Source organism: Triticum aestivum, chromosome 5D (assembly GCF_018294505.1).
Source record: "Triticum aestivum cultivar Chinese Spring chromosome 5D, IWGSC CS RefSeq v2.1, whole genome shotgun sequence".
In the NCBI taxonomy this organism is placed as follows: Eukaryota; Viridiplantae; Streptophyta; class Magnoliopsida; order Poales; family Poaceae; genus Triticum; species Triticum aestivum.
The window spans coordinates 176313451-176385539 of NC_057808.1; the positions used below are offsets into that span (position 1 = coordinate 176313451).

The 72089-nt window shown below is 43.9% G+C and overlaps 2 protein-coding genes across 3 annotated transcripts; one reads left to right on the forward strand and one right to left on the reverse strand.

Moving 5' to 3' along the window:
• Positions 1–15268: 15268 nt before the first annotated feature.
• Positions 15269–28522, forward strand: LOC123119992 (cyclin-T1-4). 2 transcript variants are annotated; one of them, XM_044539977.1, is made up of 8 exons: positions 15300–15539; positions 16530–16590; positions 16840–17087; positions 17678–17759; positions 18546–18680; positions 19770–19945; positions 20038–20192; positions 27176–28522. In XM_044539977.1, exons 3-8 carry the CDS (start codon positions 16852–16854, stop codon positions 28072–28074), a joined length of 1683 nt encoding a protein of 560 aa, XP_044395912.1. In that variant the 5' UTR covers positions 15300–15539; positions 16530–16590; positions 16840–16851; the 3' UTR covers positions 28075–28522. The 2 variants fall into 2 exon arrangements, with proteins under 2 accessions (XP_044395911.1, XP_044395912.1); XM_044539976.1 differs by lacking the exon at positions 16530–16590 and having other exon boundaries at positions 15269–15539.
• Positions 28523–33630: 5108 nt separating this feature from the next.
• LOC123119993 (E3 ubiquitin-protein ligase RGLG5) lies at positions 33631–46073 on the reverse strand. Its single transcript, XM_044539978.1, has 12 exons — positions 45826–46073; positions 45158–45661; positions 44495–44579; positions 44278–44418; positions 44076–44189; positions 43894–43991; positions 43683–43762; positions 41137–41242; positions 40937–41064; positions 40631–40835; positions 33962–34018; positions 33631–33880 (listed from the first exon to the last, which is right to left on the reverse strand). The coding sequence occupies exons 1-12, from the start codon at positions 45838–45840 to the stop codon at positions 33800–33802; spliced, it is 1614 nt and encodes a 537-aa protein (XP_044395913.1). The 5' UTR covers positions 45841–46073; the 3' UTR covers positions 33631–33799.
• Positions 46074–72089: the final 26016 nt, after the last annotated feature.

The window sequence follows — 72089 nt, forward strand, 5'->3', positions numbered from 1 at the left end:
AGTTATATAACGAAAAATTCCCACTATTATATGAAAGTGACAACATAGGAGACTCTCTATCATGAAGATCATGGTGCTACTTTGAAGCGCAAGTGTGAAAAAAGGATAGTAACATTGTCCCTTCTCTATTTTCTCTCTCCTTTTTTGGAGGGCTTCTTTGGCCTCTTTTATTTTTTATAAAGTCCGGAGACTCATCCCAACTTGTGAGGGAATCATAGCTTCCATCATCCTTTCCTCACATGGGACAATGCTCTAATAATGATGATCATCACACTTTTATTTACTTACAACTGAAGAATTACAACTCGATACTTAGAACAAAATGTGACTCTATATGAATGCCTCCGGCGGTGTACCGGGATGTGCAATGATCTAGCGTAGCAAATGACATCAAAAATGGACAAGCCATGCAAACATCATGCTAGCTATCTTACGATCATGCAAAGCAATATGACAATAATGGAGCGTGTCATAATAAAATGAAACGGTGGAAGTTGCATGGCAGTATATCTTGGAATGGCTATGGAAATGCCATAATAGGTAGGTATGGTGGCTGTTTTGAGGAAGGTATAAGGTAGGTGTAAGGCACCGGCGGAAGTTGCGCGGTACTAGAGAGGCTAGCAATGGTGGAAGGGTGAGAGTGCGTATAATCCATGGACTCAACATTAGTCATAAAGAACTCACATACTTATTGCAAAAATCTATTAGTCATCGAAAAAGAGTACTATGCGCATGCTCCTAGGGGGATAGATTGGTAGGAAAAGACAATCGCTCGTCCCCGACCGCCACTCATAAGGAAGACAATCAATAAATAAATCATGCTCTGACTTCATCACATAACGGCTCACCATACATGCATGCTACGGGAATCACAAACTTTAACGCAAGTATTTATACAATGCACAATTACTCACTAGCATGACTCTAATATCACCATCTCTATATCTCAAAACAATCATAAAGAATCAAACTTCACATAGTATTCAACACACTTTATATGAAAGTTTTTATTATATCCCTCTTGGATGCCCATCATATTAGGACTAAATTCATAACTAAAGAAAATTACCATGCTGTTTAGAGAGACTCTCAAAATAATATAAGTGAAGCATGAGAGTTCAACAATTTCTATGAAATAAAGCCACCGTCGTGCTCTAAAAGATATAAGTGAAGCACTAGAGCAAAATTACCTAGCTCAAAAGATATAAGTGAAGCACATAGAGTATTCTAATAAATTCACGATTCATGCGTGTCCCTCTCAAAAGGTGTACAGCAAGGATGATTGTGGGAAACTAAAAAGCAAAGACTCATATCATACAAGACGCTCCAAGCAAAACACATATCATGTGGTGAATAAAAATATAGCCTCAAGTAAATTTACTGATAGACGGAGACGAAAGAGGGGATGCCATCCGGGGCATCCCCAAGATTAGATGCTTGGTTGTCCTTGAATATTACCTTGAGGTGCCTTGGGCATCCCCAAGCTTAGGCTCTTGCCACTCATTCCGTAGTCCATCAAATCTTTACCCAAAACTTGAAAACTTCACAACAGAAAACTCATGAGATCCGTTAGTATAAGAAAATAAATCACCACTTTTTGGTACTGTTGTGAACTCATTCTTTATTTATATTGGTGTAATATATACTATGTCCCAACTTCTCCATGGTTCATAAACCCCCCCAACCCCCCGATACTACCCATAGATTCATCAAAATAAGCAAACAACACATAGAAAATAGAATCTGTCAAAAACAGAACAATCTGTAGCAATCTGAAAACTTCGAATACTTCTTTAACTCCAAAAATTCTGAAAAAATAGGAAAACCTGGGCAATTTGCATATCAATCTTGTGCAAAAAGAATCAGCATTTTATCGTGCTTCCGTCAATTATGAAATTACTTTACTGAGCGCAAAAGTTTCTATTTTTCAGCAAGATCAAATCAACTATCACCGTAAGCCATCCCAAAGGTCTTACTTGGCACAAACACAAATTAAACACCAAAAAACAATTACTACAGAGGTAATAATGTGTATTTTATTCAAGAACAATAGCAAAACAAAAAACACAAAAATAAAATTGGGTTGCCTCCCAACTAGCGCTATTGTTTAACGCCCCTAGCTAGGCATATTGCAATAGATCTAGGTATTGTCATCTTTGGTATGCAATTCCCTTTTAATCAAATCTTCCAAAACTCTTCTTAGAAAATCTATTCTTTCCTTTATTTCCCTTCTAGTAGGTGAACTTAATTCATGAAAAGGACTTTGATTAGTGATTTTGACATTCATAAACCCGTAATCTGTATCATCACCATATATATCATCATATAAAATACGTATCTCATTTTAAAAAGGTTCCTTAGTCATCTTTTCCAACTAATCATTATTAAATCCTACATAAATTCCCCTTGTAATCCAATCAAATTTATCATAGTTCTCAAGGTACAAGGTTTGAGTGATTTCTGAGTAGGGACTCTCCTCCTAAGATTGTCGCTGTAAGATTGATAATCCCGAGATTCCAAACTACGCAAAGTTTCTTTATCATGGAGGATTTCTTCAATCGGAGGATGTTCAACATTTTAATTATAGAAAGCAAAAATCTCCCTAGCCTCTTGTATTATAAAATAAAATTCCTGCATAAGGATGATAGTGACAATCTTTTTAGCTTTAGGATGATTAATATTGGGAAGTTCATAAAACACCTTTTGCAAAGCGGACAAATTTTCTTTCTAATTTTTCAATAAGCATGACAATGGCATCCGCATAATAATTTGTATCGAGAAGGATAGATCTTTTACTAATAGGCATAGTTCCCGTACAATCAAAGAATTCTTGAATAACACTTTTCCCAATAATATTACCATCTCCCACATGAAAAGTTTTTGCTTTATAATTAGGAGGAGTTTCAGTTTCATGATCTAAAGAACAAGATACAAGTTTTTCCTCAAGATTTATACTAGCAAGACCCTCAAAATTTTCAATGATAACCTCCCCAGATTCAGACATGATAGCAACAAACCGATCTAGCAAACGGGTAAGCAAAAAGCGAGCGAAAAGACGAACAAAAGAAGGGCGAATAAAAAGGCAAATCTTTTTGTATTTTTCTGAAAACGTTTTAGAAGTGGGGGAGTGGAAAACGAGAGGCAAATGGCGAATAACATAATGCAAGAGACGAGAGCTTATGATGGGTACTTGGTAGGCTTGATGTAGATCTCCCCGACCACGGCGCCAGAAATTCTTCCTGCTACTTCTTGAGCTTGCGTTGGTTTTTCCCCCTGAAGAGGAAAGGGTGATGCAGCAAAGTAGAGATAAGTATTTCCCTCAGTTAAGAACCAAGGTATCAATCCAGTAGGAGAAACACGCAAGTCCCCAATATATGCACCTACACAAACAATCAAACACTTGCACCCAACGCGAAAAAGGGGTTTTCAATCCCTTCACGGTCACTTGCAAAGGTGAGATCTGATAGAGATAGATATAAAAGATTACTAAAACGTAAAAGTAAATAAACGTAATAAATTGCAGCAAGGTATTTTTGGTATATAGATCTGAAAATATATGAAGGAAGATAGACCCGGGGGCATAGGTTTCACTAGAGGCTTCTCTCTTGAAGGCAAATAATACGGTCGGTAAACAAATTACTCTCGAGCAATTGATAGAAAAGCGTAAAGTTATGACGATATCCAAGGCGATGATTATGAATATAGGCATCACGTTCGTGTCAAGTAGACCCACTCCTGCCTGCATGTACTACTATTACTCCACACATCGACCGCTATCCAGCATGCATCTAGAGTATTAAGTTCACAAAGAACGGAGTAACGCCATAAGTAAGATGACATGATGTAGAGGGATAAACTCGAGCAATATGATGAAAACCCCATCTTTTATCCTTGATGGCAACAATACAATACGTGTCTCGCTACCCCTACTTTGTCATTGGGTGAAATCACGCAAGATTGAACCCGAAACTAAGCACCTCTCCCATTGCAAGAAAAACTAATCTAGTTGGCCAAACCAAACCGATAATTCGAAGAGAAATACAAAGATATCAAATCATGCATATAAGAATTCAGAGAAGATTCAAATAATATTCATAGATAAGCTGATCATAAATCCACAATTCATCGATCTCGACAAACACACCGCAAAAGAAGATTACATCGGATAGATCTCCAAGAACATCGAGGAGAACATGGTATTGAGAATCAAAGAGAGAGAAGAAGCCATCTAGCTACTAGCTATGGACCCGTAGGTCTGTGGTAAACTACTCATGCTTCATTGGAAGGGCAATAGAGTTGATGTAGATGCCCTCCGTGATCGAATCCCCTCCGGCAGGATGCCGGAAAAGGCCCCAAGATGGGATCTCACGGGAACAGAAGGTTATGGCGGCGGAAAAGTATTTTGGTGGACACCTCTGGTGGTTTGGGAATATTTGGGAATTTATAGGCCAAAGAATAGGGTTAGAGGAGCTCCGAGGGACCCACAAGGCAGGGGGGCGCTCCCCCTGGGGCACGCCCTGCACCCTTGCTGTCGCCTCGGGACTCTTCTGACTTGGTTTCCAAGTCCTACGTGTGTGAGAGTCCAAGAAAAATCATCGTGAAGTGGTATTCCGTTTGGACTCTGTTTGATATTCCTTTTTCACGAAACTCAAAAACAAGGGAAAATAGAAACTGGCACTGGGCTCTAGGTTAATAAGTTGGTCCCAAAAATAATATAAAATAGCATATTAATGCATATAAAACATCCAAAGCATATAATATAATAGCATTGAACAATAAATAATTATAGATACGTTGGAGACGTATCACATGTCACTAGGGCCCGAGTGCCATGACATCGTATCTGAACCCTATATGTTATCATCAATATATTTAAGTTCTTGATCCTATATGCTAGTTATGTGCACTTGTTATTGTTTTGATTCGTAGACCCCAAGGTGACAATAATTGGGATACTCTCCGAGGATGACTGTAACAGAGAAGATTCAAATAATATTCATAGATAAGCTGATCATAAATCCACAATTCATCGATCTCGACAAACACACCGCAAAAGGAGATTACATCGGATAGATCTCCAAGAACGTCGAGGAGAACATGGTATTGAGAATCAAAGAGAGAGAAGAAGCCATCTAGCTACTAGCTATGGACCCGTAGGTCTGTGGTAAACTACTCACGCTTCATCGGAAGGGCAATAGAGTTGATGTAGATGCCCTCCATGATCGAATCCCCCTCCGGCAGGATGCCGAAAAAGGCCCCAAGATGGGATCTCACGGGAACAGAAGGTTATGGCGGCGGAAAAGTATTTTGGTGGACACCTCTGGTGGTTTGGGAATATTTGGGAATTTATAGGCCAAAGAATAGGGTTAGAGGAGCTCCGAGGGACCCACAAGGCAGGGGGTGCTCCCCCTGGGGCACGCCCTGCACCCTTGCTGTCACCTCAGGACTCTTCTGACTTGGTTTCCAAGTTCTATGTGTGTTAGAGTCCAAGAAAAATCATCGTAAAGTTGTATTCCGTTTAGACTCCGTTTGATATTCCTTTTTCACGAAACTCAAAAACAAGGAAAAATAGAAACTGGCAGTGGGCTCTAGGTTAATAAGTTAGTCCCAAAAGTAATATAAAATAGCATATTAATGCATATAAAACATCCAAAGCAGGTAATATAATAGCATGGAACAATAAAAAATTATAGATATGTTGGAGACGTATCACATGTCACTAGGGCCCGAGTGCCATGATATCATATCTGAACCCTATATGTTATCATCTATATTTGAGTTCTTGATCCTATATGCTAGTTATATGCACTTGTTATTGTTTTGATCTGTAGACCCCAAGGTGACAATAATTGGGATAATCTTCGAGGATGACTGTAATTCAAGGAGTTCATGTATTCACTATGTGTTAGTACTTTGTTCTGGTTCTCTATTAGAAGGAGGCCTTAATATCCCTTATATTTCCTTATGGACCCCACTGCCATGGGAGGGTAGGACAAAAGATGTCATGCAAGTTCTTATTATAAGCACGTATGACTATATACGGAGTACATGCCTATATTAAATTGATGAATTGGAGCTATTGTGTATCGCTCTATGTTGTGACTGTTACATGATGAATGTCATCCAACATAAATATCCGTCGCTAATCCAATGATTACGCTCTGCTCATATTGTCTTTGCAAAGTTACTACTGTTGTTGTTGTTGTTGTTGTCAAACTACTATGCTACTAAACACTTCGTTGCAGAGAACAACTTTCCATGTGTGGTTGAATTGACAACTCAACTGTTAAGGCGTATAGATATTCTTTGGCTCCCCTTGTGTCAAATCAATAAATTTGGGTGAAATACTACCCTCGAAGACTATCGCTATCCCCTATACTTGTGGGTTATCATGCCTTCCATGTAATTAGATGCATGCTTGAAAAAACTAGGGCTACCGATACAATACACTCATTGAATGATCTAGTAACACCGTATGGATTATTTGCATTTACACAAGGGGATTGGGTACTCATATTACCTTTGTAGTTTGCAAACCCTTGATGACGATCTCTTCGTAGCAAGAACAGGTTGGAGATTATTTGAAGCTTCGTCCCCAGAGGAGTAGCCAAAAAGTGTGTTCACACATGAACACGCCACTGTGTACCCTCGATACCGGGGGTGATACACCCCAGCTCATGTTGAATGAGACCCGGCCGGAAGAGCGGTGCACAAGCAGTCCGGCGGGTGCTTTTGTTGACCCAAAACCCCACGCACCTGGGAGGGACCCCGTTAGAGTGCGCAGCGGCTATGAGATGCCCTAGGTTGTCCTGATCGCCCCTAGGGCATCGTGGATCGCTGCCCTCCGAGAAAAGGATGAATGAAGAACGAGTAAGAAGAAGAACAAGGGAGAAGGTAAAAGGTAAAGGTAAAAAGTGATATATTGATAGATCGATTATGTGTTGCTCAATCGGCGGTCACCTCTTGTCTATATAAGAGGTGACTGAACTTCACGAACAACAAAAAAACTCCAAATCTCATTCAAATCCTTTCAGAATTAACCAAATTCGGATTTAGGTATGCCTGAGACAGTAGATCAGTTTTTGGATCCTACAGGCCAAATACGACCGGAGATGTGCCCAACAGGAAATTTAACCGTATTGACTAGATGAACGCCTTTCATGTTGAAAGTTTTTCAATTCGAGGTAATCTTGTGAGTGTTTTGGCCTGTCTACCAACATATGGAGTAGAGAAAGTATGAAATATTGGTCGCATAATTACCCGGACATCCGGGAACCTAGCTAGTAGCCGACAAAATTCTTCTCTGACTAACCATCCGGGTCTTCGTCTAGCCTTAGCCTGGACGTCCGCCTACCAGGCCAGATGTCTAGCCGTCGTGAAACACTCCTGCTACAGACCACTATTTTGGCCGCTGAGGATGCATATGAGCTCAGTGAAGATGAACCAAATATGAAAATCAGTAGACTCGACAAGATGAATACATTTCATGTAGAACACCTTTTCATCTGAGGTCTTCTTAGTTGTGTAATCGGCCAAACAGTACTCCAGATATGAAATCTTAGTATTTCAAGCACAACGTCGGCCCCGAAATGCGATCGGATGGCTATGACCTGAAAAATCAAAGTTGCTCATTTTGACGATACACAACTTTTTCATGTTGATGACTTCTCGATATGAGGCCATCTTAATTTACTTTCTTGCCATGACAAAATCTGGTGTCCATAGTAGAGTGGGAAGAAGATCAATATCTTTTTGTTCCCCAAAAGAAGAAGTATGATCCTACTTCCTCAAGGGAACACAAGCACAAGATGATCTTGCTATATTAGAGATATGACATGTAATAAGAATGAAGAAGAACGAAATCAATCACAGGGAACACAAAATTTTAACATGGAAAACTGTAAGTGCATCAAATGCCCCCTTAGTGGTTTGGGAGTATTGAAGAAAAATAGGTTGAGGGACTAATGTGTTTGTGAGTGTGCACATGAGATATAGTCCCTGAAGATTTGGTTTAACACATGGAAGACGACGACTAAAAATGGATTTCTTCAAGTGAAGAATTTGGTGATGAAATTAGTATAACCTTTGAAAAAATTGATGTGAAGACTTGAAGCCTGAAGACTTTTGTTTTCGTAGTTTCTTTCTTCTTATTTTGAGTCATAGGAAAAACCATATTGTCAAAGGGGGTCTAGGTGAATCATAGTTCGCATTTCCAAAATAATTCTCAAACCTATACAAACACAAGCCGCTTCGAGTGCTGCCTTTGGAAATCTTCGGAACAGCTGATGCGTTTGCTAGCGACAGTGACAAAGTTCATCTGGTTGCTGACGAATTTGGTTAGGCTGAGGAGTTAGGATTTCGCCAGTGCGATCTGCCTAAAAGTGAGGAAATTGAGTGCCCCGGCGAATTTGAGAGTTCAAATTCCGACCGTTGCTGCGCCGCGGTCCAGTTGTCAAGTGGATCCTTATCCTGACAACGGTCATACCAGAGAAGGGCGTTTATGATAATTCATGTTAGGTTGCCCTTGGCTATAAATAGCCACCCCCCACAACCACTTGTTGGTTGGCTGCTCAGAGAGAACTTGACACTTGTCAACTCATCCTCTGAAGATTTTGAGAGAATCCTAAGTGGGAAAAACTCAGAGCCAAAGTGATTGAGCATCACCGAAGAGATTGATGTGTGTGATCTGACGCCTTTTACCTTTGAAGACTGTCATTCTTCCAGACGGTTAAGCGTCATGTTCTGAGCACCCAAGAGTCATTGTGGTGTGTCGGTGAACAAGTCTGTGAAGGTTTTGGAAGTCTACCTTGAAGGCTTACCACGAGTGATTGGGCGAGGTCTAAGTGACCTTAGCTCAAGAGGAATACGGTGAGAACTGTGTGTCCTCTGAGTTTGTCTCAGCCGCCTCAACCAGACATACTGTTGATACAACAACTGGAGCTGGTCTACCAAATCGCTATGTCTTCACCGAGCCAACCTGGTTTCAATCTTCACCCTTCCCTTACGTTATTCCGCTGCTGAAGAATTTGTGATCTACTTTCTGAAGAACTTGAACTGCAGACTTTCATCATGTTGTACTCTATTTCTTCAGTTCTTATTCCTCATGCTTGTATGACTATATGATCGCATGTTCTTCATTTGTATGTATCTTGTATGCATGCTTTTCATTTCTGTGATGACATAGTTCCCTCGCGTTTCTATTTTTTCACTCCGATCTTCGTCAAATTCTTCAGAGTTTGACGAATTTCTAAAAACCTCCCATTCACCCCCCTCTGGGAGTAAACCCGCACTTTCAAAAAAAACTCTATTGCAAAGGGGGGAAAACCATAGGAGCCGCCCATCGAAACTTCACTATATCGAAGCATGAATATCAACATTCACAATACGATAAAATATCATTATATGCGCCATGAATTTAATTTTCATATTGTATAGCTTAGTATTGTAGATGTTGATATTTTTCACATAAATATGGTCAAACTTTACGAAGTTTGACTTCATATAAATCTTATACGCAAACTAAAAGGATCGAAGGGAGTACGTTAGTGCCACTACTGAGTACTTTGTGGAATACTATCAACGTCAATAGTGACCTCCTATTTCCTTGCTGGACAAGATCATGATGATGTGACCATTGCTTTTTTATAACATTACTTCCTCTTTATAAACTAGTAGCCAATTTACATCCTTAAGCGACAAATGAAGTAGCTCATTAAGAGCATCTTCGTACCACTCATCACAAAAAGATGATCTAGCTATTTTGGCTAATTCGTGTGCACATCATTAGCTTCCTCGGGGAAAAAAATATAATTAAGGACACAGAGATGAACTCATGCCAGGTGGTAACAATCATCAATAATAGCAGTAATGTTACCAAATAAATTTCCACCGTTCTTCATAATTGTTGGTTGTCATAGTTGATGACAATTGTTTTGTGTCCCGCAGTCACCGCAACATTAAGCCCAAACTTGAGAGTCATCGCCTCCGACATGAGGATATCATAACAAGAGTTGACCGACTTGTTTATAGCAGCAATCATCTGGCCCCTGTCATCTATGATTATTGCCCCCATAGCACCATGAAGCATGTCCTAGCCAAAAGTTGCATCAACATTCATTTGACGTAGCCATTCGATGGGTCGCATCACCCTTCTCTCTCCATTGATGCATTTGGATCACATTCAATGTTGAAGTTTGATGCGAGTATCAAAATACCATGCAACAATCTTTGCACCTTGAACCAACTCTTTGTGCATGAGCTTTCTCCTTTCTCACCAAAGATACCAGGAACATACTCCCGCCGTCTCGCGGAAATTACAAATACCCAGGACAGCCAATTCAGGTGACCACTTGTTCATTCAATATAGTTGGATGCCAATAACTAGCTGTCGTTCCCCACCAGGGAGGGGGATCGGTAGAGAAGCCCCTCCAGGGCGAACCAGGCCCTAGGCAGCCCATTTACTATGCCTCCCAGCTCGTTAACCATTTTTGGAAAAAGTCCAAACCTTTGCCATCTTAAAAAATAGGAGGAAAGTTTGCCATGTTAAATCATAGCAGACAAACTTGCATGTTAAATGTAGAAAAAGCACACAAATTTTCCACGGTACAATTAAAACACATACAAAAGTACAAAATGTATTTATGTTGCATAAAAAGTGCATAATTTAGACATGAGAAAAACAAATGCAAAAAATGCATGGATGTAAAAATAAAAAATCACTGAAATAGAAATGCCATGACATGGAAAATAGTTGGGAAATTATGTAAATGATTAATGTCAACTTGTTGGAAAAAGTCTAATTTGTCAAAGGGTATAAAATTTTGCAGTCATCGTATTGGATGAAAATGATCTACAATTTGCCATGGGGACATTTCAAAACATTCCTACAAATTGCCATAGGAATAATTTTTTACAGTTTGCCATGAGTAATTATTTAGGGAAACATTACCATGTGTACAAACACAAAAAATCTCGAAAGTTGCCATGAACCACATGGAACATTTGCAACAAACACTTTTTCTTTATTTTGGCCATGGATCAATACAAAATGCCACGTGACAGTACCAAAAAAGACAAACTAACACAAGTCTAGAATGGCCATATATGTCAAAATGAAAAATAGTTATAAGACAAAGAAAATTGGCCACGATATAATTAATAAAATGTCATGTTGTAAAGAATAAAAATTGACATGCTACTAAATTAAGCTGCCATGGCATACTTAATAGAAATGCCATAATTAATAAAATTATCATGCTCAAAAGAATAAAAATGCCATGCTACCTAAATTGAAACTGGCATGGTCCACCTATAAAAAATGCCATAGTCTCATTATTAAAATTGACATGCTCTTAATAATAAAATGCCACGCTCTTCAAAAATGCCACGTTCTGAAAAAGAAAATTGTCGCTGTTTAAATAATAAAAATGGCATAGACAATGTAACAAAAATGTCATGCTAACTACACTAAAGCTACCATGGTCTAATTAATAAAAATATTATGGTCTAACAAGATAAAAGTGCCATGCTAGCTTAGCCATATAAACATATTGAGTTTGGTTTACTTTGTTCTTTTGGAAAGAGATGACAAATTGTAGAGAAACCATACCAACTTGTTTGACATGGTAATTGGAGAGTTTTTTTTTTGAAAAATATAAGTTTTGCCATGAGAGTATATTATACAAAGATGGCAAAGAATATATAAAAATATTTTCATGTGAGTGCATGTAAATAAAAATATATTTAATTCCATGCACACACCTATGGTCAAAAATTTGCGATGGTCTAAATGAGAAGAATGCCATGGTATAAAATAAGAAATATGCCATCGTTTAAACAATAAAAATAACATAGTTTAAAAAATAATAAAAATGCCATGCTATCTACATTGAAACTATCATGGTCTAGTTAATAAAATTACCATTGTCCGCAAAACAGAAGTGCATGCTAGTTTAGTAATATAAAACAAGTCAAAATTTAGGATTTGGTTCTTTTCAAAAAAGATGGCAAATCTAGACATGGCAAAAAGTGCAAAATCTAATTTTCATGACATGGCAGATTCACATTCATGTGCTCTCTAATTATTTAAAAAATAATTAGACAAAAAAGTCATGCAACTACTACCTCTGTACACAAATGTAAGACACTCTAGGTCGGTACGTGTGACCTAAAACGTCTTACATTTGCTTACAGAGGGTGTAGTTTTCTAAATCATGACATGGCAGATTCAAATTCATAAGTTTCTCCACAAATTGTCATGCTTATGGATTGGTGAAACCAGACATCTATGTAAACATGGTTCAGAGTTGCCATGTGCTTTTCTTTTAGCTAGGTATAAATTGCCATGGAAAATTTAGAGAAACCATGGCAACTAGTCTTTGACATGGCAAAAAGTGCAAAATATACTTGTCATGACATGGCCGATTCACATTCATATGTTTTTCTAGATTATCAAAATAATTAGATGAGAAATGCTATGCAACTAATTTTCTAAATCATGACATGGCAGATTCATTTCATAAGTTTGCCATGGTTTTAGAACATTTTCACTTTAATTCTGCCATGCTAAATATTATAAAATTGCCATGCTATATAAGATAAAAATGCAATGTTTTCAACAAATTTTGCCATGGCATCTTCATGTGTAGTTATCTAGCTGTGAACATACTAGAATCCCTTCGGTTGTCAATTGGTTTAAAATTTGTTAGCAAGTGTCATAGAAACATAAATTAAAACTTCCTACGCATTAACATCGTGGTCTTTTATTCCAAACAAACATAATGGTCTCTTAGGATGACACTACTAGTGCTAGATTGTGCATACTAATTGAGTATCAATGGTTTATTCATCTGAAATGCTAGATTTGCTATTGGACACACACGCACAATTATTGCTCCTAGTCCAGTGCACCGTATATATGTATGTATACTTTTGTTGCCTTCTACCATGTGTGGCTGCTTATAAGCCACCGAGCTTGTGATGCTAACTTGATAGAGTAACCAAGCACGACATGGCGGACCTCGTGCAGAAGCTCATGCTAGAGACGTTTGTGCGGGCATTGTTTTTGTTCCCGCTCCCCCTCTCCTCTTGTCTCCGCATCACTAGTTCATCGGAAGTACTAGATCAGCAGGGCAGTGCCTCCCTACTTCGCCGCAAGCGCTGCCCATTATCGAGCACTTGCAACTTTTCGGCGCCCTTCCGCATGTCTCGCTCCACGGCCTCGCCAAGAAGCACACTCCCGACGTGATGCTCCTTCGCCTGGGCGCCGTGCAGACCCTCGTCGTGTCCTCGCCACGCGGCATCGAGGCGACGTTGCACACGCACGACCAGGTCCTGATGGCGATGCGACCACACTCGATGGGCCAAAGAAGTGACCTCCCGCCTCGCCGCACCTCGGTGACCTCCCGCACTGCGTCGCCTCTCTGCGAGGTAGGGTTTCTGGAATATTTAGAAATTTACAGGGCGAAGAGGCGGTGCGGGAGGTCACCAGGCGAAGGAGCATCACGTCGGGTGTGCACACCTCGGTGACCTCCCGCACCGCCTCTTCGCCCTGTAAATTTCCAAATATTCCAGAAACCCTAGGAGAGTCGGCGAAACACAATTCCAGCCGCCGCAAGTTCCAGAACCACGGGATCCAATCTAGACACCATCACGGAGGGGTTTATCATCCTCATTGGTGCCTCTCCGATGATGCGTGAGTAGTTCATCATAGACCTACGAGTCCGTAGGCAGTAGCTAGATGGCTTCCTCTATCTCTTTTGATTCTCAATACAATGGTCTCTTGGAGATTTATTTGATGTAACTCTTTTTTGCGGTGTGTTTGTTGGGATCTGATGAACTTTGAGTTTATGATCAGATCTATATCCATAAATATTATTTGAGTCTTATTTTGATCTCTTATATGCATGATTATTTATACCCTCGTATTTCTTCTTCGAATCTTTGGTTTAGTTAGGCCAACTATCATGGGAAGAGGTGCTTTGTGATGGGTTCGATCGTGCGGTGTTCTTTTCCAGTGACAGAAGGGGCAACAAGACACGCATGTATCGTTGCTATTAAGGATAATAAGATGGTGCTATTCCTACATGAATAGATCTCGACTACATCATGTCATCGTTCTTATTGCATTACTCCGTTTTTTCATGAACTTAATACACTAGATGCATGCTGGATAGCGGTCGATGTGTGGAGTAATAGTAGTAGATGCATGAGCCGGTCTACTAATCTTGGACGTGATGCCTATATATTGATCATTGCCTTAGATATCGTCACAATTATTCGATCTTCTATCAATTGCCCAACAGTAATTTGTTTACCCACCGTATGCTATTTTCTCGAGAGAAACCACTAGTGAAATCTATGCCCCCGGGTCTATTCTTTATCATATTTGCTTTGAGATCTATTTTTATTTACTTTTATTTTCAGATCTGTTATTTAAAAAACCCAAAAATACCTTGCTGCACCTTTTTATTACTTATTTTATTTCGCGTTTTATCGAGAGCTATTTATCCAATCTATCATAAATTTATCTATCTTTTTACCGGGGATGATCAAGTCAAGTCTCCCGTCAACTTACCAAATTCCGACGCCGTTACCTAGAAGGGATTGACAACCCCTCATAAGCGCCGGGTTGCAAGTATTTATTTCTTTATGTGCAGGTCCCGTTTACATAGTGTTGCTTGGTTCTCCTACTGAATTGATACCTTGGTTTCATAAATGAGGAAAATACCTACCATAGCCGCACTGCATCATCACTTCCTCTTTGAGAAAATACCGACGTAGTTCAAGCAACATCATGGCGCCACCCGCGCAACACGCCTCGTCGGTGGCGCCGGCCCGCCGCCGCGCAACATGCCTCTACCTTTGTCTTTGTCGGCGGCCTATATCTAGTCGGTGGCGCCACCTGCCTCATCTCCGCCGTCGCCCGCCTCTACATCGTCGGTGGCGCCGCCCACCTCGTCCCCGTCCTCGCACGCCTCATCGCCGAAATCGAAACACACTTAACTGAGTTAGCGAATGGGGCGCTAGTGAGAGAAAAAGCAAACAGTGGAAAGAAATGCGGTCTGTTGGGCGTTCGCGACGACCTACGAATAATTCTTTTTGCTACGTGTTTCTGGCTTTGCTTTAAGATGTGTGCATTATAATCTGACGGTGACAAATATGTTCGTTGGGAAATCTTAAAAATCTGACAAACACCATAACATTTCACGTATATAGTTTGCTTAAATTTGCAGAGGCGATCCTTATATCAATCAGTCAATAGCACAAAATAGAGAAGGGAGATAAAAATTCTGGAGAAAGAAAACCGCACTGGTATAGGGGTTCTGTTACTCTGGTTTTATCCCCCCGACGCCTCCTCTTCCCTCCCTTGCTTCTAGGCCCAGCCAGGAGAGGCGGCGGCCGCACGCAGCGGGGGCGAGCATTCCGTCGAGCCTGGCAGTAGCTCCCGGAGGCCCTGGCGCCCCGGCAGCATCCATCCTGTGAGCCGCTCCCGCTTCGCTGGCTTCGTCCTAGTCCGCAGCTGCGTCAAGGCATACGAGGTCAGTCCATTCATTTATTGCCAATCCATGTTTTTTCTCCCTAGATCAGTCCTTCATTTCTTGGGTCTTGCATTGCCCGAAGTATTGTTCTGATTTCCCAACTGAGGAAGTGAAAGATCGATCAATGGGAGGTTGGAATTTCGGAACCCTAGGGCGTGGTCGTTTGATGCTGTTGGTTGATACCGCGATGAGACGGAATACTTTGATTTTAGGTGTCATGTATGGGTTCAAATTGCGATCTTGCGCGTCTAATGGTCCCGACTTCGGTTTTGCGAGATCTCTTAGGTCTGGGTCATTGTTTTGTTGGATATGATAGATTCAGATTACGGTTTGGAGCGCTTTAGATCTGTTTCACTTACTGCATGCTTCGGTTAGGCTAAAATAACAACTTGCTGGGCTTTGGGGCTTTTGATACCACAATAGCAGATGTCCAATGGTTATTGGCAGGGGCGTAAATTCTGCAAATATTGCCTACCTGTCCACGAACACTTGGTCAGTGATTCTGGTGTCCTGTAGGATTCTAAGCTCGAAACAGGGTCAGGGTTTGGAACGATCTGTGAATGTCAGTTTCTGCAAATGTGTTTGACCAGAAAAAATGGAGTCACACAGATAGCCAGTGGCATGTGTTGGAATAAAGGAAGCAAGAAAATCAAGAGGCAATGGTTATTTGTGTGTAAACAGGTCATTCACGGATTCACCAGATCACAGACTTACTGTAGGTCAATAATTAATTCCGGGCTGTCCTTATTAACCAGTGGATACCCTTGGCTGGTAGATATCAGCATGATTAAGAAAAAAAACCATAGGGGTTTCCCCTACTGTTTGCCCGTAAAAAAAATAGCAGCATGATTGTTATCCTAGACATTTGGATTGATCACACCTATATTGTTCATATAGTAATTGTTTTTAGCAATTTATGCTTTTAATGCTATTTGCACCTAGTAAGTTAACAGCGTGGATTATTTATACTTGTGTATTTTTGACTTGCAGAAACTTCTAAACTGCTTATTTTCTGAATGTCAGTTGTCCTAGCCCATCGAATTACATTCGAGTACATCTCTTCCCTGCATACGTTCGTAACGGCATGTTCTACTAGACGAATTCTTACCAACAGTTCAGTTATTGGGCGTGCTGACTTATTTGTTGCAAACAGGCCCTGCTATCTGCCAGCTATATTTGATCTTTACTATTTAGCTTGGCAACAGGACTATGCTTATCAGTATCATGTTATCATGTATCTTTTTTCTCAGTAACTGTCCTAAAACTCACGACTACCTTCGTCACTGTGTGCTGAATGTAGTTGGGAGCTTACATGGCTATGCTGCCAAGTGATTCGTCACATCATGGAATTGTAGAAAATAGCCCCTACAGAATTACAAAGAGCGGGAATAAGGAAGCTGGCAAACTTAGTGCTTCATGGTATTTCAGTAGAAAGGAAATAGAAGAGAATTCTCCGTCCAAGAGGGATGGCATTGATTTAAAGAAAGAGACTTACCTTCGGAAATCGTATTGCACTTATCTACAAGATTTGGGGATGCGACTCAAAGTGTAAGATATTTTATGTCCTTCTATGCATTTATTGATACTGTAGCCTGTTGGCTGACTGTCCCTTAATTATCCAAAAAAATAGTGCTCTGCTTACCATGTTAAATATTTCAAAATGTGTGTTTATATTGTCATTGTATTGTAATTGCTTCTCCTGATGTGTTTTTGTTTTATACCAGCATATATTTGGTCCAGAGATATTCAATTGTTTGTCTGATAAGATAATATTTTACTTCTTTATGGAGCACTCTTATGGCAAGCACATTTTTTCTGAATGAACTGCTGGCTGGTTTTTTTCTTCATAAATACGATAAATTATCATATCATATGAAAATGTCAAGATATACTGAAAATATGCCCTGTATGATGGTGGTCTGTCATTTTAGATTTGTTTTGGGCAATGCATGTTTGTATGCATTTTTTCTTTTGGCCCTTGAAGGCATCCATACTACGCATCACATCTTTAATAGTTTGCAATCGCGATAAAAATTGCTGTGCTCGTATCTTTAGTTTTTATGACACGCGGAGATAATGCCACAACGCTTGCTGGAATTATACTGTCAACTTATGCTGAATTTTTTCTTTGTATGTAGGCCACAAGTGACAATTGCTACATCTATTGTGTTCTGTCACCGTTTTTACCTTCGTCAATCTCATGCAAAAAATGATAGACGAGTAAGTGTTAGTCAATGACTAACTATAGTCCAATTTTTAAATATTTGATGAAGTGCAGCTCCTAACTTATATAACATGTAGATACTTTATTTGAGTTTATAATATTCTGTTTTTCTGCCTCATAGTTTAGTTTGAATAAAAATAACAAATAGTTTCTATCTCCATGGTTTTCCAGTTTGGTGATTGTTCTCTCCATACAGAGGCATTAATAGTTAATAATACACTTCGTACTTCTCCAGTCCAATAGAAGTTGGCGCTGAAGCTAGCAGCAGACTCAGATGTCAAAACAACTTGCACTTTAGTGAACTGTAGGGGGTGGTTATAAAGAGTAGGTATTTTCTATAAGGATAAGATGCACAGATGTACATCCTCTTGGTGCGATGTGGGGATTTTTAGTTTAGAAGAGCCTGACCTTGTTACTAAATAGCAGTTCACAGGTGGGCACACCATTTGATCAATTATGCGGGGTTGAGGGTTTATCATGAATATTTTGGCTGGTACAGCTCTCAAACACCCAGCACAGTTGATTTAGGCCCTGGTACTCTTAAATTATTGAACGTGAAAGCATTTGAAATCACCCTATCCATGAAGTAGTACCAAGCGTGTTTACTGAAATAGGAGTGCATGTGATTTCTTGTGTTCTTATCTGCAGCAGAAGTGGTAATGGTGTGATTTTCCTCTATATGTCTTGACAGAATATTAGTATTCTATACTATTTGTTATGCAGTTATTCTTATTTTTTCATGGCGAATGGGCAAATGAAGTCTGAATCTAACATCTGTACAGACAATCGCTACTGTTTGCATGTTCTTGGCTGGAAAAGTCGAAGAAACACCTAGGCCTTTGAAGGATGTCATCCTGGTTTCTTACGAGCTTATTCATAAAAAGGATCCTGCTGCTGGTCAGAAAATTAAGCAGAGGGTAATGTAATGGATCCAATTGGATGCTTCTTTTGCTATGGATTGTTCTTTGGTGAACCTTTTTCCCTTTACAAAAGTTGTAGCATGACCTGATTTTACCCTATAAATCTTGTTGTTCTCATACAATAACAGAAAATAACTTCAGAAACATAGCAAGTAGAAGGCTGGCTGTTTCTATCAGAATCCTAACCTTTTCTCATCAGTATATCATTTATTTTGGAATCGTTTTGATTGCATCATCATCTGCTGAAGTTTACCAGCTATATATTTTACAATCAGCACCCGGCTAGTTTGGTTCTTCTCTTGTGTTTGGAGGAGTGCTGAATCATAGGATTTATATCCTCGTATGATCTTGCCGTTCTCTAATATAGCTGATACAAGGAAAAATAACAGATGTCCTTTCCTGTAAGCAAGTAAGTTCGCTCTATGATGGGTTGGGTGCAAACCGAGTATAAAATAATTTTGCTCTATGATGTGCACACAAAGTATTTTCTGGTAGATGCTGTATACTGTATTTTTTGCCTATTACGATTGAATCATAATCATTGATGTATGTGTACTTCTCAGTTTGGTAATGCGTGCCTCTGAGATCCATTTTTGCGTTGGTTTTTGTGACTTTTGAGGTCTACATGCTACAAATATTGATTCCTAATTATTTCTGGTGATGATGATGATTTTTCTTGTGAAGAAGTTAATAAACAAAATGAGGATGGCCATAAATAGTTGCCATTGCATGCTTCCATTTTCAGTTTGTGCTTGTTCGAAAAATTAACATCTGCTGTGTTAATTTGGGTGAGTGAATGCACTGTATCTGCCACATATTTGTGAAGGTTCCATTCAACTGTATCGGTACATATTTGTGCAGGTTCCGTTCAACTGTATCAGTAGTTCAGTACACTTCGCCTATCGATGCAGATCTTTTTCTATTGTAGTTACCACTGTATCTGCCACATATTTCTGAAGGTTCCATTGTGTTGGTACACTTATATTCTGTCGATGTAGATCTTCTCTGCACCAGTTCATGGTTAGTTCAAAGTGATTTCCTCTGGGAATAATGCTTGAACAAACTGTCTACTACTGTCTTATGCAGGAAGTATATGATCGGCAAAAAGAACTCATTTTACTTGGGGAGCGAGTTGTACTTGCAACACTTGGTTTTGACCTTAATGTGCACCATCCTTACAAGCCCTTGGTTGAAACAATAAAGAAATTCAAGATTACTCATAATGCGCTTCCTCAGGTTGCCTGGAATTTTGTCAATGATGGGTATGCTAATGCTACCCTTGTTCTTTTTAGCCATACCAGTATTCAGTTTATATGTCTACTAGACCTCCTTTAAAAGGGTGTGTACTGTACAGGCTGCGCACTTCACTCTGTTTGCAATTCAAGCCCCATCATATTGCAGCAGGTGCTCTCTTTTTGGCTGGCAAGTTTCTCAAAGTGAAATTTCTTCCAGATGACGGTGAGAAGGCTTGGTATCAGGAGTTTGATGTGACACCAAGACAGCTGGAAGGTTGGTTCCTCTATGCAAAGTCAGTAATTCGAAATTTCCTTCTGCTTTGTTTGGTTTGTTTCTTCTGTATTTCTAGCTTCCTTGCTGTACAGTGACTACTGTTGTGGTTTAGTACATCTTACCACCGGGACTCACCTTTTTATGTGTTCCTGTGGCATCTGGGTTTTAGGGATACAAAGAAAGAACTAAAGTAAGCGTACAATGACTTGGACATTTGTGAAAATACTTCATAGTGTGAAACTGATCTTTTTGCAAGTACTATTCTTGTTGAGTAGCTAAAAATAAGGATATGTACAAAACTTTCCTGTTAAACAACCATTTGGATGTGTCTTTGCTTCATTCTAGCTAAGGAAATGATTCTGCACTCCTGGGCGTGCGTACTCCTGTGCTTCATGTACCACATAGATATTATACTACCCCTTTATCATTTTAATATGCTTTATTAATAATTACCAGATAGCGCAAAGTGAGTTAAATAAAAAATTCCATTTGAGTCAATGTGTTCCAGATCATTTGCTTGTAGACTGCCTTTTCGTACGTAAAATTGTTATGTCAGGACCCCGATTCCAAGTCACATCGATCTAGCCGGTAACACCTCATATCACTTTGCGGCCTCACGCACGGTATTCCCACGGGTGTCGCCTTACCATGGCCCGGGACCGTTTGCGTCTTTTAGCTCACGTATATGATAGTGTCGCTAGCATCCATATGACAGAGAACCCGGGCCGACATGACTAGTCGTGAACCCAAAGTGGCACTAACTTACGGGGACAGGCATACATGAATCAACATCGAGCATGTCGGTCAGCAGCGTGCGAATCCGGGCTGTAGCACTGGGCTAACAGGACTCCGGGAACCCGGACTGTAGCAGGCTAGGCAGGACTCCGGATGTCACCGCGTGACATTTCCCCGAAGGGACAGACACAGGAACGAAGTGAATCACATGCCGGCCAGTCAAGTGTTCCGGAGCAGTAGTGCTGGGCTAGCAGGACTCCGGTGAACCGGGCTGTAGCGGACTACTATGGCTCATGGAAGCACAAGACTACATTTCCCCATAAGAGAGGCTACCAAGGATAAACAACTAGGTTGTCGGATCCCACACATACCAAGCATTTCAATCATACACACAATATGCTCGATATGTGCAAATACAACATGGCATCACAACAAGACTCTACGACTCAGAGTATTTATTCATTAGGCTCCGAAGAGCCAGATATTACAAACATGGGTCTCATGACCCAACATTCAGAGCATACAAGTCAAAGCACATGCGGAAGCTTAACATGTCTGAGTACAGACATCTATAAATGAAAAAGGCTGAGAAGCCTGACTATCTACCAGATCCTGCCGAGGGCACAAGATCGTAGCTGAGGTAACAAGCTAAACGTCGAAGTCCACACGGAACTACTAGCGAGACTGACGTCTCTCTGCAAAACATAAAATAAGCAAACGTGAGTACAAATGTACCCAGCAAGACTTACATCAGGACTATCTATATATGCATCGGTATCAACAAAGGGGGTGGTGGAGTTTAACTGCAGCAAGCCAGCTTTGACTCGGTGGCTATCCTGAACTATGACTGCAAGTAACTCTTTTGAGGTGGCGCACACGAGTCCACATATTCACCATATCAATACACCACTATGGATCCGCTCCCGTCTCCCTACGAGAACGCCATCCATAGCACTCACGCTTATCTTGCGCATTTTAGAGTATCCACTTTCACTTGTCTATGAACTGTACAGGCGACCCAGAAGTCCTTTACCGTGGACACGGCTATTCGAATAGATCATATTAACCCTGCAGGGGTGTACTTCGTCACACACGCTCTCGCCACTTACCACCATGTACACCTCGTGTACCTCGGCAACCTTCAAGCGGAAGCCTGGCGAGGGAGTCGGCCACGACCTGACTAACCACACAAGTCTCTCGTCCAGGTTTATCGCCTATTCGGGTTCCATCCGCAAGGAGATCCGGCCGGGGTGTCGCTCACGGCCCCAAACGATGTGAACAGGGTTCCCAAGCCCACCTCGACGGATGGATCTACGCTTGGTACACCGTGCCACGGTGCCTAGTCTGTCCCAAGCCCACCTGTACCGGGTACCACTTGGTAGACTACTAACACTACCTACAAACACCAGAAACTAGTTGCAACTCCTGGACAGAGATCAAGTTGATTAATAAGTCGAGAGGGGCACTTAAGCATTCCAATGTGTGGTTGTAACTGTTCATGGATCACAAACACAGAACTCAGTTCCTGAGGACGGTTTCAATGAGACAACCCACCATGTACTCCTACATGGCCTCTCACCGCTACCTTTACCAAATCGTGTTCACACACTTAGCTCTCAACAGTAGGACATGTTCACCACATTCCAATTCATTCCCGATGAATCAGACCTGACACAACTCTAAGCAATAGCAGGCATGACAAACAAGCATGAATGAGTAGGCACATCAGGGCTCAAACAACTCCTACTCATGCTAGTGGGTTTCATCTATTTACTGTGGCAATGACAGGTCATGCAGAGGATAAAGGGGTTCAGCTACCGCAGCAAGTAACAGATAGATCGTTGTTGTCCTAATGCAGTAAAAGAGAGCAGGAGCGAGAGAGTGGGATTGTATCGGAATGAACAAGGGGGTTTTGCTTGCCTGGCACTTCTGAAGATAGCATTGAGTCTTCAGTAGTGTCAACGATCACAACGCCGGAACATCGTCTACCGAGAGGGGACAAATACCGGCAACAGAGAAGAAATACAATCAATGCAATGCACAATATGATGCATGATCATGACATGGCAATATGCTGTGGTTTGGGCTAATGCAACTAGCAGCAAGTTAAATGGAGTTGGCTTGAATCAAAGATTCAAATTCAAACTCCATATGTGATTTCTTAAATGCCATTTAATTGAATTGTCCTAAACAGTAGTCATAAGTTGTTCTAACATGCATGGAAATGGTACAGATGGATAGATTGGATTTTTCTGATCATTTTTCATATATAAATGTTTTCCATCTGAGTTATAGATTATTTTCTATGATTTTTAGAAGTTTATAGGATTTTCTGGAATTCCTGAATTATTTTAAATCCAGAAAAAGATTAACTGCGTCAGCACTGCGTCATGCCTGTGTCAGCAGGTCAGCAGCGCTGACCAGGGTCAAACCTGACGTGTGGGGTCCACACGTCAGTGACACCTGGTGCTAACCCGCGTTGACTAGCACTTTGACCTGCTGCGGGGCCCATTGTCAGTGGCTAAGGGCGGCTGAGCTGGCAGGGATTAGCGCTAATGACTGCGCCACGTCGGTCCTCGCCGGAGTTTCGCCGGCGACAACCAAAACTGCAGCGGCAACTCGCCGGACTTGAGCTACAGACGGCGGCTGGACGCGCGAAACCCACCAGGAGGTAGCCCACGCTCTTCCGCATCCAGAGGAGGTGTCAGAAGGTCGCGGGGTGGCCTGGTTCGCCGGCAGCGAGCACGAATGCGGCGGCCGGAGTTCGGGCACTGATGGTTTAGGCGCTACAGCGCGTTTCGAGGCGAACTGGTGGGGTCTGCGGCTTCCTGAGGAAGCGCTGAGCACGCCTACGTGCTCTGGTGCGACGTGCGGGTGTTGCAACCGCGGCGGCGACATGGCCGGCGGCGGGGAGCACTCGGCTCCGGTGGTTGATGCGGCTAGGGGGCAAATCAGGCAACGAGGCATGGGGGAAACGGTGCAACGGCTCACCGCGGTTCTTCTGGTGCTGCTGGCGGGGCAGGGGAGGCACGGGGTCCGGCGAAACGACGGTGGGGATCACCGGCACCCGAGGTCGAAATCGGCGGCGTTGGAGATGCAGCAGAGCTTCTGGCGCCGTGTGACTCGATGGAGAGGACGACGACGTCGTGGCGGAGCTTCTGGGCGCGTTGGTGAGGCGAGGGGAAGGCGGTGGCCGGTGGTGGCGATCGGCGGCGACGGGCTCGCTCGGGTGGCTGCGGCGCGAGCGCTGGGGGGGAGAGGGAGGAACCAGAGAGGGGGGGGGAGATGCAGGGGTGTCGTGGCGCTCTTGGCGCCCTCCAGCAGCAGCGGCGGCAAGCAGGAGGTGGCCGCGCGCGTGCTGGCGTGCGGAGGCCACGCGCCCCTGCCTACTGGCGTGAGGTAGGGGATGACTGGCATCTCCAGTGGGCTGGGCTGCTACAGTAACGGGCCAAGGTAACTCTCTCTCTCTGCTTTCTGTTTCTGTTTTCTATTTATTTCTCTGTTTTGAATTAGTAAAAATACTAATTCATTTTGTAAGATCCTGAAAATAATTGTGGGCACTTTTGAAACTATTTCCAACAGCCCTCAAATGCTTTCAAGATTATTTGGACAGTTAAAATATTTTATAGAATTTAAATGTCCACATTCAAATACTTATGATTTAATTCAAAAATCCAGAATGTCCTAGAAAAAGTGTGCACCATTTTGCCAGGGGTTTTAGCCCAATCCAGAAATGATGAACATTTTATGAAGGCATTTTGGGATCATTGAAAATATTTCATTGTGACCCTAGTTGGATTTCATTTGGTGCTAGGGTTTGAACATCCCCATTTCAAGTTTAGGCAAAATTTAAACATGATGCACCAACCAAGCTAGTCCAAGTGCATAGCAAGGTTAGGGATGTGACATGTTAGATTTTATAAACTAAGGGTTCTGATGATGTTCTTTTTATGAAATTTGTATTGAGGTATCTTAGATAATTAATAAGGTATATTGAGAATGATAGAGAAGTATATTTAATGTGAGAGTACATACTCCCATGAGCGCAGAAAATCAGTCCTATATATATTACTTATAAATTTGAGTTGGTGGTGGTGGTGCTCGGTTCACCCCCCACTCCATCCAAATCCTCCTCGCCCATGCAGGATCCGTTGGATCCTCTTTGGTTTGTAAAAAATAATAATCATAAACAAACAGTCACAAGTAATTCAATCGTGGAGTCTCGAACCCCACTGGACCCTCTTTGGTTTGAAAAAAATACATCAATAAAACAGTTACAAGTAATGTGTCGAGTCTCGACCCCCATCGGACCCTCTTAGGTCCCCTTTGGTTTGTAGGATTTTTGTAGGAATTCTGTAGGATAGGATTTGCAAAGGAAAAATTCCTTTGAAGCCCTTTGGTTTGTAGGAATGGATTCCTATTCCTATGTAGGATAGGAATCAATCCTTCACATTTTGGAGGAAAAAACACATTAGCCTAGACTCAATGGAAAAAATCCTATCCTATGCACCAAATGGCATCTCTTTCTCTATAGGAATTGACATGCATGTCATCTCACTTCCTATGATTTTCCTATTCCTATAAAATTCCTATCCTATGAACCAAAGAAGGCCTTATGGTTTGCGAAAAATGATCATAAACAAAACAGTAACAACTAATGCAATTGTGGACTCTCGAACCCCTCACTTGCCGCTATACGCAGCTTAATCAAACTAGCAAGTCACCACCTCACTCATGTTTTGAATGGGAAAGTATTTGATCAGTACTAGTACATGGTAGTACACAATTTCTTTTACTGCGACACCAACCAGCCAGTCAATCCGGCAATGATATTTTACCCAGCCACCCCTCCTCCCCATTCCCCGCTCTCCGGCCACCCCTCCTCCGTAATCCTCATAATCCTAACTTTCAAATTTTAAAATCCAGCCATGACATGTACTATGGCCACTATGGTGTTATTACCCTTTTATGATTATGGTGTACTACTCCCTCCTCAAAATATAAGGCGCGCGTTGACTTTTCTTGTCTTCATCGCACAACTTTGACTCTGATTTTCATTGATTATATATGCCTAGAAATTATTATAAAGACGTATGAAATAGAATTGTTTTGCAAGACAAATACGATGATACTATTGATACATGTTCAATCCATGTATTATGGTATATATTAATGGTCAAAGTCATGCATCAAGGACCGTGCAAAGTCAAGCACGCCTTATATTTTGGGTAGGAGGGAGTACTTTTTATGATGTCAAGTAACAAGTGCATTGGTTGTTGTATGCTACTAATCAAATACAACTGCAATCAGTTTTTGGTTCTGTAGCAACGCGATCATTATGCTAGTGGTGGTAATAAAGCCGAAGTCTAATTATACATGGTGTAGTTGCTGTACACAGTTTTATGAATTATTTACTATACTATCACGCGTTCCAGTTCTGACTTTTTCTAGTGACTATTGCTTCATATGGGACTAGTTAAGCCAGTTCAGTGGTTTATAGATCTGGCAAGACACTTTTAATCTCCTCTGTACCTGCCAAATAGAATATCCATAATAAAGATTATAAGGGCATGTACAATGGGGTGATTTCAGCCTTTTCCTTGTCTCAACTAAGAGATGATTTCATTCTCAAAAAATCCTAAGAGATGATCTCTTAGCGCTTGAGATAAGATATTTTTCTCCATTGTAGTGGATGCCATCTCTTACACATGTTTTCTAATTTTATCACTACATTGTTTTATATGCATGCAAAAATTAACCACTAGAGACAACATTACAAGATAATACACTGTATAACATGTTTTGTAGTCATCTCTAGATAGCTAAGAAAAGGACGCCTTCTCAATCTAAGAGCACCCGACTGTTTACAAACAGGAAACAAAGCGCATGATTTTCAGTCAGTTGCTTGAAGATTTGATGGTTCCAGAAAATCCTTTGGTCTTGTAGAATCTGGTCTGTTTCAATGGTGCTCCATAGTAGTCCTTGTTCATGGCTTTGATTCATCTTCTACTCCCTCCGTTCATAAATATAACATGTTCTAACTTTTTTTGTGAACCGGATGTATGTAGACACGTTTTAGTGTGTTTGTTCACTCATTTCAATCCGTATGTAGTCCGTATTAAAATATCCAAAACATCTTACATTTGTGAACAGAGGGAGTAGCAGTTAATTTGTAGTTGAGCTTTGGTAACATGGCGTGATAAATTCACGTCTAATACTAATGCATTTCTTTTATCTCTTGATTGCAGAGGTTAGCAATCAAATGTTAGAGCTGTATGAGCAAAACCGCGTTGTACAGTCGCAACCAACAAATGGGAATGAAGCTGAAGGGAGCTCAGCTGGTGTGCCTAATCAAAGGATCTCCGTAAAAGCAGAAGCCAACTCCGAGGAACCTCCTGTTGTGCATCATCCAGCATCCAAACAGTCAGATTCCAATCCTTCTACATCAACAGGTGTTCCAATTCACAATGGTGCTGAGCACTCAAAGCCACACAAGCAGATTGGTAGCCAGAAAAGTCTTCAAAATGACAATGGTGGCCATGAAAACGACAAAACAAGCAGTCAGAGTGGAGGTAGAGTTGATACTAGTACAAAGGATGGTTTGCATGATGGCACAAAGTCCTTGCCGAGAAGTTCCAGGCCCAGCGACAAACCTGGTATTCCAACAGAAGAGAAACCTCTTCCATCGCATGCTAGTTCCAGTGAATCGAGAGATGGTAATCTCAGTAACAGTGGTGATCCCAGTGTCTCATCCTCCATGATGGATGCCATGAATAAAATTGACAAGGACAAGGTAAAGGCAGCTTTGGAGAAGCGAAGAAAGTTCAAAGGTGATGTTGCTAGGAAGGTACATGTGATGGATGATGACGACCTACTTGAGAGGGAATTAGAACATGGTGTGGAGTTGGCTGTTGAGGATGAGAAGATCAAGCAGGAGAGGAACGATTGTAGTATGCATCAAGAGGATCACCGTAATGCTGATGGCGTTGCAGAAAATGGGGACAACAATGGTGATCAGAATGTTCCAGAGACTGCGAAAGAGGCTGAAGTTCTGGTGGACATTAAAGATGAGCATTCTCTAACCAAGAGAAATGATGGTTTCGAGCACAAGCCGCAGCACCTAGTGATGCACCAAAGCACAACGTGAGCCACCATGATGCTCAGCTTGGTGGTAGACATGAAGAACATAAAATGCCTCGACCGGAAGGTTGATGGGCCAGAATTGATGTGTAGAACCTACACTTGGTAGAATTCTCGGTACGAACATAGGCACGTGTGACTGGAGATGTAGCTGCTCTGGACTGTTGATGAGACATCCAGGTCTTCATGTTTGTACCCAGATGTTTTTGGAACCAATCAACTGATTGCAGCGGAGATTTGTTTGTGGGGCGAGGAATCTCCTGATAGAAGCATCTGATGTTTTGATTTTATGCGCTGTGGCAAAGTTACTAATTCCAGTAGCCCAATTCTTCACTTGCGGAATTTAAGACTTGATTGGATCTAAAAAGCCTCATAATTGTAGGAAGTTCCATAATTGTACACGTTTTTTGTTCCAGAGCTTTTCATTCTTAGTCAAGATCTCATCCAATTTTCAATCCGCGTTTCAAAATTTCAAAAGGCTATATTTGTGGTCGCACTGATTTTCTAGCAATGAATCTAGTGCCACAACGGAGGGTGCAACTGTGTTCGTAGTAGCAATTCATGCAATAAAAGGTTTGAACACGCTGAGAATTTCCCAAGGCCAAATGCTTTTACAACCTTGGCACAAGGTTCTCCAACTTCGTATGGCTGATTCATTGACTGCTGCTCAACTCCAAACTCTATTACTACTTAGTCAAGAGCATCTCCAACAGCAGCTGCAAAAACCGCGCGCGGGACGGTTTCGCGGCGGGAAACTCAGGCGCATGGGAAACGATTGCGCGCGTGGGAAAAAGCGGGCGGTTGCGCGCCGCGGCGCGCCTATAAATTGTTACGCCCGTCACGTGTCCTCCATCGCTCTCCACCTCGCCACGCCGCCGACGCGCTACCACGCCGCCGGGGATCTTTGGGCAATCTGGTGTCCGCCAGCGCCCCTCCGGCGCCTTCTACGCTGAGAATCGGTCCGGCGACGTCCGCCTCGGCCTCGACACGTTCGAGACCGCGCACGAGGCCGCCCGCGCATACGACGCGGCGGCGTGGCGCCTCGGGAGGCCTCGCCCACAGATGAACTTCCAGGACGTCTGGACATGTGAGCAGGTGCAGGCCATCGCCCCTTCCGCCGCGGCTAATAACTGACGCCGACCGCCAGGAACACCGTTGGCGACAGCGCCGCCTCCTCATCGCCGAGGCGGACGAGCGAGCCATGGTGGAGTGGCGCCAGCGCCGCCCGAAGGACGTCGCCAACGAGCATGCCTTCTGGGTGGAGAGGAGGGCAAGGCGGCACGCGAAACAGGCGGACAGGCGTCGTCAGAAGGCACTGGCGATATCGCAGTGCAATTTGGGAGCAGCATCATTCTTCTCTAGCGACGATGAGCGGTGGGAAGAGGCGTGGCTTGATACGTCGGACGACACAAGCGAGGAGGAGGACGACGACTCGGAGTAGTTTCTAGTTGCACCGTAGTTTTTACCTCGGACTAGTGTCTTTTTTTACCTATCTATGCTAGATGAACTATCTATGTATCACTTTTTTTATCTATGCCTATGGTTTTTTATTTGTTTTGAGTGCATAGCGCAGTTTTTTTTGCAGCGCCTGCTGGAGTGGCTCGCCGCGCTAAACTTTGCAGCGGCCGCTGGAGCAAGCGCTCCTCGCCGCGCAAAAACTCGCGAACAGCGCGCTGCAAACGCTTTTTTAGCGCGCCGCGCGTTGCGCCTGTTGGAGATGCTCTTTTGTCCCCCGCAAAAAACAACAGCTCTTTTGTCTCCGTTTCAAATAGGTAAATAAATATTGCTGCTATATTGCCTTGACATCAGGTAGTATGTACTAAGATTGACCATTTCTCTAAGAACAATTACATTGGATTTAATAAAATGCATATATAGTCTGATTCATCATAGCCTTGTAGGTAAAGGTTCGGTACATGTGGTGATCAAAATCTAGAAAACCATTTCCACTATAAATTCTGAGTAATCATGATGGTCTAAGATGTCTTCAGATTATTTTTGCCGTTTCATATGTTGTAGTTTTCTTCACATGGACAAGGGAGCTAAGTTTGTTGTGTGTTGTATATTTCTCGATGTAATGTCACATCACATTCTTTCGATTTTTCTTGATAGTCCTTAGTTACCAGTGTATGATCAATTGTAGAGGTAGCACTTAGTGCTCACTGGGCTGAGCTTAGTTGGGTGTCAGGCCAAGCAGTGACGGCAGCCTGACATTCTAAGAATCTGAGGTGATATGCTTTTTATTTCTATGTAGCGATGCATGTGCTTTTAACTACCTTCAAGAGAATGATAATTGATTATTGTATTTAAATTTATGGAGACCTTCCTTGCAAATGATTTTGACTAAGAAGTTAAACAACTTCAAAAATAAATGATAATTTTAATTTAAAAGTAAACAAGCAAAGTTCGGGTTTTATTTGGAGAAATACACTTTCTTCCTTATTTTGTTTACGTGATTTCTGTTGCTGCTGGTTAGTTTTTCACTAAGTTGAAAAGGTTGGAAATGTGAACATAATCAGGTGTATAAGTGGTGCGCTAGATGGCTATATTCCTTCTCTAAACTTGCTTAGCTTAATTGCTTGAACGTACATCATGTTATGTAAAAATTTAGTTCTATGTATGCCGTATGTGATTTTCCAACAGTTCCTTGAGTTGTGGACAATCTCTGGTTATTTTTGGTTTTAGTTCAGAGAAAGATATAAGGTATGGTTGGAAAACAAAGGAGCAAGAACAACCTATGTCCTATAGTCAAAGGAGTATAGTAACAAAATACAAAACTGAAAAGAGGTCCAAGGGGTCCATTGATCAAGCATTAACCATTAAAAACATTTTGTCGGTTTATGAGAAGGGAACTGGTCAGCTTCTGAGTCCAGATAAGTGCTCCATTAAATTTGGTAAAAAGTGCAGTATGGAGGATCAGGTGTCTACGATGGTTATTCTCAATATTACCGCTGAAGGTTTTGAGGATAAGTACCTTAGATTACCGGTGCCTGAGGGTAGAATGAAGGTTGGGAAATTTCAGACGACCAAGGATAAGGCGTTAAAAAGAGCGTCAGATTGGATTGAAAAGTATGCTTCTAGTGGTATAAAGGAATCTGAAATTAAGGGTGTTCTGCAAGCGCTCCCAGTGTATGCCATGGGACTTTTTAAATTTCCAGTCTCATTATGTGAGGAACTTGCTTAGATTATGAGAAATTTCTAGTGGGGAGACGAAGAGGATAGAAGGAAAACACATTTGGCTAGCTTGGGATAAACTAACAAGACCAAAAGGTCAGGGCGGCATGGGGTTTCATGATCTAAGGTTATTTAATCAAGCACTATTAGCTAAGCAAGCCTGGAGGTTATTAGTGTACCCGGACTCGTTGTGTGCTATGGTTTTGAAGGCAAAATATTATCCCAATGGTCACATACTGGATACGGTTTTCCCACAAGCCACGTCGGTGAATTGGCAGGGTATTATCCATGGATTGGAACTATTAAAGAAAGAGGTCATATGGAGAGTGGTCGATAGCAACAATGTTAACATCTGGAAAGATAATTGGCTTCCAAGAAATTCGGGCCTAAAAGCTATAGCAAAAAGGAAGCGTACTAGACTGAAATGGGTGTCGGAATTATTCATGAGCGGGACTAAAACATGGGATGAAAATTTGATTAGGCAGCTATTTTTTCACCATGATGCTGAGGAGATCTTAAAGTTACGCATTCAATCCGTGGGGGAGGGGGATCTTGTTGCTTGGCACTATGAGAAAAGTGGTATGTTCTCTGTTAAAAGTGCATACAAACTGGCGTTAAATCTCAAGGATTGCAGCGAGGAGACAGGAATTTCCAGCAGTGCGGTTAATAAGGAAAGAAGAATGTGGGATGTTATTTGGAAGGCTAAAGTCCCGCAAAAAATTAGAAATTTTGCTTGGAGAGCAGCGACCAACAGTTTGGCGGTACAGGTAAATAGGGTAAACCATCATCAAACGGTCTTGGGTTTGTGCACTATTTGTGGTGTTTAGGATGAGAGTATTTTTCATGCCCTTGTGACATGTCCTAAGGCGCGTGCTTTGCGTATCGCTTTGGGGAAGTGTGGAATATTCCGGATGAGGAGTTGTTCAGATTTACGGGGCCGGACTGGCTCTTCATCCTGCTTGATCAACTGAGGTCGCCGGTTCGTGAGCAAGTTTTATTCATGTTTTGAAGAGCTTGGCACCTGAGGAATGACCTGATTTTTGGAAAAGGGAAAGAATTTGTGACCGCCTCTGTAATCTTTGTGGAAAATTATTGGAAAACATTCACATCTGCCAACAATTGTGTGCAAGTGAATTTAAGCAAAAAGGGTAAGGGGGTGTTTGGTGACGGGAAGTTCGTTAGTCCGCAAAAAAATGATCGTGCTCTTTGGAAGCCTCCGGATCCGGAGTATATTAAGATAAATGTTGATGCTAGCTTCATGGAGAGTCTAGGATCGGCTAGCGTTGGGGTTATCGCAAGGAATCATCTGGGAGAAGTCCTGGTTTCTTCATGGGATTTTATTCGTGTGTGCTCCGAAGTGGACGAAGCGGAACTTCATGCGTGTCTTGCCGGGATATATATTGGTATCACTCTTCTCAAACCTATTATTTTGGAAACTGACTGCTCTTTTGCTGCATCTTTTCTTGCAAAAGAAACCTTTGACAGGTCTCCTTTGGTGGATCTAAAAAAAGAAGCAATCAGCGCTGCTAAGTTTATTAAGGATCTCAAGATTGTTAAGATTGACAGACATACTAATATGACGGCGCATGAGATAGCTAAATTTAGTTTTGATAGCAGGTTCGATGGTGTGCTTTGTAATACTGTTCCGTCCTGCGTGGCTAATTGTGTAATGAACGATTGTATGACTCTTGTTATTTGATCAATATATGGGTGGGGTTTAAAAAAAATTACAAAACTGAAAAAAGGTCAAATTCCTCTTTGCTCACAAATAGTGACGACGCATGTCATTTTTCACTCTTGTAACTACAGAGTGGATCTATTCTATGCCGACATAACCATTTTTGTTAAATGTTTCCTATTCAATGTCAACAACTACAACAACTGTTTCTCGATAAGACCATAAATGTTTTATCATGGGAGCATCCTTCTTATTCTTGAAGCATGCTCTCCTGCATAAATTTGGCGATATTTATAAATGAGAAGAGCTTTCGTGTCTATATTTTATAACAAGTGATTATTGGAGTCAGGAGTTGGAATATGTGCACATGACACTGTCTGGTATTCAAAACTAAAGTGTATATTTGATATTGGCTTCATAGTATTGGTGTTAACGAATAGTTATTTGTGCCCATGGCAACACACGGGCATTCAACTAGTCACTAATAGAATGCATATTTTATGGACGATGACATGCATGCATGTTTGTATCGATAATGTGTTGTATGAACTGCAAAACACTGCCATGGCAACTTTTTTAGTGGGCCTGGTTAAGTTACCAGTGACGGGAAGAAACGTGGTATTTAAGTTACCAGTGGCAGGCCCAAAACTAGTGACCGTCACTAGTAGCTATTTTTCGCCTGCCACTGGTTACTAGTTTTGCAGTAGTGCCTGTTCTAGGTACTGAATTGATGACATATAACACAGAGCAGTACACAACTGTTATTCATTTTCTTTATGGTACAAGCTACAGTGCAAACGGAGTTCTTTTTCTTTTCCATGGATTCTACTTTCAACACTCCAGCGTACTTCAGTCAAACCTAGTCAGGCATGTGAGGCTGTTAGTATAGTTTTACTCTTGTATCAATTGGCCTTCGACAGATAGGGCAATCCACGACCTGCGGTCCACACCCTGAACAAGTCTGCATGTAAAGAAAAACTTAGAGCTGGGAAAACGCGGTCTAGCTAAACAGTCTAGGCTTACCAGTGTTATAAAGTCTCACCTGATGACCACAACCAAATGCCATGTCCCGGGGTTTGGCAAGGCAAACTGGGCAGAACTGCAAATATCGAAAAGTAGATGTGAATATACATATGTTTGTTCGATTTCAACGAAAACAATTTACTCAAAAACAGAATATACAGATGTTGGAGTAGAATTTTCACTAATGAAAAATGGCATGCTTGGATATTGTGCAAAAAAACAAAATTTACCGTGCTATGCTCGCCATTCAAAACTAAGAATATTGCTTGCTTTTCTACACTACCTAACCACAATGGGCTAGGGAAAACTTGCTTGCATAGGAAAGCAGGCTTGACTTGAACAGAGTACCAAGTGCTTGTTGGAGTTGTATTGAATATTGTGTACAAGGTAGGTTACAGTTAAACTTGGAGTCATACCAGGGGTAGACAGAGTATGGAGTCGGGTCCTAGTAGGACACTTGATGCGGAGCATCCTAAGAACATCACCATGTTAAGAGCACTTTTGCCAAGTGACATGTGCATACATATAAAGATGAATAATCTCCTTTATACATGTTCACTTGATTCCTTCTTGGATGGTATACTACTTAATAATCTATCATGCATGTATAGATTTGATCGGAGCTTCACGGATGACGAGGAGGAGTGCAAGCACAAAGGAACAACTACACCATCCGCGAAGGAAATGTGGAGGCGAAGACGGAAGATGGGAGTTGCGGAGGTACAACCTGATGAAGAGGACCGTCTAGGAGGAGCCAAGATTAAGTCGTGCTCCAGCGGCCGGACATCCAATGGCGTACCAGACATCTGGTGCTTCACGACCAACCGGACATTCGGTACCCACCGAAATCCGGTGCCAGGACACCCAAGAGGAAATCAACGAATTTCCGGTGTGTACCTGACATCCGGTTTCTCGCGAGCCACCGGACATCCGGTACCTGCATGTGTGCAAGACAGGCCACTTGACCTTATATCTCTCTCCCACCTACCCTTCCGTGGCATATACTATAAATAGACCTCCCCCTTAAGAATAGAAACAAAATCATAGAGCTTAGCTCATGTCTCTCCCCTTGTGGGATTCCTCTTGAGAGAGAGACTCCATTGGAACACAAGGCCTCCTTTGGAGAAGAATCCCTAGTGGATTATCAAGGCCTCCTTGTCCTAGGACTTGGGGAAAAACTATCTTGTTCCATCTCACTCCTTGGATGATTTGGAACATGGAACTATCTATGTGTATCTTCATTTGCATCTATGTGTTGATTTGTGTGATTCCCCTTGTGTTCTTCATGGGTTTTCTCAAATCCAGCTCCAATTTATGAAGATTGGGCCACATAGGGTCTCTACCCTACATCATCTTGGTATCAAAGCAAGGTTGCCATAAATTTGGAGCCTTACCCCTCACTTTCTACCCTTAGTTTGTTGTGCTCTTGCCCAATTTCTAAAAATTTCCAACAAAAATAGCCCCAATTTTATCTTGTGGTTTGATGTTCTACCGAGTTTTGTTGATTTCTTTCTGTGGATCTAGTGTTTGGCAAATGGATCTACCTCCCTTGGCATTCTCTAGGCCCAATTTGTCTTTTTCCCCCATCAATTTTGCCCCCAAAATCACGATCCGGAGTACAAATCTCGTGCTGGATATCAGCCACCGGACATCCGGTAGCCCCACCGGAAATCCGGTGCCGGTATAGAAATTGCGTCCATCGGCCGGACATCTAGCCATTACCGGACTTCCGGTGCTTCTCTGACGACCGGACATCCAATACCTGGAAAACTGACTTTGGCTGCCATTTGTTTTGGCCCTAACTAATTCATCCGGACTCTGATTTTGATGTTCTTTAGCTCGTTTTGTAGTTATTGACATCCACCATCCACCAAAATTAGTTCCCACACCATTTGAGTCCATCAAAATTTTCAAATTTTGGCATCTTCGCCTAGGCCCTCTATCAAAACCACCATAACTTCTGCAATATTGACCCTTTTTCGTCCCCATTGCATTTGTGGTCGTTGAGTTGTGATTTGAGTCTCTAAGTTGTATCGGCAACTTGGGGACGGTTTGCTTCAACAACGGTACCGTGTACCGTTCCATCGACTACATCAACCATAAGCTTCCACAAGCGACGATGATCATCCATCCTTTGAGACCACCTACCGGAAGCAAGGCCGGTTACCTCCAACTAAGTGAAAAGTTAAGTTTGACGAAGGTATCCATTTCGTCACAAACCTTTCCTTGCCATTACACTTTGATAGCCCCACCATCTTTGCGATCACCTTCATAACTATTGAGACTAGCTATCCAAGTATTGTCATGCTACGCGAAAACTTGAGCACCATAGTGATACGATATCATATTGTTACATCATTTGGTATATCATATAGTGTGAAAGCTTACTCCCATGCATATTTAGTTGAGGCTCAATAAGAATAGTGGCAAAGAGAAAAAAAAAGCTTCTAAGCAAGGAAAAGATCAAAACTTATAAGCAAAAGTGGGGCATGAAAAGATAAACATGTGCATACGGATACATGGAATAGGAAAACGTTTTGGTTGCATATATAGGATTGGTGCCAAGTGGTGAATCGTGCCCAAATGTGCTATCAAGCTAGTGTCTCTCCTTGTGTTTGTGCAACACGAGCTTAGTCTTCGTTAGGCAATTTTGTATTGCTCATCTCTATAGTTGCACAAGCCCCATTATCCCACCGCACGTGTTCTTTGTTGCCCTCCTCTATGCCCTCCTCTACTTCAGTGATCACTTGCTTTCCATTTTGAGTCCTTTGGATTGATTTCAACATTTACAATATCTTAAACTTCAATTTGCTTGATATTTTGTGCCACTAATCCCTTACCGAGCTCCACATATAGCCTTGCTGTGAGTTGTGGGTGCGCTCGGGAACACTTATCAACACCATATTTGCTCTATTAGTACACATTGGACAATCTTCTATCCTTGTCATCCACAGAGCCAAGAAGGTAACTTGATATTGTTATTTCCCTTTTAGCACTTGCTACTTGCACTAGTGCCATGATGTATAGGGACGGCACATCTCCTTCAGTCTACATCCACGACGACGAGTTCGATGTCAACAAGAGCTACGTCGACGCCAAGATGGACGCTCAAATGGAGGAGCTCAATGTCCTCATCACCAAAAGCAAGAGGTCTTCAAGATCATCTTCAAGAAGATACTCAAGTGACATGCTCACGAGCTACCATCTCCGGCAAGGTCACATCGGCATCGACACCATCACCGACAAGTTCATGAAGTTTGAGAGCTCGAGGACTTCACCACCTCCCTTGGCATCTTCGCCTTTGGATGTGCGGCATCTTCGCTGACAAGTACCTCAAGAATATGAACAAGAGAAGCTCCCTAAGCTTAGGTTCGCCACTTCCACGAGCTATTATGACCTCGACACCGACCATGAGACTCTTTTCTATGAACCTCAAACTACATCAAGTCCCCCTCCGAAGATCAAGTGAAGTGCGCCACAAGAAACTTCCACGACTACGCATCGTCATGGTGGCTTCACACACTTTCGAAGGACTTCCACATGAGTTGGCCCAAAACGAAGACAGCTATGCGGCGAGAGTTTGTGCCTTCCACCTACACAGAAAATCTTCGACGCCAATTGGAGAACAGCAAACAAGGTTCCCAAGTCCCTCGGCGGGTACTTCATGGAGATGAAGAAAGCATTGCGACAAACCGGTGTGGATGACCCCATTTGGATGAAGTGCCACTTTACCACGGGATTGAACAACGACATCGCTAAGACTATCTTCTTCAATAAATACGAGTCTCTCGATGACCTCTACGTTGGTGCTCTCAATGCGGAACAAGAACTTAAGAAGGCCAAGGCTTCTCGACCCCATGCACACTTCGCAACAACCGAACTCCAAGGCAACGAGCATGAGGGTAGTACCACAAAGATGTCCAAGCCCGACGAGCTCCAATACTACGCTCCAATGTTCGACTTCACCGCCATCCCTCCTCGTGGCATTAACGATGCCGAGTCTACCATGACTCTTTTTGAAAACGGCGCGACGACGACTACGACTACAGAGCCACTCAAGGACCAAGATTTCGAGGCGAGTGACATGGTGACAAGCAAGAATGATGCTTCCATCTTCAGAAGCGATAGTGAGATGACCGAGCATGGAATGTTCCCTTCGGTCATGAAGGCGAGTGATGATGTGCCATCTTCGGCCTTCACCCGTGGCGACGGTGACAAGATGGTTGAGCATGTGATTTTCCCTTCAACCATTGCGGTGTATGATGATGAATTGAGAGACTTGTGCACACATATTGATGGTGGCGATGAGTTGGGATTTTCCCTTCAACCACAACTTGGCGTTGTCCTTGGTCAAACCAGCGTGGTTGCCTGATTCAAATCTGGACGTCTTGATGGTGGTGATCTAGAACCGGTCGGCCAAGTGCTGGTGGCTACAAACTGTGGTGGAGCGACCTCCTGCGGCTTCACAACGGCGGTGGTCACCGAAAGGTCTTCGGGAGGGTTCATCTCTCCATATCCGGTGGTTGACTTCGGCGGTGAGATGCAAACTATGGACGACGGCTTGACACAGAGTTATGGTTGTGCAGCAGTGGCGGTAGCACATCACATGTAGTTGTTGGAATCACGAAAAAGCGGTGGCGACAACACATGAGTGACTTCCATGATGGTGTGAAGGCCTAGGTCTGACCCGAGCTAGTTATACCTGGCAATAGCGATGTTTTTTCTACGTCGTTACGTTGTTGAAGGCATTACTCGGATATGCTCGGTCTGATTATTCAGGCTGAAAACCTAGATTCTGGCCTAGGTGGTTGGATCCGGTGACGGCGACATTTGAGCGTCGCTTCCTTCCCGAAGGAGTTGATGTTGAAGAACCTCATCGTCCGTGTGCTGTCATGAGATGGTTGGTGCGTATGTGGTCAATGTTGCAGTTGGCTGATCGCGGACCTAATCGCTATGGGACTTTTTTTCGTTTTTCCTCGCCTACGCATAGCTAAGGATTTGTATGGAATTATGTTATGATACCGAGCATTCCACCTACATGGCGTGCATGTTGCAAAGTGTACGTTGTGTGGAAGTGGTGACCTAGGATCGTTATTATGCAGATGCTAGCAGACGTGCTAGATCTTCATGAGCACGGGAACACACTGGCGGGCGGGTATGGCCGGGAGCACACCGCAGCTGCTCGCTTGGGCTCGGGATATAGGAACAGAGAAAGGAAAGAGAAAGATGAGGAAGAAGATGTGCTATGACAAATGGGACAAGCAATTTTGTTTTATAATTTTTGCTAACTCGGATGCCACCTCAGCTTTGAGGGGTCAATTTGAATGTGCCACGCCACACAAAACCATGTCCCAATCGTCTCAAGGGAGTAAAGTAAACAGTATTGGAAGTTAGGAGTGTGTTCTAACCGGTTTTGGAGTCAAGGGTTGCAAGTTAAACTCTTTGGTAAGTTGAGGGTTGTGAAGTGGACTTAGCTTTTTTAAGATTGCTTGTTACCTTGTTTTTGCTGGATTTTTCAATTTCTTGCAGCAATAGACCTTAGTGGTGGCCATGTCAGCTTGCCTTTGCAAGGCTGATAACATCTCAAGGGTTGGTTTAGTAGTTTCTTGGCTAATTGATCCCCTCAGCCAGTAGCCTAGATCACGAGTCATCTCCATCAACTAAACGTATATACTCCTGTTCTTTATGAACATATATGCGTACTTTAGCTTGACATACTCCATTGGGTAGAAAAAAAGTTATTTACTCCATCATGAAAAATAAGCTATATACTCCTTTGAAAGAAAAGAGTATATCTTCCTTTAACTGCCAAGCAGTATATATTGTTTTGGATATAAACAGTACATACCCCTTAATTTAGCACGTGGTAGTATATACCTGTTTTATTGGCAACCAATATATACTCTTTTGGGTTGTAATTAAGCAGTATAGTGCCAAGTAGTATATACTACCTCTGTAACTAAATATAAGACGTTTTTGCAGTTCAAGTAACCTCTGTAACTAAATATGTCTTATGCTCCCTCTGTCCCATAATATAAGAGCGTCTTTGACACTAGCGCAGTGTCAAAGACGCAGTGTCAAAGACGCTCTTATATTATGGGACAGAGGGAGTATCTAGTTACAGAGGTAGTACCTTTCAATTGCCGACAAGTATATACTTGTTTGGATTGTGGCTAGCAGTATCATTAATTGTTTAATCATCCTAAAGAAGGAAACTACTTTCAACATATATACTTCCATTTCATATTCATATACTGATATCATTATACCACTACCGTTCACCATGAAAAATATGGTAGTATTTTATTTGACGGTACCAAACAAATCACATGAAAAACCAAACTATCATGTCTCCTACGAATTTCGGATCCCCTTATTTTTAGTAGTTGGCTAATTGCTCAGCATGCGCGCGCGCACACACAATAGTGCTATGCTAAGCTCGAGTGTAGAATAGTTATTCTACACCGCTAGAAAAACTATACGTAGTATAGTAAAATTGTGCACAAAAAGTAGCAATTTTGGAACAACTTTTTACTATTCAAGTCACTATGCTGTAACATTGTTCCAAAAATTACTACATACACTATTTTACTATATTGTGTGTGCCTGCCCATGAGATTCTCGTTTTTTTCTAGTCTGGATCAATTTATAAAGATCCTACAATATAGCAGGGCAGTATTTGTCTTACTTGGAGTTCTGATGCTCTAGCATCTGCAGCTGGTGGGGGTGTAACTGACGGTGTGATTGTTGAATCTAAAGTCGCCTCCTCCCTAAGATTAGAAGGCACACTTCGGAAGTTATTTGCCCAAGATGGTGCTGCTCTTGAGGTGGTATTATAACTTGCAAAAGGAGGAGGAAGTGGAACTCGCTCTGGAGACTTTGCAAGTCGACGCCTAGTTAGTAAAAACATGAATAACAAATGAGACAATCAAAGCCAACTAGGAATGGTAAATAAGAAATATGTGTAACTACACTTGCTCTTGCTTCTGCTTACCCCAGTATTCCAAGCTGTAATGTTGCTTTGTACTGCAAAGGTATTTCCATGAGTGCTGAAAGAGCAAACTCTGTCTCCTTGTTGCTTTGACTGATCTTTTTTGACATGATTCCGGTGAAGTTGACAAACTAGGATAGCGAATATCACCGTTATTTTGCTTGGGAGGCAAATATCAGTATTTATATAGTTTTGGTATTTACCTGGAAATTGTCAAAAGATCTAGCAGGAATGTTGTCATCAAATTCATTCATCATGTCCCAAGGACCATCTCCAACTCCGACCAGAATTATAGACAAAGGAAATTCACTGCAACAAAATGGGAACATATGACCAAGGAGAAGTCAGTGTTATGTCAATCCATATGATGAATTTATGATGTTATATTTTTTGGCAATGGTGATGCAAAAGCAAGGTGCGAACTCTTAGCTTAGCTTCATGTATCAACTGCACCAGTTTGTTGAACACTCGCTTCATGACTACCAGAACCCAGAGGGAACCCTACGACACCTCGCAAGTTGCCTGAGGCGACGGCTGTCCATTGAGTGTAGGACAGTCGTACTATCAAGAGGGGCACAAGCAAAGGTACTTTGGTTTGAACCCCACAAAAGATCCCAAGCCAAAGATCACAAATGATCGATTTTGATATAAAAATCGTCCCAATCCGAAGTCGTATGCAAATGTTAGAGCCCGCACAGCGCGACCCTGCAGTGAGCAAAATATGACGCCCGGGACAAGACACACATGTGACTATGTCTGATGAGTTGCATGAACAATTGCCTGTTTTGCGGGAGCCATTTGGCCCTGAAGATGCCCTCTAATCGAAAAACGTTCAACACGAAAGTTGTTCGTCTCGTCGAAACGAGTAAATATGCTTTTGGGCGCATTTTCATCGGAGGTCATTTACTGCCTCAAAAGTGATCCGCAAGGTGCAGCCAGATTATAAACTGAACAGTTTTGGAAAGTTTGGACTCCGAGTTGGACCCAAACTAGGGTTTTGAACGTGAATTCTAACCTTTCCTTGCACGGGAAGTCCATCCGCCTCTTATATACACGAGGTGTGACGACCGATTGAAAAAACAACACAATCGCAAAACACATATATTTTTTACCCTAGTTTTATATCTCTCCCTTGTTCTTTCTCTAGTTCTTCGTTCGTTCTTCGTGTTGAAGGACAGCGATCCTCGAGGCTCTAGGGGCGGGCGAACCGACCTAGGGCAGCCCATAGCCGCCGCGCGTCCAGACGGGGTCCCTCCCGAGCGCGTGGGGTTTCGGGTCCTGAAAAGCACCCGCCGGATTGTTTGCGTACCACGCTTCCGGACGGGTCTCCTTCGACGTGAGCTGCGGTGCATCACCCTCGGCGTTGGAGGTACACGACGTGTTCGTGTGAGAACACATCTCTTGTAGATCTAGCTGTTGGACATGTCGTCTTTTAGTTAGCCAACACTCACCATACAACATCACAAGTCGAATCACCATCCTATAGAACCCGCCTTTTAGCTTCTGGTGGCACTCTCTTATCATAGCAAACGCCAAAAGCTTGGCGTCACTTCGTCCATCCAACTTTTATTCGATGGCTCACATCTTCATCGATATCACCATCCTTCTGCGTCATTGACCCCAAATATCGAAAGGTGTCCTTCTAAGGTACCACCTGCCTATCAAGGCTAACTTCCTCCTCCTCGCGCCTAGTAGTACTGAAACCGCACCTCATGTACTCAGTTTTAGTTCTACTAAGCCTAAAACCTTTCAATTCTAAAGTTTGCCTCCACAGCTCTAACTTCCTATTAACCCCTGTATGACTATTGTTGCCTAGCATGACATCATCCGCAAAGAGCATACACCATGGGATATCTCCTTGTGACCTCATCCATCACCAAAGCAAAAGGATAAGGCCTCAAAGTTGACCCTTGGTGGAGTGCTATTTTAACTAGAAAGTCATCAGTGTCGCCATCACTTCTTCGAACACTTTTCACAACATTATCGTATATGATGTCCTTGAGGCTGGTCGTAATGGTAGTATCATAAACGATATCATGCATGCCAACTAGACTTTTTTTATTATGTGGCACACAATTAAATGAGGAAAGAGAGGATGTGGTATCATATTATGATCCTGTGTCATATTAAATGTTGTACTACTTTGTGTCATGGATGGGAATTAATAAGGCAACCTAAGATACTAACTTATGATACTATGCATTACGGAAGTAGTATCATACACCAGTATCATATGCATGATACTAGTATATGATACTCACCATTACGGGCAGCCTGATGAGGGTAATGTACTTTGTTGGGACTTTTTGTTTCCCCAAGGCTGTTGGTGACATAAAAACAATTAAATGCTGATAGCAATTACTGCAGCTGTTTGAAAATCAAGACAAGTAGCAAGAGCTTTTCAACGTCTTACGCTTACTCTGCAGTTACTAACCAAATGTAAATAATTTGTTGCAAGCTGGACATGAATACTGCAGGAACAAGAAATACAAACAAATAGGTGTATTTTGACATACCAAAACAGAACTTTCTAAGTACATATACGCATTATGCCATCAGGTAAGCAATAGAAATTTGGGGTAGTAGAATAATGAAACACACCCTTAACTGTACACATCTGGTGTTAACAGGAATCATGTTAAGATTAAACATACAACACAACAGCATCTTGATCATGATATTTATTGCAACTAAGAAACTTCTATGGTACACCATTTTACATACTCCGCCTAAAATAACCCCACATTACCTGGCTTGCACAATAGCATCTACAGTCATCTGCTCTTGGGTACTTAATTGACCAAATTCAGTGTTAACACTTCGTGTGACCTGTACAGTGATATTTCAGACACAGGCCAAATAATACCAACATAGGAAAAACATCATCATGCACAGGAAGCCAATGATATAATAATTGAACTAAAAAATAAAAATAAGAAGGGTGATATAAAAAAGCCTACTTGTCCATCGGCAATTATTACTAAAACATGGTATTGGCCACCGCTTTGCTCAACAATGGTTGTGGCCATTTCAATTATTGGAGAAAATGATGTAGGACCTTCAAACATATAACAAATTTTATCCATACATTGACCATGATTGTACGCTTCAAAAAACAACAATCAAAATTGAGCTTTCCTACCGGAAAGACGAAGATGAGGAACAATTTCTCTATATCGAGCCAAAGCCTCCTGAAACCCATAGCATGGTCTTTCGTCAGGGTTGAAGGCAAATACATCTTGGTCATGTGTAGATGCTGCGTTTTCCAAATAAAACTGAACTATAAGTCTTGTGCAATTTCACTATATATTGGTAAATTAACAAAAGAAAAGTTTGAGCTTTACCATCTCCAAAACCATAGCACGGAATTAAGTTATCCTCATCAAAAGCTGACAGTGTTTGTCCAATGATGGAGATTGCCTGCTCGTAAGGATTGGGGGCATCACCAATATGATGCAGGCTCACACCATTGAATGACCTCTTTCCTGCATGCCGAATTGCAGACATAGTCAAGCATCAAGAATGAATGTTTTGTCCAATGCATATATTCTATTCAACTACCTGTCCATTCATTACTTTTCGTGAAATCAATTCCAATGATTAAATTGGAAGACTCGAGGCCAGCTTGCGCTAATGCTTCAATAACCTGCATACAGAACTCTAGTATTGAGCCAAGTGTCACAATTTGTTAAGTACTCCCTCCGTAAAGAAATATACTCCCCCCGTCCCAAAATTCTTGTCTTGGATTTGTCTAGATACGGATGTATCTAATATTAAAACGTGACTTGATGCATCCGTATTTAGACAAATCTAAGACAAGAATTTTGGGACGGAGGGAGTACTTCTTTAAAGAGGGAGTATATTTCCTTACAATTTGTTAAGTACTCCCTCTGGACTCGGTTGTTTGGCGTTAGTCTATAAACAGTGTTTATTCGGCGGGCTCGATTTGCAATTTTCAATTTCAAAAGAGCAGATGCATCAGTTTGTTGTGCGGCTCGTGCAAATTGTTCCCCACCTTGTTATCATCCGGGTGAAATTTTGCACTATCAGTTTCGCACCTTTTACATGTAAGCACCATGCAAGCTCCACAGCACTACATTAAACCAGATACCACCGATGTCCAAGCCATCTACAATGGCTAATTCCATCCCTGATATGGCTTCGAGCCGGAAGCAGTGTTGAACATTTGAGCATCACCAATCCAATACACACATTGATACATACCTCATCCAAGGAGCGGTACTGGTCCACAATCTTGGAGTACTTCCTCTCCAGCTTGGGCCGCTTACTGGCAACTGCCGGTGTCTTAATTGTCCGCGACACTGGTGGCACTGAGACGGCATGAGCCGGAGAGGCTGGCGCTGCTGCCACGGCCGAATGAGAGTAACTGCTGGAGGAAACCACCAAATCTTCAGCGGCCTGCGGGGCGCTCACCCGCCGCCGGTAGATCGAGGACGAGTGATACTCATCCGTCACCGGAGCGGTGTGGGGGGGCGGTGGTGGGTCCCACAGCTGTGACTGCGGACCGTATGGATCCGCGGGGCCGCCGCCGGCGCGGTTCCTCGCAGCCGGCGGCGATCTGGGTCGTGGTGCTGCTTCTGGTTGCGGCTCTTCTTGTGGCTCGGCTGGCGGTGCAACCTGCAGGAGGCCCCCGACAACCTTGGTGGCTGTCTGCAGGACCAGGAAGAGCACCCACAGCAGGAACGTGACAATCTTGCCGGCCACAGCCTGAAACTCCAAGCAAATCGTAACGGCAACAGTCAAGATCAACGAATCGAAACAAAAACAAATAATCGAAGCTTAAATAGCTCCAACGAACAACAAACAAATCAACAGGAACTTTTTGTTGAAGATTTGGAGAAGTGAATGAAGCTGGTGCATCTAGTGCGTACGAGGAAACCGCTCATGCCGACGAGGACGACGACGCGAGGGAGGCGAGCTCTGCCACTCCTCGGGGAAAGGGATGCGAGGTTGGGCGGATTGCAAGGGCAATGGCTGATGAGCCGCTCATGCCGAGAAGGAAGTTACTTTGGTCAAGTCGGTGCTGTTGTTGCGTCTACTCGAGTCAAGGGTCGATGTGTCGAGTGATGACGTTTACGCCTGTTTGCCGTGGTTGCTGCTGGTTACTGCTTCACAGCGGAGATCCACCACCTATCCGTTCGTTACACAGACGAAAAAACCATAAATCTGCGAAAAAGCTAACGTCCACGCGTGTGTACATTTGCATATCGTTCACATGCTTTTATCATCACTTATTTTGCCACGTATGAACATATGACATCAGCAGATTTTTTTATTTTCAGCTTAAAATGTTTTATCTCCTAATTAAAAAACGAATTAAAAATTCGTTTTCACCATTAAATCCGTCTCGACGAGATCTTCAAAACTAGACCCCATATTAATATGTTTCGACAAAAAAAATTTTTGCCCAAAAGTTACCGTGATGTTTACACTGTAGTTGCCATAGTGCTTAAACTAAAGTTGTCATGTGGCAATTTTAGTTTGTAGAGCATGGCAATTTTAGTTTTTTTATGATGCAATTTCAATACTTTGATCATGAAAATATTTTTTTTATGAACCATGGCAATTTTAAGTGCATGTATCATGGCAATTTTAGTTTATGGTGCATGTCAAGTCTAGTTTCTTAATTCTCTGTTTTATAATATGTCAAAAATTACTTTTAAATGTAGAAGAAAATAGCTGAAACATATCATGGCAACTTCAGTATAAACATCATGACAATTCATGTGCAATAGACATGGCAACTTTTAACAAAAAAATTCGTCGAAATATATTGATATGAGATCTAGTTTCGAAGATCTCGTCGCGAGGGATTTAACGGTGAAAACGGATCTTCAATCGGATTTTTCATTTAAGAAATAAAACATTTTAAAAACTGAAAAAATTCTCACATGCATGCACGCGGTGACATGGCGTAGTCTGTGTGTTATATAGCGTGTGGGCGGATTTGTCTCCCACCACACGTGTGGGCGTTAGCGTTGTCCTAAATCTGACATCTGCTTGAGGCCGTGCGCGCCTGTCGATGCGTCCAACGGGTGGGCCGCATCCCAAACGGTCCTTTTTTTACGTGAATAAAAAAAAACCCGAAAACCCTAAATAAACGTTAAAAACAACTAAAAGATATCAATACATACATTTAAAACGTCTAGATTACCCTAGTTGAACACATTCATATAAACATAAACATTTTTAATATTTTTAAAAAACTAGATAAGGGTCGTCGTGGCTGCCGTTGCCTTCCATGGCCGCCGTCTACTCCTCCTCCTCGTCGTCGCTGGTGAGGTTGGCGTATGGAGGTGGCTGCCAGAGGTGGGATAGCGGACCCTGCCACGCCGGAGGCGCCTGCTGTGTCGGCTGCGATGGCGCCTGCACGACCTCTTCGCGCAGCGGGGATGGTGACCACCAGTCGGCGTCCACCTTGGGCGTGCACCGCATGGTCTCCGTCCACGTCTAGGACTGCCCGACCAATGCTGGGTTCCATCCCGTCGGCTAATCCATCGCGACCTCTGGCCACGCCTCCTCCATGTCCACCTCTCGCCGTGCCTCCTCCATGGCCTTCTCCTTGACGTACGCATCGAGCTTGGGGAAGGCGACGTCCCCGGCCGCTGACAGGGCCAACATCTCCTCGAGGCCCTCCCATTGGCGCTCGTCGTGGGTGTGGACGGACTCCTCCATCACCTGCCGCATCAGTCCTCCTGCTCGGCGGCCGTCTGTCGCTCGGGGTGGCGGGACGGAGACGGTGACAGCGACGGCGTAGGGGTGAGGCCACGGGCCTGCCTGCGGCCGCGCGACTGGGGCGCGCGGCGGTCAGCGCGTGGCCGCCGCGGGCTCTGCGGACGGCCTGCAAAGTAGGACTGCCGCCGGATGTTGTGCTCGTCGCGGAGCCATGTATCCCACAGCGGCGAGTCCACGGCGTACCTCCAGTCGTCGATGAGGTCCAGGGGCAGGCGGCGGGCGCGGCCACTCACCGAGATCGGCGGGACAGGCACGCGATCCGCAGAGAGGTGCCAGTTGTTGGGGAGGTGCACGTCGCCCCACGGCAACGGCGTGCGCGTCTTCCAGTAGCGCTGGTACACCTCCGCCTTGGCGTATGGCCGCTGGCGAGGCGCGGCGCCGCCCGACGAGATATGAAATGCGGGCGGTGGAGGTGGAGGTGGAGGTGGGATGGGGGAGCGGCGACGGCGACCAGACGACGGCCTGGCCTGGCGGTCGTGCCTCGTCTTGCGGTCGGGGAACCATCACCCCACCATTGTCGCCGGCAAAGATGTGGATGAGGGCTAGGGTTTGCGGTCGGGACTCGAGGAGGCACGAACGACTAGGAAGTGGAAGCTGTGGACTAGCGCCGGTCCATGGCTTCCAATTTAAGAAGGACGACGACCCTCCGTCGTGTGACCGACAACCAGGGCCGCCGTGCGTGCGCATTGAATTTGGACGGTGGAGATACGTGGACGACCACCACACGTCCCCAAGGCGGGCGCTGCTACCTCTTGAGCTTGCGTTGATTTTTCCCTTGAAGAGGAAAGGGTGATGCAGCAAAGTAGCATAAGTATTTCCCTCAGTTTTTAAGAATCAAGGTATCAATCCAGTAGGAGACTACACACAAGTCGCCTCGTACCTACACAAACAAATAAGAACCTTGCAACCAACGCGATAAAGGGGTTGTCAATCCCTTCACGACCACTTGCAAAAGTGAGATCTGATAGAGATAATAAGATAAATATTTTTGGTATTTTTATGATATAGTTGAAAGTAAAGGTTGCAAAGTAAAAATAGATTGGGAACTTATATGATGGAAAATAGACCCGGGGGCCATAGGTTTCACTAGTGGCTTCTCTCAAGATAGCATAAGTATTACGGTGGGTGAACAAATTACTGTCGAGCAATTGATAGAAAAGTGCATAGTTATGAGAATATCTAGGCATGATCATGTATATAGGCATCACGTCTGCGACAAATAGACCGAAACGATTCTGCATCTACTACTATTACTTCACACATCGACCGCTATCCAGCATGCATCTAGAGTATTAAGTTCATAAGAACAGAGTAACGCATTAGGCAAGATGACATGATGTAGAGAGATAAACTCAAGCAATATGATATAAACCCCATCTTTTTATCCTCGATGGCAATAATACAATACGTGCCTTGCTGCCCCTGCTGTCACTGGGAAAGGACACCGCAAGATCGAACCCAAAGCTAAGCACTTCTCCCATTGCAAGAAAGATCAATCTAGTAGGCCAAACCAAACTGATAATTCGAAGAGACTTGCAAAGATAACAAATCATACATAAAAGAATTCAGAGAAGATTCAAATATTGTTCATAGATAATCTTGATCATAAACCCACAATTCATCGGATCTCAACAAACACACCGCAAAAAGAATTACATCGAATAGATCTCCAAGAAGATCGAGGAGAATTTTGTATTGAGATCCAAAGAGAGAGAAGAAGCCATATAGCTAATAACTATGGACCCGAAGGTCTGTGGTAAACTACTTACACATCATCGAAGAGGCTATGGTGTTGATGTAGAAGCCCTCCGTGATCGATTCCCCCTCCGGCGGAGCGCCGGAAAAGGCCCCAAGATGGGATCTCACGGGTACAGAAGGTTGCGGCGGTGGAAATAGGGTTTCGTGGTGCTCCTGGATGTTTTCGGGGTATATGGGTATATATAGGAGGAAGAAGTAGGTCGGTGGAGCTGCGAGGGGCCCATGAGGGTGGGGGCGCGCCCAGGAGGGCAGGCGCACCTCCCTGCCTCATGGCCTCCCCGCTTCTTTCTTGACGTCCATTCCAAGTCTCCTGGATCACGTTTGTTCCAAAAATCACTCTGCCGAAGGTTTCATTCTGTTTGATATTCCTTTTCTGCGAAACACTGAAATAGGCAAAAAATAGCAATTTGCACTAGGCCTTCGGTTAATAGGTTAGTCCAAAAAATAATATAAAAGTGTATAATAAAGCCCATTAAACATCCAAAACAGATAATATAATAGCATGGAACAATCAAAAATTATAGATACGTTGGAGACGTATCAAGCATCCCCAAGCTTAATTCTTGCTCGTCCTCGAGTAGGTAAATGATAAAAACAGAATTTTTGATGTGGAATGCTACCTAACATAATTTTCTAAGTAATTCTCTTTATTGTGGCATGAATGTTCAGATCCGAGAGATTCAAGATAAAACTTCAATATGACATAAAAATAATAATACTTCAAGCATACTAACTCAGCAATTATGTCTTCTCAAAATAACATGGCCAAAGAAAGTTCATCCCTACAAAATCATATAGTTTGGTCATGCTCCATTTTCGTCACACAAGAATGCTCTCATCATGCACAACCCCGATGACAAGCCAAGCAATTATTTCATACTTTAGTAATCTCAAACTTTTTTCAACTTTCACACAATACATGAGCGTGAGCCATGGACATAGCACTATGGGTAGAATAGAGTATAATGATGGGGGTTATGTGGAGAAGACAAAAAAGGAGAAAGTCTCACATTGACGTGGCTAATCAACGGGCTAGGGAGATGCCCATCAATTGATGTCAATGCAAGGAGTAGGGATTGCCATGCAACGGATGCACTAGAGCTATAAATGTATGAAAGCTCAGCAAAAGAAACTAAGTGTGTGTGCATCCAACTTGCTTGCTCATGAAGACCTAGGGCATTTGAGGAAGCCCATTGTTGGAATATACAAGCCAAGTTCTATAATGAAAAATTCCCACTAGTATATGAAAGTGACAAAACAATAGACTCTCTATCATAAAGATCATGGTGCTGCTTTGAAGCATAAGTGTGGGAAAAAAAGGATAGTAGCATTGTCCCTTTTTATTTTTCATTTCTTATTTTTTGGCCTTTCTCTTTTTTTATTTGGCCTTTCTTCCTTTTTTTATTTGGGACAATGCTCTATTAATGATGATCATCACACTTCTATTTATTTACAACTCAATGATTACAACTCGATACTAGAACAAAATATGACTCTATCTAAATGCCTCCGGCGGTGTACCGGGATGGGCAATGAATCAAGAGTGACATGTATGATAAATTATGCATGATGGCTTTGCCACAAAAACGATGTCAACTACATGATCATGCAAGGCAATATGATAATGATGAATTGTGTCATAATAAATGAAACGGTGGAAAGTTGCATGGAATATCTCGGAATGGCTATGGAAATGCCGTAATAGGTAGGTATGGTGGCTATTTTGAGGAACATATAAGGATGTTTATGTGTGATAGAGCGTATCATATCACGGGGTTTGGATGCACCGGTGAAGTTTGCACCAACTCTCAAGGTGAGAAAGAGCAATGCACGGTACCGAAGAGGCTAGCAATGATGAAAAGGTGAGAGTGCATATAATCCATGGACTCAACACTAGTCATAAAGAACTCACATACTTATTGCAAAAATCTACAAGTCATCAAAAACCAAGCATTACGCGCATGCTCCTTGGGGGATAGATTGGTAGAAAAAGACCATCGCTCGACCCCGACCGCCACTCATAAGGATGACAATCAAAGAACACCTCATGCTTCAAATTTGTTACACAACGTTTACCATACGTGCATGCTACGGGACTTGCAAACTTCAACATAAGTATTTCTCAAATTCACAACTACTCAACTAGCACGACTCTAATATTACCATCTTCATATCTCAAAACAATCATCAAGTATCAAACTTCTCATAGTATTCAATGCACTTTTTATGAAAGTTCTTATTATACCCACCTTGGATGCCTATCATATTAGGACTAATTTTATAGCCAAAGTAAATTACCATGCTGTTCTAAAGGACTCTCAAAATGATATAAGTGAAGCATGAGAGATCAATAATTTATATAAAATAAAACCACCACCGTGCTCTAAAAGATATAAGTGAAGCACTAGAGCAAAATTATCTAGCTCAAAAGATATAAGTGAAGCACATAGAGTATTCTAATAAATTTCGATTCATGTGTGTCTCTCCCAAAAGGTGTGTACAGCAAGGATGATTGTGGTAAACTAAAAAGCAAAAAATAAAATCATACAAGACGCTCCAAGCAAAACACATATCATGTGGTGAATAAAAATATAGCCTCAAGTAAAGTTACCGATAGACGAAGACGAAAGAGGGGATGCCTTCCGGGGCATCCCCAAGCTTAGGATTTTGGTTGTCCTTGAATTTTACCTTGGGGTGCCTTGGGCATCCCCAAGCTTAGGCTATTTCCACTCCTTATTCCATATCCATCAAATCTTTACCAAAAACTTGAAAACTTCACAACACAAAACTCAACAGAAAAATCTCATGAGTTCCGTTAGCGAAAGAAAACAAACCACCACTTCAAGGTACTGTAATGAATTCATTCTTTATTTATATTAGTGTTAAACCTACTGTATTCCAACTTCTCTATGGTTTATACCCTCCGATACTAGCCATAGATTCATCAAAATAAGCAAACAACACACGAAAAACAGAATCTGTCAAAAGCAGAACAGTCTGTACTAATCTGTATCAAACGTATACTTCTCTAACTCCAAAAATTCTGAAATAAACTGCTGGACGTGAGGAATTTGTCTATTAGTCATCTTAAAAAAGAATCAACCTAAAAGCACTCTCCAGTAAAAAATTGCAGCTAATCTCGTGAGCGCTAAAGTTTCTGTTTTTTACAGCAAGATCATAAAGACTTCACCCAAGTCTTCCCAAAGGTTCTACTTGGCACAAACACTTATTAAAACATAAAACCACATCTAAACAGAAGCTAGATGAATTATTTATTACTAAACAGAACCAAAAAGCAAGAAACAAAAATAAAATTGGGTTGCCTCCCAACAAGCGCTATCGTTTAACGCCCCTAGCTATGCATGAAAGCAAGAATAGATCTAGGTATTATCATCTTTGGTTTTTAATCTTTTGGCGGAGTCATGCTCGAATCCGGGAGGTTCTTTACGTTTCCCTTCATATTCAGAGATTTTAAGATCTAAAGAATCCAACCGCTTATTGCAAAGGGTAATCAACATATTCATGCGGTGAAGATTTCTGCTAACACTCTTAAGAGGTTCGAGAGACTTTTGTAAAATTTTCGTTACTTCACAAATCTTCTCAAAAACTTGTATCTCTTCCTGGGTATGATGTGGCCCCTTTTGTTGAGGTAGTGTTCCCACTATTCCCTCTATGATTTCATGCGCAATACTGGGATCAATTTCGATAAAATTTCCTTTGGCAACGCAATCCAAGAGTTGTCTATGGGACATATTTAGCCCAACATAAAAATTGCGAAGTAAAATTCTAAAACTCACCTCTAAGGTGCAATTACGGTAAGATTCCATCATCCTATATCAAGCATCTTTTAAGTTTTCTCCTTGTCTTTGTTTGAAGTGAAGAACTTCAAACTCGGGAGACAGAGGAGCAGATAAAGGACTGGCCATGACGACACATGGCGACACAAGAAGCAAGCGAAAAGAGACGAACAGAAAAGAGGGCGAATAAAACGGCAAAGGTGAAGTGGGGCAGAGGAAAACGAGAGGCAAATGGCAAATAATATAATGCGAGGGATAAGAGTTGTGATGCGTACTTGGTATGTCTTGACTTGACTTGACTTGGCGTAGATCTCCCCGGCAACGGCGCCAGAAATCCTTCTTGATACCTCTTGAGCTTGCGTTGGTTTTTCCCTTGAAAAGGAAAGGGTGATGCAGCAAAGTAGCGTAAGTATTTCCCTCAGTTTTTGAGAACCAAGGTATCAATCCAGTAGGAGACTACACACAAGTCACCTCGTACCTACACAAACAAATAAGAACCTTGCAACCAACGCGATAAAGGGGTTGTCGATCCCTTCACGGCCACTTGCAAAAGTGAGATCTGATAGAGATAATAAGATAAATATTTTTGGTATTTTTATGATATAGATTGAAATTAAAGATTGCAAAGTAAAAATATATTGGAAACTTATATGATGAAAAATAGACCCGGGGGCCATAGGTTTCACTAGTGGCTTCTCTCAAGATAGCATAAGTATTACGATGGGTGAACAAATTACTATCGAGCAATTGATAGAAAAGTGCATAGTTATGAGAATATCTAGGCATGATCATGTATATAGGCATCACGTGTTGGAAATATGCCCTAGAGGCAATGATAAAATGGTTATTATTGTATTTCCTTGTTCATGATAATTGTCTGTTGTTCATGCTATAATTGTATTAACTGGAAACCGTAATACATGTGTGAATACATAGACCACAACATGTCCCTAGTAAGCCTCTAGTTGACTAGCTCGTTGATCAATAGATGGTTATGGTTTCCTGACCATGGACATTGGATGTCATTGATAACGGGATCACATCATTAGGAGAATGATGTGATGGACAAGACCCAATCCTAAGCATAGCACAAGATCGTGTAGTTCGTTTGCTAGAGCTTTTCCAAATGTCAAGTATCATTTCCTTAGACCATGAGATTGTGCAACTCCCGGATACCATAGGAGTGCTTTGGGTGTGCCAAACGTCACAACGTAACTGGGTGGCTATAAAGGTGCACTACGGGTATCTCCGAAAGTGTCTGTTGGGTTGGCACAAATCGAGACTGGGATTTGTCACTCCGTATGACGGAGAGGTATCTCTGGGCCCACTCGGTAATGCATCATCATAATGAGCTCAATGTGACCAAGTGTTTGGTCACGGGATCATGCATTACGGTACGAGTAAAGTGACTTGCCAGTAACGAGATTGAACAAGGTATTGGGATACCGACGATCGAATCTCGGGCAAGTAACGTACCGATTGACAAAGGGAATTGTATACGGGATTGATTGAATCCTCGACATCGTGGTTCATCCGATGAGATCATCGTGGAACATGTGGGAGCCAACATGGGTATCCAGATCCCGCTGTTGGTTATTGACCGGAGAGTCGTCTCGGTCATGCCTGGATGTCTCCCGAACCCGTAGGGTCTACACACTTAAGGTTCGGTGACGCTAGGGTTGTAGAGATATTAGTATGCGGAAATCTGAAAGTCGTTCGGAGTCCCAGATGAGATCCCGGACGTCACGAGGAGTTCTGGAATGGTCCGGAGGTAAAGATTTATATATGGGAAGTCCTATTTTGGCCACCGGAAAATGTTCGGGATTTTTCGGTATTGTACCGGGAAGGTTCTAGAAGGTTCCGAAGTGGGGCCCACCTGCATGGGGGGACCCACATGAACGTGGGTAGGGGGGCAAGGCCCCACACCCCTGGTCAAGGCGCACCAAGATCCCACCTTAGAAGGAATAAGATCATATCCCGAAGGGATAAGATCAAGATCCCTAAAAAAGGGGGGATAACAATCGGTGGGGAAGGGAAATGATGGGATTTCTTTCCCCCACCTTTGCCAATGCCCCAATGGACTTGGAGGGCAAGAAACCAGCCCCCTCCACCCCTATATATAGTGAGGAGGCGCATGGGAGCAGCACCCCAAGCCCTGGCGCCTCCCTCCCTCCCGTGACACCTCTTCCTCCCCGCTTGCGCTTGGCGAAGCCCTGCCGGGATCCCGCTACTTCCACCACCACGCCGTCGTGCTGCTGGATCTTCATCAACTTCTCCTCCCCCCTTGCTGGATCAAGAAGGAGGAGACGTCCCCGTTCCGTACGTGTGTTGAACGCGGAGGTGCCGTCCGTTCGGCGCTAGGATCATCGGTGATTTGGATCACGACGAGTACGACTCCATCAACCCCGTTCTCTTGAACGCTTCCGCTCGCGATCTACAAGGGTATGTAGATGCACTCCTCCCCTCTCGTTGCTAGCATCTCCTAGATTGATCTTGGTGACACGTAGGAAAATTTTGAATTTCTGCTACGTTCCCCAACAGTGGCATCATGAGCCAGGTCTATGCGTAGATTCTATGCACGAGTAGAACACAAAGTAGTTGTGGGCGATGATTTGTTCAACTTGCTTGCCGTTACTAGTCTTATCTTGATTCGGCGGCATTGTGGGATGAAGCGGCCCGGACCGACCTTACACGTACTCTTACGTGAGACAGGTTCCACCGACTGACATGCACTTGATGCATAAGGTGGCTAGCGGGTGTCTGTCTCTCCCACTTTAGTTGGATCAGATTCGATGAAAAGGGTCCTTATGAAGGGTAAATAGCAATTGGCATATCTTGCCTAGGTAAGAAACGTTTTTGCTAGAAACCCATAGCAGCCACGTAAAACATGCAACAACAATTAGAAGACGTCTAACTTGTTTTTGCGGGGTATGCTATGTGATGTGATATGGCCAAAAGGATGTGATGAATTATATATGTGATGTATGAGATTGATCATGTTCTTGTGATAGGAATCACGACTTGCATGTCGATGAGTATGACAACCGGCAGGAGCCATAGGAGTTGTCTTAATTTATTGTATGACCTGCGTGTCAATGAAAACGCCATGTAATTACTTTACTTTATTGCTAACCGTTAGCCATAGTAGTAGAAGTAATAGTTGGCGAGACAACTTCATGAAGACACGATGATGGAGATCATGGTGTCATGCCGGTGACGAAGGTGATCATGCCGCGCCTCGAAGATGGAGATCAAAGGCGCAAGATGATATTGGCCATATCATGTCACTTTATGATTTGCATGTGATGTTTGTCATGTTTACATCTTATTTGCTTAGAACGACGGTAGCATAAATAAGATGATCCCTCACTAAAATTTCAAGAGATGTGTTCCCCCTAACTGTGCACCGTTGCGAAGGTTCGTTGTTTCGAAGCACCACGTGATGATCGGGTGTGATAGATTCTAATGTTCGCATACAACGGGTGTTGACGAGCCTAGCATGTACAGACATGACCTCGGAACACAAGCAAAACACTTAGGTTGACTTGACGAGCCTAGCATGGACAGACATGGCCTCGGAACACAAGAGACCGAAAGGTCGAACATGAGTCGTATAGTAGATACGATCAACATGGAGATGTTCACCGATGATGACTAGTCCGTCTCACGTGATGATCGGACACGGCCTAGTCGATTCGGATCATGTATCACTTAGATGACTAGAGGGATGTCTATCTAAGTGGGAGTTCATTAAATAATCAGATGAACTTAATTATCATGAACATAGTCAAAAGGTCTTTGCAAATTATGTCGTAGCTTACGCTTTAGTTCTACTGTTTAAGATATGTTCCTAGACAAAAATTTAGTTGAAAGTTGATAGTAGCAATTATGCGGACTGGGTCCGTAAACTGAGGATTGTCCTCATTGCTGCACAGAAGTCTTATGTCCTTAATGCACCGCTCAGTGTGCTGAACCTCGAGCGTCGTTTGTGGATGTTGCAAACATCTGACATACACGTTTTGATGACTACGTGATAGTTCAGTGCGTAATGTTGAACGGTTTAGAATTGAGGCACCGAAGACATTTTGAAACATCGCGGAACATATGAGATGTTCCAAGAGCTGAAATTGGGATTTTAGGCTCGTGCCCACGTCAAGAGGTATGAGACCTCTGACAAGTTTCTTAAGCCTGCAAACTAAGGGAGAAAAGCTCAACCGTTGAGCATGTGCTTAGATTGTCTGAGTACTACAATCGCTTGAATCGAGTGGGAGTTAATCTTCCAGATGAGATAGTGATGGTTCTCCATAGTCACTGCCACCAAGCTATTAGAGCTTCGTGATGAACTATAACATATCAGGGATAGACATGATGATCCTTGAGCAACTCGCGATGTTTGACACCGCGAAAGTAGAAATCAAGTAGGAGCATCAATTGTTGATGGTTAGTAAAACCACTAGTTTCTAGAAGGGCAAGGGCAAGAAGGGATACTTCATGAAACGGCAAATCAGTTGCTGCTCCAGTGAAGAAACCCAAGGTTGAACCCAAACCCGAGACTAAGTGCTTCTGAAATGAGGGGAACGGTCACTGAAGCAGAACTACCCTAGATACTTCGTAGATGAGAAGGTTGGCAAGGTCGACAGAAGTATATTGGATATACATTATATTAATGTGTACTTTACTAGTACTCCTAGTAGCACCAGGGTATTAGATACCGGTTCGGTTGCTAAGTGTTAGTAACTCGAAATAAAAGCTACGGAATAAACGGAGACTAGCTAAAAGTGAGATGACGATATGTGTTTCCAAGGTTGATGTGATCAAGCATCGCATGCTCCCTCTACCATCGAGATTGGGGTTAAACCTGAATAATTGTTATTTGGTGTTTGCGTTAAGCATAGACATGATTGGATAATGTTTATCGCAATACGGTTATTCATTAAAGGAGAATAATGGTTACTCCGTCTATTTGAATAATACCTTCAATGGTCTTGCACCTAAAATGAATGGTTTATTGAATCTCGATCGTAGTGATACACATGTTCATGCCAAAAGATATAAGATAATAATGATAGTACCACATACTTGTGGCACTGCCACTTGAGTCATATTGGTATAAAACGCATGAAGAAGCTCCATGTTGATGGATCTTTGGACTCACTCGTTTTTGAAAAGATTGAGATATGCGAACCATGTCTATTAGTATATATGCATGAAGAAAGTCCTTACAGATGGATCGTTTGGACTCACTTGATTTTGAATCACTTGAGACATGCAAATCATACCACATGGGCAAGATGACTGAAAGGCCTCGTTTTCAGTAAGATGGAACAAGAAAGCAACTTGTTGGAAGTAATACATTTTGATGTGTGCAGTCCAATGAGTGCTGAGGCACGCAGTGGATATCATTATGTTCTTACTTCACAGATGATTTGAGTAGATGCTAAGTATATTTACTTGATGAAACACAAGTCTGAATTATAGAAAGGTTCAAGTAATTTCAGAGTGAAGTTGAAGATCGTCGTGACAAGAGGATAAAATGTCTATGATATGATCATAGAGATGAATATCTGAGTTACGAGTTTGGCACACAGTTAAGACATTGTGGAAATTGTTTCACAACTAATACCGCCTGGAACGCCATAGTGTGATGGTGTGTCCGAACATCATAACTGCACCCTATTGGATATGGTGCATACCATGATGTCTCTTATCGAATTACACTATCGTTTATGGGTTAGGCATTAGAGACAACCGCATTCACTTTAAATAGGGCACCACGCAATTTCGTTGAGACGACACCGTATGAACTATGGTTTAGAGAAACCTAAGTTGTCGTTTCTTAAAAGTTTGGGGCTGCGACGCTTATGTGAAAAAGTTTCAGGCTGATAAGCTCGAACCCAAAGCGGATAAATGCATCTTCATAGAATACCCAAAACAGTTGGGTATACCTCCTATTTCAGATCTAGAAGCAAAAGTGATTGTTTCTAGAAACGGGTCCTTTCTCGAGGAAAAGTTTCTCTCGAAAGAATTGAGTGGGAGGATGGTGGAGACTTGATGAGGTCATTGAACCGTCACTTCAACTAATGTGTAGCAGGGCACAGGAAGTTGTTCCTGTGGCACCTACACCAATTGAAGTGGAAGCTTATGATAGTGATCATGAAACTTCAGATCAAGTCACTACCAAACCTCATAGGACGACAAGGATGCGTACTACTTCAGAGTGGTATGTAATCCTGTCTTGGAAGTCATGTTGCTAGACAACAATGAACCTACGAGCTATGGAGAAGCGATGGTGGGCCCGGATTCCGACGAATGGCTTGAGGCCATAAAATCCGAGAGGATCCATGTATGAAAACAAAGTATAGACTTTGAAAGAACTACTTGATGGTCGTAAGGCTGTTGGGTACAGATGGATTTTAAAGGGAATACAGACAATGATGGTAAGTGTCACCATTAAGAAAGCTCGACTTGTCATTAAGATGTTTTCCGACAAGTTCAAGGAGTTGACTACGACGAGGCTTTCTCACTCGTAGCGATGCTAAGAGTCTGTTGGAATTATAGCAGTTACTGCATTATTTATGAAATCTTGCAGATAGGATGTCAAAACATTGTTTTCTCGACGATTTTCTTGAGGAAAGGTTGTATGTGATACAACCAGAAGGTTTTGTCAATCCTGAAATATGCTAACAAGTATGCAAAGCTCCAGCAATCCTTCTAAGGACTGGAGTAAGCATCTCAGAGTTGGAATGTACGCTTTGATGAGATGATCAAAGATTTTGGGTTTATACAAAGTTTAAGAGAAACTTGTATTTCCAAAGAAGTGAGTGGGAGCACTATAGAATTTTTGATGAGTATATGTTGTTAACATATTGTTGATCAGAAATGATGTAGAATTTCTGGAAAGCATCCAGGGTTATTTGAAAAGTGTTTTTTAATGGAAAACCTGGATTAAGCTACTTGAACATTGAGCATCAAGATCTATAATGATAGATCAAATACGCTTAATAGTACTTTCAAATGAATACATACCGTGACAGGATTTTGAAGGAGTTCAAAATAGATCAGCAAAGAAGGAGTTCTTGGTTGTGTTACAAGGTGTGAGTATTGAGTAAGACTCAAGACCTGACCACGGCAGAAGAGAGAGAAAGGACAAAGGTCGTCCCCTATGCTTTAGACGTAGGCTCTACAGTATGCTATGCAGTGTACCACACCTGAAGTGTACCTTGTCATGAGTCAGTCAAGGGGTACAAGAGTGATCCAGGAATGGATCACATGACAGCGGTCGAACTTATCCTTAGTATCTAGTGGACTAAGGAATTTTCTCGATTATGGAGGTGGTAAAAGAGTTCGTCGTAAGGGGTTACGTCGATGCAAACTTTGACACTAATCCGGATGACTCTGAGTAGTAAACCGGATTCGTATAGTAGAGCAGTTATTTGGAATAGTTCCGAGTGGCGCGTGGTAGCTACATCTACAAGATGGCATAGAGATTTGTAAAGCACACACGAATCTGAATGTTGCAGACCCGTTGACTAAAACCTCTCTCGTAAGCATAACATGATCAAACCCTAGAACTCATTGAGTGTTAATCACATGGTGATGTGGACTAGATTTTTGACTCTAGTAAACTCTTGGGTATTAGTCACATGGCGATGTGAACTTTGAGTGTTAATCACATGGTGATGTGAACTAGATTATTGACTCTAGTGCAAGTGGGAGACTGTTGGAAATATGCCCTAGAGGCAATGATAAAATGGTTATTATTGTATTTCCTTGTTCATGATAATTGTCTGTTGTTCATGCTATAATTGTATTAACTGGAAACCGTAATACATGTGTGAATACATAGACCACAACATGTCCCTAGTAAGCCTCTAGTTGACTAGCTCGTTGATCAATAGATGGTTATGGTTTCCTGACCATGGACATTGGATGTCATTGATAACGGGATCACATCATTGGACAAGACCCAATCCTAAGCATAGCACAAGATCGTGTAGTTCGTTTGCTAGAGCTTTTCCAAATGTCAAGTATCATTTCCTTAGACCATGAGATTGTGCAACTCCCGGATACCATAGGAGTGCTTTGGGTGTGCCAAACGTCACAACGTAACTGGGTGGCTATAAAGGTGCACTACGGGTATCTCCGAAAGTGTCTGTTGGGTTGGCACGAATCGAGACTGGGATTTGTCACTCCGTATGACGGAGAGGTATCTCCGGGCCCACTCGATAATGCATCATCATAATGAGCTCAATGTGACCAAGTGTTTGGTCACGGGATCATGCATTACGGTACGAGTAAAGTGACTTGCCAGTAACGAGATTGAACAAGGTATTGGGATACCGACGATCGAATCTCGGGCAAGTAACGTACCGATTGACAAAGGGAATTGTATACGGGATTGATTGAATCCTCGACATCGTGGTTCATCCGATGAGATCATCGTGGAACATGTGGGAGCCAACATGGGTATCCAGATCCCGCTGTTGGTTATTGACCGGAGAGTCGTCTCGGTCATGTCTGGATGTCTCCCGAACCCGTAGGGTCTACACACTTAAGGTTCAGTGACGCTAGGGTTGTAGAGATATTAGTATGCGGAAATCTGAAAGTCGTTCGGAGTCCCGGATGAGATCCCGGACGTCACGAGGAGTTCTGGAATGGTCCGGAGGTAAAGATTTATATATGGGAAGTCCTATTTTGGCCACCGGAAAATGTTCGGGATTTTTCGGTATTGTATCGGGAAGGTTCTAGAAGGTTCCGAGTGGGGCCCACCTGCATGGGGGGACCCACATGAACGTGGGTAGTGGGGGCAAGGCCCCACACCCCTGGTCAAGGCACACCAAGATCCCACCTTAGAAGGAATAAGATCATATCCCCAAGGGATAAGATCAAGATCCCTAAAAAAGGGGGATAACAATCGGTGGGGAAGGGAAATGATGGGATTTCTTTCCCCCACCTTTGCCAACGCCCCAATGGACTTGGAGGGCAAGAAACCAGCCCCCTCCACCCCTATATATAGCGGGGAGGCGCATGGGAGCAACACCCCAAGCCCTGGCGCCTCCCTCCCTCCCGTGACACCTCTTCCTCCCCGCTTGCGCTTGGCGAAGCCCTGCCGGGATCCCGCTACTTCCACCACCACGCCGTCGTGCTACTGGATCTTCATCAACTTCTCCTCCCCCCTTGCTGGATCAAGAAGGAGGAGACGTCCCCGCTCCGTACGTGTGTTGAACGCGGAGGTGCCGTCCGTTCGGCGCTAGGATCATCGGTGATTTGGATCACGACGAGTACGACTCCATCAACCCCGTTCTCTTGAACGCTTCCGCTCGCGATCTACAAGGGTATGTAGATGCACTCCTCCCCTCTCATTGCTAGCATCTCCTAGATTGATCTTGGTGACACGTAGGAAAATTTTGAATTTCAGCTACGTTCCCCAACATCACGTCCGCGACAAGTAGACTGATACGATTCTGCATCTTCTACTATTACTCCACACATCGACCGCTATCCAGGATGCATCTAGAGTATTAAGTTCATAAGAACAGAGTAACGCATTAGGCAAGATTACATGATGTAGAGGGATAAACTCAAGCAATATGATATAAACCCCATCTTTTTATCCTCGATGGCAACAATATAATACGTGCCTTGCTGCCCCTGCTGTCACTGGGAAAGGACACCGCAAGATTGAACCCAAAGCTAAGCACTTCTCCCATTGCAAGAAAGATCAATCTAGTAGGCCAAACCAAACTGATAATTCGAAGAGACTTGCAAAGATAAAAAATCATACATAAAAGAATTTAGAGAAGATTCAAATATTATTCATAGATAATCTTGATCATAAACCCACAATTCATCGGATCTCGACAAACACACCACAAAAAGAATTACATCGAATAGATCTCCAAGAAGATCGAGGAGAACTTTGTATTGAGATCTAAAGAGAGAGAAGAAGCCATCTAGCTAATAACTATGGACCCGAAGGTCTGTGGTAAACTACTTACACATCGTCGGAGAGGCTATGGTGTTGATGTAGAAGCCCTCCGTGATCGATTCCCCCTCCGGCGGAGCGCCGAAAAAGGCCCAAGATGGGATCTCACGGGTACAGAAGGTTGCGGCAGTGGAAATAGGGTTTCATGGTGGTCCTGGATGTTTTCGGGGTATAAGGGTATATATAGGAGGAAGAAGTAGGTCGGTGGAGCTGCGAGGGGCCCACGAGGGTGGGGGGGTGCGCCCAGGGGGGCAGGCGCGCCTCCCTGCCTCATGGCCTCCTCGTTTCTTTCTTGACGTCCACTCCAAGTCTCCTGGATCACGTTTGTTCCAAAAATCAATCTCCCGAAGGTTTCATTCCGTTTGGATTCCGTTTGATATTCCTTTTCTGCGAAACACTGAAATAGGCAAAAAACAGCAATTTGCACTAGGCCTTCGGTTAATAGGTTAGTCCCAAAAATAATATAAAAGTGTATAATAAAGCCCATTAAACATCCAAAACAGATAATATAATAGCATGGAACAATCAAAAATTACAGATACGTTGGAGACATATCAGGCGCCGAGCAACCTCGTGCCCGTCCGTGTGGACGCAAACCAGGCGCATGTTTGCGCCGGAAAAGGGGCGGGCCAGACGCCAAACGGACAAAATTTGAGGATGCGGCTGCGCGTTGGGCCGTGTCATCTGTCTGTTTTGGCCCAAACGGACGCGGCAGACAGGATGGGGCGCGCGTTGGAGTTGGCCTTATTGACTTTCCCACACGACAGTATTATTGCCATTGGATCAAACTGCACGAATCTTCGCGTGAGCGACTGGGTGAGTCAGATTTAGCAAACGTTCGCTGAAATGTGCTTTCTACGCGAGCGATCCTCTACAGCGAATGAGTGAACAAGGCTTATCCACTTTCGACGCCACTCCTCTATCTCTTCGACCCGTCCTCCACCCCACAACTCGCACGCGTTGCCTGCTCTGTCGCTGCCATGTTCGCAGACGGGGTCCTGGCCGAGGTTCACCGCCTGGGAGACAAAGAGGACGAGGTTGACGGCGAGGGATTGCGCGCGCGGCGATTCCATGATTCCGTGCTCGACGCATGCGAGGTAAGCTAGCGACGGGGACGCCGCGCTTGCAGTCAGGGAGCTAACCGGGGTACGCCGCCTGGGAAACGGAGAGGCCGAGGACGGGCGACCATCGGGGGGTGGATCCATTGGTTGGCGAACACCAATGGCTTGCTCGCTCTCTCCTGTGGTGGTCGCGCGTGGGATGAGCTCGTTGCGCTTGGGCCGTGCCGCTACGTCCAACGGGTGGCCGCGGTTGCCGACGCTAATTTGATCCTAGGTTGCCCATGGTTGAGCCGAGGTTGATGGTGCGCCACGGAGCTGAGGGTTGAGTTGTACATCACCCTTCATGCGGGAGACGCCTCGAGGATGAGGTTTGCGTCGAGAGAAGTAGAGCAGGGATTCGCAGTGGCCGCCGGGCAGCACAACGTTGGAGGCCGCCAAGGCTGCGTTGTCAGTTCTCCGAGGACTCACCGTGTCACTTGCGCCGGAGGGCGTGCATCCACGTCCATGTGTGTTGACGTGGAGGCTTTTCTTGAGGGCAGCGATCCCTGGTAGTAAGAACAAAAAGATGGATAAATAGCACTAGCTCCTGATGTCTATGGTAGTAATTCGGTCAAGTTCCGCTTCCATTCTTGGTGCTTGAGGCATGTTGTCTTTGTCTTTTTCTCTGTTCTTGTCTTGTAGTACACCATTTGATTGATTCTACAAACAAGAAGAAAATAAAACAATCCATTGTTAGCATGCAATTTATATGTCTGCGCTTGCCGACATCTGGAGAGAGAGAGAGAGAGCTCCGCCTAGCCCTGTCGCTGGCCGCTCCGGCCGCGCATCCACCAAAAACTGCCGCCGGCCACTCCGGCCGCGGCAGCCACCCAAACTGTCTCTGGCCAGTCGCCTCATCGCATCATCCAGCCGATCTAGAATCGTCGTTTCTCTCTCAGATTGGTAACTAAGTCCCCCTCCAGCTTCTTCATCGTGTCTCTCTCTGACCTCAGGTTCGATCGGGGCCATGCATTCGAGGACAATATGCGTCAGAAACCGGGTCCCCATCAACTTCACAGAACGAGAGGGACTCCGAGAGTTCTTTCTAGTGGCAGAATTCACTAGATCCAGAATCAGAATCACAGAGGAAGCAGTGGGTACAATTCTCCTTTCGTACTTTGGTGGGAGGGCTTCTTTATTTAAGGTCAGCAAGATCCAAGACAAAATGTTCAAATTCTCAGTATCGTCCATGGATGTGGGCTTTGTTATCTATAATGGAGGAACAATTTCTGTCCCTGAGTTCAACTTGGGTTTTCTTCTCTGGGTCCCAAAGATGCTAAGCGCAAATCCGTTTCGGATCCTGATCAAGAAGAAAGATGGACCACAGTTTCCCGTAGAAGATCCACTAATTCATATGTTGATGCTGTAAGAAATCCAAGGATCTTTGATCCTGCTACTTCGGCAAGAAACCTCCAAAGTCATCACGCTAGATCTCCGGTGCGTGTGTTGACGGTTTTCAGTAGGCTTCAATTCCCAGTCAATCACGGGAATAATGGCGCAGGATCTTCGGCAGTTCAAAATCAGGATACCAGGGCCGGTCCCAGTCGAGCGGCCCAGACCGCTTCTTCTGTTCAGGCCCAACCATTATGTGTTCGCTGCCTTCTGCTGGGCCATGAGAGGCCGGCATGCACAAACAAAATCAGATGTTGTAAGTGTAAGATGTGGGGTCATGCGGTCAGTGGCTGCCGTTTCGGTTTCCAATCTTTGGCAACGTCAAATCAACTGATCGTCCCGGGCTCTGTTCCTGCTGCCTCTGCCAGAGTTAATGGTGAGATTGTCGCTCCTTCCAATGCAGGACTGGTGCAGATACGGGTAATCTGCCCTTGACCCAACTTTCCCCTAGCACTAAGAACCGCAACACGCCATTGCCCAGTGACTCTTCTGTGCCACCTCCGTCGCTGTTGCCACCTCCGTCGCTCTTGAGTATATTGATTATTAAAAAAGACGAGATGGACTGAAATTTGTTCTGGCTTGTCTTGTACTTCAAGTTAATCATTATATTTTTATATATATGCCTATGAGGCTTAAGCAATACAACAACTATTCCACCAAACCTCTCTCTTCTAACACACCAAACCTTTCTCTCCCTTCTAACATGGTATCAGCCTTACCTCGATCCTAAACCCTAGCTGCCGCCACTTCCGCACCCGCACGTCGCCCCTGGAGCGGTCGGCCTCCATGACTGCCATCGGGGGACGCGCCGCCCATACCTAGGGTTCGTCCGCCGGTCGTGTTGATCGGCTGCCCTAAAGAGTCTTTTCCCGAGCCCTTACTCCGGGTTTTCTCTCTCCCGCCGGTCATATTGATCGGCGTTTTCTTTTTGGTTTTTCGATCTATACTTAATCGGTTTGCATCGCCCACCGCCGCCGTCGACCCCCGTGCGCCTCTACTCCGACACCTTCGCGACCGGCCGGCTCCTTCACCGACCCGGCGGCCTCGCGCGACAGGTGGCCCCTCACGGCCGTCGTCTGCGCGCCCGCCCGCCCGTCGATCTACGCCGACCGTCTCCGCCCTCTCCGACCGGGACACCTGCATCGCCTCCACTCGGCAGCCTCGTGCCATGCAGCGGCCAATCATAGCCGCCGCTCGCGCGCCGGCCCGCCAATCGATCCATGCCACCTGCCTCTGCCGTGTCAGCACGGCGGCCCTGCGGGTTGCCTCGCCGACCTTGTCCCCGGCTGCGTCAGGCTCGTTGCCTGCCTCGAGCTCGGGCGTCGCTGCTTCGTTGGCCGCTCCGGCCTCGCTGCCCGGGCGCCGGCGCTGCTTTGGCGGCCCGGGTGCCGGTGCTGACGCGCTCGTCCGCATGTCGTCCCACGCCGTTCATCGTCGCCGGCTTCATCTCGGACTCCGCCGCCATCCCGCCTCCATCGAGCGGCGTCCCCGACCTCGCACGCGATCGGATTGATCACCCGCCCGCCGCCGCGATCCGCCTCATCTACGTCGTGCGACCGACCTGGCCCGTCGGTTGCCGCGACTCTGCAGGCCTCGTGAAGACCGTCCCGAGTTTAGCGCGCCCCTCTACCGATCGAGCAATGGGCTGCCGCTGCGTCGCCCTGTCGGGCTGCAGCACCGCCGCCCAGTGGTTCTTCTCCCGGCTGCACCGACCCGCATCACCGCTGCGCCGCCCCTTCGGGCCGTAGCGCTGCGGCCCACGGTCCCCGCCGCTGCCCTGAGGTCTTCCCGTTGTCGCCCCGACCTGCCCGCCGCCCCTTCGGGCCGTCGCGTCGCGGCCCGCAGTCCACTCTGCCGTCACCACGCGTCGACCTCCCGTGGTATGCACCACGCCGTCTCCCTTGGTGCGCGAACGCCACTGTCCGCGCTGGTCTTCGTCACGCTGTCAGGGTTCTTCGCCTACTTCGAGCACCTCCACCTTGCTCCTAACCTAGCCGCCGCCGCTCTTCTTTAGCCGCCGCCGCCGCTACCCCTATAGCCGCCGCCGCCCGTCCACCTCCTTCGTCTCCATCCAGCACCAGCCCGTCGCCAGCGTTTCCGTCATCTACCCCGACCACTTCGTCTACTCCGACAACCGCGGGCGACATCGGCCCCGCGCCGATTGGCGCCGCAACCGTTGTCGAGTCCTTCTCTGCTGGCTTCTCTGACTTCTTCGACATGGCGTACAGCTCGTGCAGGTCCCAGTCTACGCATGCCCGGTGCTGGCAACAACGAAGCGTGCCTTCGTCCACGACGTGTCCCCGGGCCTGGCAAGTCTGGTGTGGTGCTTCATCAACTTCATCTTCGTCCGTCTACGCATGCCCGGTGCTGGCAACACCGACGCGTGCCTTCGTCTACGACGTGTCCCCGGATTTGGCAAACCCGGCACGACGCCTCGTCAACATCATCTTCTTCCCAGCGCACCACTACTTCGACATCACTGTGCCCATGCTAACTCGGCGCCCCCTTGCGTCCGCGGCTCCACGGCGACTTCCTCGATCCCGGCTACCCCAACTCGATATCGACCACGGTGTTCTTCGCACGGCAACCTCGACCACGGCTACACCACCTACGCTCTCGGCTACTTCGACAAACGGCACAAAGGGTTACCGCCTTGCTTGAGCAACCTCGTCGGGTTTCCACTCTAGCCAGGACTTCCGCGATGCATCGATTGTTACGATTGGTGGGGGTGTCCGTCGGCTTGCCTTCAGATTCTTCTCCAGTCTCACCGTCTACGTCGCTACAATTGTGACTGCGGGGGGATGTTGAGTATATTGATTATTAAGAAAGACGAGATAGACTAGGATTTGTTCTGGCTTGTCTTGTACTCCAAGTTGATCATTGTACTCCTATATATATGCCCATGAGGCTCAAGCAATACAACAACTATTCCACCAAACCTCTCTCTCTCTCTTCTAACACACCAAACCTCTCTCCCTTCTAACACACCAAACCTCTCTCTCTTCTAACAGCCGCCATCGCCCCAAACTCTCAGCTCTCCTCTGTTCTTGCTAGGAGAGCCAGCCCAACTGCGGCCATGTCGAACTTCCCTTTCGACCCAGCCATGTTCCTGCCGCCGCATCACCAAGCGATCTAGGTTGAAGGCAAGCCTGCGAGGGTGCGTGTCATATCGGCACCGGCTGCCCCAAGGCATGAAGAATGGGCAATCGCCACGATAATAACAATGCCTAATATTTATGTTCATTTCCCTACTGCGAGACAGCTTATTGGGGAGTTCATCACAGAAGTGAAGCACTTAGGGTTTTCAGAGATTTGCCCTTGGCCATTTGGACAAGCTTATGTCAGGTTTAACTCCCCTTTTGATAAAGATGCAATGGTACTTTAGAGCTCGCATGTTTTTGGGGATGTTCATGTGATTTTCTAGAGACATACTCAGGGTTTGAATTGGAGAAATCTTCCTATGAATAGAGACATCTGGGTTTTGCTCGCAGGCTTTCCGTTTGATAAAAGAGAAATTCACGAGATTGCTAATTTTGTCAGAAGCTTTGGCAAACTGCTCCTCTGGGACAGAGCAAGAAGTACTAGCCGCCTTGATGGTCAAGATCAGGGCTGATGAACTGAGAGATGTACCATCACGCATTGTAGTTGGAGAATGAGAGGAGGCTAACTCAAAATCATGGACATCACTAGTGGTTATAGTGCAACAAGAAATGGTGGGGGTTGGACCTCCAGATGAAGACCTGATAACCCACAAGTATAGGGGATTGCAACTGTTTTTGAGGGTAGAGTATTCAATCCAAATATATTGATTCGACACAAGGGGAGCCAAAGAATATTCTTGAGTATTAGTAGCTGAGTTGTCAATTCAACCACACTTGAAATACTAATATCGGCAACAAAGTATCTAGTAGCAAAGTAGTATGGAAGTACGGTAACAGTGGCAAAAGTGATAGTAGTAGTATTGTTGCAATTGTAACAGTGGCAACGGAAAAGTAACGAGGCAAAGATCAATATGTGAAAAGCTCGTAGGCAATGGATCAATGATGGATAATTATGTCGGATGGCATTCATCATGCAACGGTTATAACATAGGGTGACACGGAACTAGCTCCAATTCATCAGTATAATGTAGGCATGTATTCCGAATATAGTTATACGTGCTTATGGAAAAGAACTTGCATGACATCTTTTGTCCTACCCTCCCGTGGCAGCGGGGTCCTATTGGAAACTAAGGGATATTAAGGCCTCCTTTTAATAGAATACCGGACCAAAGCATTAGCACTTAGTGAATACATGAACTCCTCAAACTACGGTCATCACCGGGAAGGTCCCGACTATTGTCACTCCGGGGTTGCCAGATCATAACACGTAGTAGGTGACTATAACTTGCAAGATAGGATCACTGAAAGTGCTAATTATCGACTAGAGGGGGGGTGAATAGGCGATTTTTATTGATGTCTTCAAAACATGGGAGTTTCGAAGACAAACAATAGAAATGAACCTATTGATATGCAGCGGAAGGTAGACTACACTAGACAAGCCATAGTCAAGTAAGCAATGAAGTGAAAGCACGAAGACTATTAGCAGCTAGGTAGTATGGATCAGGATGGAAGAAAGTATGAAGCCAAACAACAACAGTCTTCACACAGTGAAGTCAATCAGATCATGCAAGCAGGCAAGACTTCATGAATACAAACTGCAAGTAAGGAGAGGTAAGAGATAGAACCAATTGCTTGGTGAGGACAAGGATTTGTTGGACCAGTTGCTGTGACAACTGTACGTCTGGTTAGGGAGGCTGAGATTCAACTCAGAAGACCGCATCTTCACCTTATTCCCCTTGAGCTAAGGACACTTAGTCCTCACCCAATCACTCTGGTAAGTCTTCAAGGTAGACTTCCAAACCTTCACAGACTTCGTTCACCGGCAATCCACAATGACTCTTGGATGCTCAGAACGCGACGCCTAACCGGCTGGAGGATTCACAGTCCTCAAGTGTAATAAGTCTTCAGATCACGCAGACAGAAAGACTTCAGTGCTGCCTAACACTCTTTGGCTCTGGGTGTTTTGGGCTTTGTCCTCGCAAGGATCTCTCTCTCAAATGCTTCGGAGGTGGGTTGCTCTCAAACGACAAAAGCCGTGCACTAACTCTGAGCAGCCACCAATTTATGGTGTAGGGGGTGGGCTATTTATAGCCAGGAGGCAACCCGACCTGATTTGTCCGAAATGACCTATGGGTCACTAAGGAACTGACACGTGTCCAACGGTCAGATTTCAAACACACGCGGCAGCTTGACTTGGGCTACAAGTAAAGCTGACTCATCCAGCTCTGGATAAGATTTGCTCTCATTGTCTTCGATCGAAGACATAGGATTTGGTTGAGCATCACTTCAGTCACTCTGACTTTGGTTCACTTGGACCCCACTTAACAGTGCGGTGGTTCCTATGACTCAACAAAGAAGAACGGAAGCTACGAAACAACTGTGTCTTCGCACTCCCTAGTCTTCACGTGAATGTCTTCTCAGGTCATAATCTTTGTTGTGAATATCTTCACAGACCACCATTGTCTTCAATGTCTTCACACATTTTTAGGGGTCATCTCTGGTAGGAAAACCGAATCAATGAGGGACCACTACCTGTGTTATCCTGCAAATCTCACAAACACATTAGTCCCTCAACCAAGTTTGTCGTCAATAGTCCAAAACCAACTAGGGGTGGCACTAGATGCACTTACAATCTCCCCCTTTTGGTGATTGATGCAAACTGGTTGAAGTTTTCAACGGGGATAAAAGTATGTGAAAGTTTAAGGATTTAAGGCGTTGTCTTCATATGTAGCAAAAGGCTCCCCCTGAAGATGTGCATATAAGTAGTTTGCTCTTGAATGCAAATGCACATGGCAGGTTTTACTCATGGAGATCCTCTTCAACCTATGAAGACAATTCATCATGCATATACAGATATAGCGAAAATAATGACATGCATAATGAAAAATGGACGTCTGTGGAATGACTTCATGCGGAATTTATCATCGCATCACAAAGTAGCAGGAAACATAGCAGACGACCATCAAGTTTAAGTGTTACAACCCAAAGAACCAAATGTATCAAAAACGAGAGTTGTAACCACTTGGCAAAAATTATAGCAACCACCCATATGGACCCGCTTGAAGACTATCAACTCATATGCTTCTCCCCATTTTGTCAGTAATGACCAAAAAGGTTTGAAGACATAGAGCATCTACTCGTTCCCATCAGGAGTAGATGAAGGTGCAGGGTTGACATTGGAGTTTGCTTGAGCAATGGTGCTTTCAGTGGCTTCAGTGGGAGCATGATGAGGTGCACGCATATTTCCAGCCATAGGATAGACTCGAG

Bases quoted from the DNA above. Each gene is read 5' to 3' on its own strand.
- LOC123119992 (XM_044539976.1), top strand. From the start codon at position 16,852: ATGGCTATGCTGCCAAGTGATTCGTCACATCATGGAATTGTAGAAAAT. The intron at 17,760-18,545 runs GTAAGTGTTAGT...ACATCTGTACAG, and splicing joins ATGCAAAAAATGATAGACGA to ACAATCGCTACTGTTTGCAT. The intron at 19,946-20,037 runs GTATGCTAATGC...TGTACTGTACAG, and splicing joins TGGAATTTTGTCAATGATGG to GCTGCGCACTTCACTCTGTT.
- LOC123119993 (XM_044539978.1), bottom strand. The intron at 43,992-44,075 runs GTAGGAAAGCTC...ATATGTTTGAAG, and splicing joins TCCTCATCTTCGTCTTTCCG to GTCCTACATCATTTTCTCCA. The intron at 43,763-43,893 runs GTAGGCTTTTTT...ATCACTGTACAG, and splicing joins TAATAATTGCCGATGGACAA to GTCACACGAAGTGTTAACAC.